We start from the raw sequence: 60948 nt of genomic DNA, 5'->3' as shown, positions 1-60948 counted from the left end.
GGATAGTTAGTTCTTCCTGTTGAATTGATCCCTTTACCATTATGTAATGGCCTTCTTTGTCTCTTTTGATCTTTGATGGTTTAATGTCTGTTTTATCAGAGACTAGTATTGCAACCCCCGCTTTTTTTTGTTCTCCATTTGCTTGGTAAATCTTCCTCCATCCCTTTATTTTGAGCCTATGTATGTCTCTGCGTGTGAGATGGGTCTCCTGAATACAGCAGACTGATGGGTCTTGACTCTTGATCCAGTTTGCCAGTCTGTGTCTTTTAATTGGAGCATTTAGTCCATTTACATTTAAGGTTAATATTGTTATGTGTGAACTTGATCCTGCCATTATGATATTAACTGGTTATTTTGCTCATTAGTTGATGCAGTTTCTTCCTAGCCTCGATGGTCTTTACATTTTGGCATGTTTTTGCAATGGCTGGTACTGGTTGTTCCTTTCCAACTTGAGTGCTTCCTTCAGGGTCTCTTGTAAGGCAGGCCTAGTGGTGACAAAATCTCTAAGCATTTGCTTATCTGTAAAGGATTTTATTTCTCCTTCACTTATGAAACTTAGTTTGGTTGGATATGAAATTCTGGGTTTAAAATTCTTTTCTTTAAGAATGTTGAATATTGGCCCCCACTCTCTTCTGGCTTGGAGAGTTTCTGCCGAGAGATCTGCTGTTAGTCTGATGGGCTTCCCTTTGTGGGTAACCCGACCTTTCTCTCTGGCTGCCCTTAAGATTTTTTCCTTCATTTCAACTTTGGTGAATCTGGCAATTATGTGTCTTGGAGTTGCTCTTCTCGAGGAGTATCTTTGTGGCATTCTCTGTATTTCCTGAATTTGAATGTTGGCCTGCCCTACTAGGTTGGGGAAGTTCTCCTGGATGATATCCTGAAGAGTGTTTTCCAACTTGGTTCCATTTTCCCCCTCACTTTCAGGCACCCCAATCAGACGTAGATTTGGTCTTTTTACATAATCCCATACTTCTTGCAGGCTTTGTTCATTTCTTTTTCTTCTTTTTTCTTTTGGTTTCTCTTCTCGCTTCATTTCATTCATTTGATCCTCAATCGCAGATACTCTTTCTTCCAGTTGATCGAGTCAGTTACTGAAGCTTGTGCATTTGTCACGTATTTCTCGTGTCATGGTTTTCATCTCTTTCATTTCGTTTATGACCTTCTCTGCATTAATTACTCTAGCCATCAATTCTTCCACTTTTTTTTCAAGATTTTTAGTTTCTTTGCGCTGGTACGTAATTCCTCCTTTAGCTCTGAGAAATTTGATGGACTGAAGCCTTCTTCTCTCATCTCGTCAAAGTCATTCTCCGTCCAGCTTTGATCCGTTGCTGGCGATGAGCTGCGCTCCTTTGCCGGGGGAGATGCGCTCTTATTTTTTGAATTTCCAGCTTTTCTGCCCTGCTTTTCCCCCATCTTTGTGGTTTTATCTGCCTCTGGTCTTTGATGATGGTGATGTACTGATGGGGTTTTGGTGTAGGTGTCCTTCCTGTTTGATAGTTTTCCTTCTAACAGTCAGGACCCTCAGCTGTAGGTCTGTTGGAGATTGCTTGAGGTCCACTCCAGACCCTGTTTGCCTGGGTATCAGCAGCAGAGGCTGCAGAAGATAGAATATTTCTGAACAGCGAGTGTACCTGTCTGATTCTTGCTTTGGAAGCTTCCTCTCAGGGGTGTACTCCACCCTGTGAGGTGTGGGGTGTCAGACTGCCCCTAGTGGGGGATGTCTCCCAGTTAGGCTACTCAGGGGTCAGGGACCCACTTGAGCAGGGAGTCTGTCCCTTCTCAGATCTCAACCTCCGTGTTGGGAGATCCGCTGCTCTCTTCAAAGCTGTCAGACAGAGTCGTTTGCGTCTGCAGAGGTTTCGGCTGTGTTTGTTATTGCCCTGTCCCCAGAGGTGGAGTCTACAGAGACAGGCAGGTTTCCTTGAGCTGCTGTGAGCTCCACCCAGTTCGAGCTTCCCAGCAGCTTTGTTTACCTACTTAAGCCTCAGCAATGGCGGGTGCCCCTCCCCCAGCCTCGCTGCTGCCTTGCCGGTAGATCACAGACTGCTGTGCTAGCAATGAGGGAGGCTCCGTGGGTGTGGGACCCTCCCGGCCAGGTGTGGGATATGATCTCCTGGTGTGCCTGTTTGCTTAAAGCGCAGTATTGGGGTGGGAGTTACCCGATTTTCCAGGTGTTGTGTGTCTCAGTTCCCCTGGCTAGGAAAAGGGATTCCCTTCCCCCTTGCGCTTCCCAGGTGAGGCAATGCCTCGCCCTGCTTCAGCTCTCGCTGGTCGGGCTGCAGCAGCTGACCAGCACCGATCGTCCGGCACTCCCCAGTGAGATGAACCCAGTACCTCAGTTGAAAATGCAGAAATCATCGGTCTTCTGTGTCGCTCGCGCTGGGAGTTGGAGACTGGAGCTGTTCCTATTCGGCCATCTTGCTCCCATCTCGCAATTTGCCTTTTTAAATCTACTATGATGTTTTACATATGAGTATCCTTGTTTATCCATTTTTTATGCTATATAGTATTTCACTATGTGGAAATATCATAATTTATCAATTCATTCTCTTGTTGACAGATACTTGGTTTACTTATCATTTCTTTCAAATTAATTGCATTTGCTTATCATTTCCTTCAAATTAATTGCAGAAGCACTCCCTGTCCCAATTAGCAGGAAGTTTCCATCTCATCCGTGAGGATCCAACTTCCCACTTCCCCCCTCCCCCCATCCTCCACCAAGATGTCCAGGAGTCTCAGGGACTTTCCTAGGTTGAAGAGATCAGTTCTGCTCAAGAGTTGAAGCAGTCTATGGCTGCTCTTGTTTCTGGATAGTAACATTGTATCACTGCTCATAATTTGCTCTACAAGGTCCTTTGCATCCTTATTCCCTGACATGGTGTCTCTGTTAGAAGAAGAGCTGAGTTTTCTGAGTGTGAATCAAAGAGCAGTAACCCAGAGTCTGAGTGTAGGGCACTGCTGATCCCGTGCAGGGCACAGTTATTAAGGGGTTGTTCCAGTAGGGCACAGAGACAGAAATTCCTTGACCAGTGCCCCATCAGTGTGGAGAACACTGCTCCAGTCAAACCCATCAGAAACTGATCAATAACTGTTCGAACCCTGTGAGATTAGAATGCTGTTGCTGAGGTCTGTAGAAGGACTGCCTTTGGTGGGTCTGTGGGAGGAGTTTTATTTTATTTATATATTTATTTATTTATTTATTTTTGAGATGGAGTTTCATTCTCGTTGCCCAGGCTGGAGTACAATGGTGCAATCTCGGCTCACTGCAACCTGGGAGGACCTTTATTTTTCAATAACATTTTCTTTGTACTTTAGTTTCCTCATCTGTAAAGAGCATTACCCCATGTGATGAAGAAAACTATTGTTACTGATGGTTTAGCTAGAAGCAACCTCAGCTAGTATGCGCTCCCTCCTCCTTCCCCCGGGAAGTAATTCTTTTTTTTTTTTTTTTTTTTTTTTTTTAGATGGAGTCTCTTGCTCTGTCGCCCAGGCTGGAGTGCAGTGGCGCGATCTCGGCTCACTGCAAGCTCCGCCTGCCAGGTTCACACCATTCTCCTGCCTCAGCCTCCCGTGTAGCTGGGACTACAGGTACCCACCACCACGCCCAGCTAATTTTTTTTGTATTTTTTAGTAGAGATGGGTTTTCACTGTGTTATCCAGGATGGTCTCGATCTCCTGACCTCATGATCCACCTGCCTTGGCCTCCCAAAGTGCTGGGATTACAGGCGTGAGCCACCGCGCCCGGCCCCCTGGGCAGTAATTCTTGCTGGGTTTCCCTGACAGGTGACTGCTCAGCCCAGATGTCTCCAATGGAAGGCACGGCCAAAACACTGCTCTTGGAACAAGAAGTGGAGCTTCAGGTTCTCCATCTGTAAGTTCAGGGAAAACTACCTCTGTCTCCCCACAGAACGGTTTCAAAGGTGAAATGAGACAATGAACTTGAAAGTGCTTGAGAAGGTGGAGTGGGTAGAGTGGGGGTGAGGCTCTCATTATCTTTGGAGGTAGCACATCCTGTTGTTGGACAACTCTGATTTTACAAACATTTGAGTCAGGCCCTGATGTCCACAGCCCTCTGAAGCTCTGCTTGGAAGACTCTGCATAGCCTTTTGGGAATTTGAAGACTCTCAGCATGTTCAGAATATCCCCCCTGAATCTTCTCTTTTCTGGAACAAACTTCCCTAGTTCCTTAAAATGTGACTTTATGATCTACAATTTCCATAAAACAGAAGAAGGTTGTGGAACATAAACTGCTTACAAAAGTATAAAATGTTACATAATTCTAAGGTGATACCATTGTGATCATTATTATTGTCACAATGGTGAAAATGACAACCTCCCCTATTGGGAGCAGAGGTAGCTGATGACTTCCATGTCCCTAAATCCAGGGAACACCTTTCAGTCCTCTGGTTTCACTTATTTGTTTTAAGATAAGGTCTTGCTCTATTGCCCAGGTTAGAGTGCAGTGATGTGATCACAGCTCACCACAGCCTCAACTTCCCCAGACTCAGGTGATCCTCCTGCCCCAGCCTCCTGAGTAGCTGGGACTACAGGCATGTGTCCCCACACCTGGCTAATATTTGTATTTTTTAATTTTCTTTGAAGAGATGGGGTTTCACCATGTTGCCCAGGATTGGTCTTGAACTCCTGGGCTCAAGTGATCCTCCCTCTTTGGCCTTCTGAAGTGCTGGGATTACAGGCATGAGCCACTGCGCCCATCTTGGTCACATTTCTTAACACCTGCTCTTCTCATGGCTCTTTTAACATGCCTGGGTTTCTTGCCATCTCACTGGCAGCTCCTTCTGAGCATCCTTTGCTGTCTCTTCTTTTTCAGATCAGCCCTTAAATGTTGTGGTTTTCAGAGTTATATCCTGGGCCCTCTATTCTCCCTCCTCACACCATCCCAGGAAGCTCACTTTAGCTCATCCATTCCAGTGGCTTCAATTACCATTCATAGGCTGCTGACTTCCAAAGTCATCCAGTCCACATTTCTCCCCTGGGTGCAAGGGCTAGAGCTCCAACTGCCTGCTAAACACCTCAATTGGGATGTCTTATGGGCACTCCCCATCCACCTCCCTCAACCCCCAAACCTCCCCTTTCTGCTACATCCTGTATCACAGTGAAAGTCCCCACCATTTGCCCAGTGGCCCAAGCCAGAAACCTGGGAATCATTCTGGACCTTTTCCTTGCCTTCTATCCCACGTGTAAAAAAGCACCGAGTCCTGTCAACACCATCTGTTTCTCTATTCCCATTGCCAGAACCTCTGTGTAGGATGTCAACAGGTCATCTGCTGCCATAGTCCCTTATCTGGTTTCTCTGCCTCCAATATTGCCCATGTCTGAATCAGTTTCTACACTCCAGCCAAAAAGACCTTTCTAAAGTGTGATCAGATCATGGGGATTTCTGGCTAGATAGTTTTCTCCATTCTCGCTACCCTTCTTCCTGCCCCCACCACCAAAACTTGAATTCTGGAGGGACATGGAAGGAAAGGGAAGCGTGGAGGTGCTGAAGAAATAGCACAAAACCTGTGGGAAAACTCTGGGGTGCTGCAGGGGAAGGAATCTTGCCTCAGAAGGAAATGTGAGCCAGAGACAGACGGGCACGGGGAGCCTCACCAGGGGACAGGCGTGACTCCTATTCTTTCCTCTCTCCCATGCATTGCTTCAGGGCATCAGTGCCTGCCTGGCATAACTGTGACATGGAAAAGTATGAGAGCACCTTGGATTGTCACTGCAGTTGAAACCAAGAACAAGCAATGCAAGACTGTTATGGGTGCATTGTATCCCCAGTTTGCATGTTGACATCCTAACCACTAGAACCTCAGAATGGGACTGTATTTGGAGACAAGGTCTTTACACAGGTAATTAAATTAAAAAAGGTCATTAAGTTGGTCCCTTTTTTACAATGTGACTGTTATCTGTATAAGAAGAGGAGATTAGGACACATATACATACAGAGACAAGACATTGTAAAGACACAGGGGGAAGACAGCCATCCACAAGCCAAACACATCACAAGAATTGTGAGAAAATAAATTTTTACTGTTGTTGGATGACTCTGATTTTACAATCATCTGAGCCTTCAGAATTGTGAGAAAATAAATTTCTACTCTTTAAGACATCCAGTCTGGTGTGTGTGTGTTTCTTTTTTAATGGCAGCCTAGCAAACTAGTATAAAAGTGTGTGAGGATTAAAAGGGGAGGCAGGCTGGCTGTGGTGGCTCACACCTGTAATCCCAGCACTTTTTTTTTTAAAGACAGAGGCTTGCTCTATTACCAGACTGGAGTGCAGTGGCCTGATCTCAGCTCACTGCCACCCCTGCCTCCTGGGTTCACGCGATTCTCCTGCCTCAGCCTCCCGTCTAGCTGGGACTACAGGCGTGCACCACCATGCCCGACTGATTTTTGTATTTTTAGTAGATATGGGGTTTCACCATGTTGGCCAGGATGGTCTGGATCTCTTGACTTAGTGATCTGCCCGCCTCGGCCTCCCAAAGTACTGGGATTATAGGCGTGAGCCACTGCGCCTGTCCATAATCCTAGCACTTTGGGAGGCCTAGGTAGGTGCATCACTAGAGGCCAGGAGTTTGAGACCAGCCTGGCCAACATGGCAAAAGCCTGTCTTTACAAAAAATACAAAAGTCAGCTGGGCGTGGTGGCACATGCCCGTAGTCCCAGCTACTCGGGAGGCTAAGGCAGAGAATTGCTTGAACCTGGGAAGCGGAGGTTGCAGTGAGCTGAGATCGCGCCATTGCACTCCAGCCTGGGTGATGGAGGGAAACTCTATCTCAAAAAAGGAAGGGGCAAAACTAACATTATTTTTAAGTGCTGTAATAATCTGCATAGAAAGCCAACTGAATCAGCAGACTCTCTTTTATAACCGATAAGAGGATTCAACAAGATTTCCAGATACAAGATCAACTACTAAAAACCAATAGTTGTGTCCATAGCAGCAAATACAGAACTAACCATCAAACATAAGAAAATAAAATGCCACTCACAGTAGCAAGAGAAACTAAATATACCTAGCCATTAATATATCAAGGAGTAAAGAAGTTCTCTATGGAAGAAAAATTTAAATTCAATCAAAGGACATAAAAGGAATTTTTGAGTAAGTGAAGAGGCATTTCATGTTTGTGATAGAATAACAGAACATTGTAAAAATGTCAATTTTTTTCAAAGTAATCTATAAATTTGATATGATTGAATTAGCATTCCAGATGGCTACGTTGATAAACCTGATAAATATTCTAAAATTAATAAATATAAAGGTCCACAAATGATTGAGCCAGCTTTTAAAAAGAGGAGGGACTTGTCTTCTAGATATTAAGATATATTACAAGGTCACAGTAATAGAAGAATTATGTGGTTCTGATGGAAGGACAGGAAAAGAGATTGAATAGACAAGATAGCTCAGAGACAGACCACACATACGTGGGAACTTGAGTGATAATATGGTATCACACATTAATAGGAAAGGTGTCACTGACTTGTAGATGGCTTTGAAAAACTGGGTGACTATGTCGATCAAATTATACCTAGAAACCTACTTTATCCGGAATATAAAAGTAGAGCATAGATAAATTAAAGACTTAAAGGTTAAACAATTAAGCTGATAAAAAAAAAAAAAAACCATTATAGGGCCTAGTGTGGTGGCTCATGCCTGTAATCCCAGCGCTTTGGGGGACCGAGGCAGGCAGATCACTTGAGGTGAGGAGTTTGAGACCAGACATTATAGGGAAATATTTTTATAACCCAGGAATGATAAGGTCTTCTCAAATAATACCTCCCAAACACAAAGCATGACATAAAAATGGATTGTATTAAAAGTTATGGATTTCTAATCAATGGAATTAGATAATCATAACCCAATAGGATGAACCACTGGTTATAGACCAGTGGTTCTCAGCTGGGATCAATTGTGTTCCCCACCCCTCAGGATATTTGGCAATGTCTGGAGATATTTTTGGTTGTCACAACTGGGTAGGGGGTGCCACTGGCAAATCTGTCAGGTAGAGGCCAGAAATGCTGCTAAACATCCTCCAGTGTACAGGATACCTCACAACTAGTAATTATCTGGCCAAATATTAATAGTGTTGAGATTGATAAACCTTGCTATAGATGCATGCCATGTGTAGACTCCACGTTTAAAATCCACATGTAACCTAATCCTAGACTACACAAAAAAATCCTATAAATTGTTCAGAAAAAGGTGGGAAACCCGAAAGAAAAGTAGTCAAAGTATACAAATAAGCAATTCACAGAAGGGGAAACACAAATAGCTCATAAATATATGAAGAGACGCCCAAACCCAATAATTAGATACACATGAACACAACAGTGAATTACTTTACATTCAATAGCCTGGCAAAAACGAGAAAGTTGGATAATGTCAAATGTTGGCAGGGATGGAAAGGAACTGGGAACCCCTGTATACTACTGTTGGGGATGTAGACCAATGCAGGAGTTTTGAAGAGCCATCAGGGAGAATTCATTCAAGATATTGTGTCCATACAAAGTATCCAGCAATCTCACTGACGAGCACCCCCAGTCCTGCTACACAGCTCCAAAAGAGGACATCGTCAAGCATGTTCACTGCGGCATTGTTTTTGGTGGCAGGACATTGGAGTCCCCTAGGGTCCACCACTAGGGGAATGGAAAAATAAAATATGGTGTAGGCATATATTAAAATACTATGCAGCAGTCAGAATCCATTCACTTAATATACATGCACCAATGCAGATAGGCCTTAAACAATAGTAAGAATTAAACAAAATCAATTAGAATCATACCTGGCACACAAGTTAACTTTGAATAATACCTTTGCACATGCCAGTTAGATAAATTAAAAATACATGTCTATTTGTTTTTGCTAGAACATGCACCTGTGTGTTGTAAATTTTATTTTATTTATTTTTTTTGGGGGGCTGGGGTCTCACTGTCACACAGGCTGGAGTGATCTCGGCTCACTGCAAGCTCCACCTCCCAGGTTCACACCATTCTCCTGCCTCAGCCTCCTGAGTAGCTGGGACTACAGGAGCCCGCCACCACGCCCGGCTAATTTTGTTTTTGTATTTTTAGTAGAGGCGGGGTTTCACCATGTTAGCCAGGATGGTCCTGATCTCCTGACTTCGTGATCCGCCCACCTCGGCCTCCCAAAGTGCTGGGATTACAGGCGTGAGCCACCGCGCCCGGCCTGTGTATTGTAAATTTACCTAAATTCCTTCTATGCCTTGTTTACTCAGTACTATGCTATCCGTGAACACTTAGACATAACTGTGTGCCAGGGACTGTTTTCATTACTCACCTCCTCATGCTCTCACAAGAAACTATATTAATAAGTTATATATATGTATATAAATACATATATGCATTATATATAATATATAAATACATATATGTATATATATAATGTATATAAATACATATATGTATTATTAATGTATATATGTATACGTATATGTATCTGTATATATAATACATATAAATATATAATACACTATATGTACATACATATTACATATGTATATAATATGTGTATTATATATGTATATAATGTATATGATACAGTCACACACACACCACACACCAGATATTTGTTTTCTCATGGTTCTGAAGGCTGGAAGTCTAAGATCAAAGTGCCAGCAGGGTTGGTTTCTCCTGAGACCTCTGTCCTTGGCTTGTAGGTAGATGGCCACCTTCTCCCTGTGTCCTCACATGGCATTTTCCCTTGTGGATTGCTGCTGTCTTCTTTTTCTTATAAAGACATCAGTCCTTTTGGATCAGGACCCCACTTTATAACTTTAACATTAATTACCCTCTTTAGAGGCTCTGTCTCCAAATACAGTCACTTTGAGGATTAGGGATTCAACAAATGAACTTTACAAGGATATAATTCAGCCCACACAGCCCGACTGGTGTTGAAGAGGACATGGGGAGGGACCTGGGATGCTTGTTGGGTTCTGTTTCTTGATCCAAGTGCTGATTACACAGGTGGATTTAGCTGGTGAAAATTCACAGTATAGTGAATTTTGTAGACTTTTTTCGTAGGTATGTTATCCTTCATTGAAAGCCTTAAAAAGAATTGAATTGTAGCCACTGCTTTCTTTGCATTTACTTATATGTTTATATAGGTTTTCTACTTTGGTCTTTTACTACAGTACTTTGCTGGGGCTGACATACCAAAGTCCCACAGACTAAGTGGCTTAAAGAGCAAACATTTATTTTCTCATGGTTCTGGCAGCTGGACTTCTGAGATCAAGGTGTCAGCAGGATTGGTTTCTTCTGAGGCCTCTCTCTTTGGCTTGTAGATGGCTGTCTTCTCCCTGTGTCCTCACACGGTCTTTCCTCTGCAGATATCTATGTCTCTGCCCGAATTTCCTCTTTGTACAAGGACACCAGTCAGATTAGGGCCCACCCTAATAACCTCATTTTAACTTAATTACCACTTTAAAGCTCTATCTCCAAATACAGTCTTATTCTGAGGTACTGGGAGTTCGGACCTCAACATATGAATTTTGGGAGGACATAGTTCAGCTCAGAACAGGTATCTTACATTGAAATATTCTTGTGGTGCTACTTGATCATGAGATATTTTATGCATTGCTGAATTCCAATTGCTAGCATTTTATGTAAGATAAAAATAAGCTATGGCCACATTGAAATTTGTCTCACATTTTATTTTATGATGCCATCCCTGTTAGGTTTAAGCATCAAGGTTATAATAGCTTTAAAAATGAGATAGGTAATTTTTGCTCTTTGTACTAGTCTGCAAAACAACTATTGTAATCTCATTTTATGTGTGTCTTGGAGGCTTGCTGTAACTGACAGTAAAACTCTCTTACCTCAAACAAAGAATAAATCAAAAGGGGAAAAGAGAAGGGGAGGGAGGCACACATAAAAGTAGATGAATAGCACCATGAGTGTATTTTCTGTCCAATTCCCACCCCGTCAAAACACATAAAGGAGCAAACAGAACAAGTTGGATCAAGCCACTCTCCTGCTCAAACTTTCCAGTTGCTCCCTATTGCCTTCTGGAAAGAGCCCACTCTTTACCATAGACCCCCTCAACCTGAAAGGGGGTTTTATCTCCCTTTTGCACTTTTGTTTTGTTTTGTTTTGTTTTCTGAGACAGGGTCTTGTTCTGTTGTCCAGGCTGAGTGCAGTGGCTTGATCACGGCTCACTGTAGCCTTGACCTTCAGGGTTCAAGCAATCCTTCCACCTTGGCCTCCTGTGCGGCTTGGACTATAGGCATGTGCCATCACACCTGGCCCCTTCTGTACTCTTGATTGGAACACTGTCCTATTCCCCAAACGCTCTCCTGGTGAACTCTTCCTCCTCTTTCAGTTTAGCTCAGATAGCACCTCCTCCAGGAAGCCTACCCACCTACCCAGGCTTCTCCCACCGTACCTGACTCTAGTCTCAACTAGATGTCCTCCTCTTGGCTCCTCATACTCTTTATGCTGTCCCAGCCTCAGCCCTCCCCTCTCCATTGTTCTTGTTGCTGGGAACCCTTTAATGGCCTATTACATCCAGTCAAACTCTGTGGGATGGATGACAATCTGACTCAGTGGGTGAGACTCACAGACTCACATCATGGAAACAGCCTTTCCCTAATTAAACATGCAAAGAAATGGAAGTCAGTCCTTGCTTTGATGACCAAAACTTTTTTGAGAAGGTAGTGGCTCTCAAAATTACATCTAGAGTTAAACACTACACAGGTTTGTATTTAGGAGTGAGGTGGACTTGGGTGGGTGAGGCATGCAGCCCCCTCCCTCTTCTCTTACAGCTCAGAGCCACAGGAGGTGTCTTCTCTTGCTGCTGCTCCTGGGCTGCCTGAGACAGGCTCACTGGCTCTCAAGGGAGGATTTAGAGTCTCTAAACTTAGCATTACCTCCCCTCCCTTCTTTTAGCCTCGAATGGGCTTGTCTGAAAGACTGTCTGGCTCTTTTTTTGAGCCTCTGGGACATTTGCCCTTGGAAGAGAGCTTGGTTGTATCCTGGGAATCTTTGAGAACAGCACTACTCCTACATTGTATACCATGGAAACTGAGACACAGAGAGGGAAAGGGTTTAAAGTTCCTCCAGTGCTGGCAGAGGCTCTTGCTACCAATGGGGGCTGTTCTGGCAGTGTGTGTTCTAGGGCAGGTGTGCTTCCTGGGCTACCATTTTCCCATCTTCATCCTACCTCTGCCCTCCCGCTGTGGACTGAGTTGTGTCTCTCCCCAATTCAAAAGTTGTAGCCCTAACCCCCAATGTGACTGTATTTGGAGACAAGCCCTTTACAGAAGTAATTAAGGTTAAATGAGGTCATAAGGGCAGAGCCCTGATCCAACAGGATTTTAGGGTGCTTAAGAGGTACTAGAGAGCTTGCTCGCTCTCTCCTCTCCTCCTCTTCTCTCTTCTCTTCTCTTCTCTTCTTTCTCTCTCTCTCTCTCTCTCTCTCTCTCTCTCTCCTCTACCATATGAAGACACAGCAAGAAGGTGGCCATCTGCAAGCCAGGAAGGGAGCCCTCACCAGGACCTGACCATGCTGAAACCCTGGCCTCAGACTTCTAGTCTGCAGAGCTATGAGAAAATAAATGTCTGTTGTTTAGATCACCTAGCCCGTGGTATTTTGTTATGACAGCCTGAGCTAAAGAATACATCTCTCAATCCTGATAGATCTGCTTTTCCCCTTAACTCAGACTGCTTTACCTGTCTAATCCTCTGTCTCCTTTTCTCCCTAAAATCCTAAATGTTGGCATTCTTCAAGATTTTGCCCTTTATACCATGCCCTTCCTTCTCCCCTTTCCTGTTCCCGCTCTTCCCTCTTTCTTCTCTTTTCTATTCTCTGGCTTTCACATCTTCAGTTCAAGCCTCACTGTAGGTAATATCTTCATTCATTACTTCTCTCCTGACTCCTATCTGGCATTTCCAGTCACCTCCTGAAGTTTTCCACCTGGGTTTCCTTTTATCAAAGATGGGTGTCCTCTCCACTCTCCCCAGCCAGAAAATTCATGACCCTCCTGACTTCCCTGTTTACATCCTTGACACCCCACTCCCCCGTGCCTTCTAATAAATTTCCAAATCATCTTTGGCCTGCCATGCCTCCTTTTCGGACCAGGGCAAAAGGGGGAACTCTTTTGCCTGCCCTTATGGCAGGGAAGAGGGGGTGTGAGTTGCACGCTTAGGGAGTGGTTAGCAAACCTGGTTGCATAGCCAAAAAGCACCAGCAGGAGTGGCCTCTGTGAGTCATGAAACCACAGGGGCCCCACCTCTTGTGTTTTTCTTGGAATCGGGTGTGTGGGTGTGAGCGCCCTCTCACGAAGACCTCTGCAGGGTTGCATCCTCAAAGGAGGGCAACAGCTGACCTGTGCAGAGTGCTTTGCAGTTTACAAAGCACTTTCACATATCTTGACTCATTTCCACCCTACAACAACTCCATGAGGCGGGATTATTGTTCCCCATCAAGAGCTGAAGGGACTGAGAGTGACTTGCCCAAGGTCAGCGCTACAAGCAAATTTGAGTCCCAATTTGGCTACAAGGTGGCCAAACTGGGACTCAAATCTGGTTTTTCTGCTCACAGACAGAGGAATTCCCTGGGCACCTCTCACTGCCAGGCCCTTGACATTGGCTGTCTTAATACATGAGGAAAGTTGTGGCTCAGCTAAGTGGGATGATTTGCTTAGGATCTCCAGTGGGTGAGTGCTGTCCTGAGGCTCTGAACCCCTGTGTATCTGACTCCAAAGCCAGTGGATGCATGAATTCACTAGGTGCACAGCCTCCCAAATCCCAGGGCTTCCCATCAACCCAGAGGGACTTCCTGATGGGTATTGAGCCATGGCTTGTCATCTCATTGAAGTGGTTTCCAGCCTGGAGAGTCATCATCTCCGTCATCACCCTCATGTTTGGCACTATTTATTGAGTGCTTATTATATGCCAAGCACTGCGCCTGATGCGTTATATACTTGATCCATGCGTTGACACATATAATGACACAAATTCATCTCCTGAAGTCCTAACCTCCAGTATTTCAGAATGTGACTATATTTGGAGATAGAGTCTTTAGAGAGGTAATCAAGTTAAAGTCACCAGGGTGGGTCCTAATCCAATGTGTCTAGGGTCCTTATAAGAAAAGGAAATCTGGACACAGACACACACTAAGGGGAGACCATGTGTGAGGGGACATGGAGAGAAGGTGACCATCTATAAACCAAGGAAAGAGGCCATGGAAGAAACCAACCCTATTGATACCTCGATCTGGAACTTCTAGCCTCCAGAACTGTGGGGAAATGCACTTCTGTTTAAGCCACTCAGTCTGTGGTACTTTTTTATGGCAACCCTAGCAAATGATATATCTGATCTCATTAGGTTCTCACAGCCATTTTGATAATGGGCTTCTGATCCTTGGGGGAGCCCAAGGCAAGAGGGAGAGAGGAATGGGCCCCATGAGGTTGTCTGAGAATGACCTGCTGACAATCAGACTGATGCCCACAAAGTGGTAATTACCCTAGTGAGGCTGCCAGGGTTGGGGTTGGTGCCATGGCGAGGGCTGGTGGCCCCCAGTTCTGTGAGTTCAGAACCAGCCCGTTGAGAATGAGAGCAACCCAGCTGCACTTGACTGGGCCCTGTCTCTGTGCCAGGCACATGCTCAGTGCTGTCAGAGTCTGTGAGGTGGAAGCTGTCATCATCTTACTGTACAGATGGGGACATGGAGGTTCAGGGAGCTTCCCTGACTTGCCCAGGGCAACACAGCTGGGCATAGGGACTAGAGGTAGAATGTGAACCCAGTTCTGCCTAGCTCCAGGACTTGGCGTCATACCAAGCAACTCAGAGACATGGCATCTATGTTTATAAACCCGACGCCAAGGGCTCCATTTCCAAAGAGGAATGTACCCCCATGTGGTCTGGAATGCTCCAGGGCTTTGGGAGGACGTTTTGTTCCCTGTAGCCAACTTGTCACAGGGTTGCTTGGTGACCCTGGAATTGGAGTGATTAGAGTGAGTTTTCTTCTTTCAAGCTAATAAGGCACAGTGATCAGGAGAACACAGCTGGTGGATCCAGCCTGCAGGCTGAGCTCTGACACTTGCCGGCCATGTGAACATGGACAAGCTGCTTAACCTTGTTGTTCCTCTGTTTCCTCATTCAGGAAACACAGAAGATGCGAATGGCAGAGTCCCTCCTAGGGCCGTTTAGGAGGACGAGGGTGTCAGGTTCCCATGCCAGGCTGGGCAAGGAGGCCACTCACGTCCGTGGAGGGGCTCACTGTGCCAAGAGGTCAGGAGATAGAGACACTTCTGGGCAATCTTGGCTCAGCAACATCTCCTTGTCCTTCCCTGTCCCTGACACCAGATCTGATCTAGTTCGTTTATTATCTTTTCCAACAGAATCTAATCCAATGACTTTTGATTGTCCCCCATGGAGTTTTGGAAACCAGGCTCCACACTCACACATTCTCCTGGTCCACTTAGATGACTCATCTCTTCCTTTTGTGGGTGGATTTTGGTAACTAGAACATTCTCTCCTTGTCTTTTCCCCTCCTCCTCCCATTAGAGTGTAAGTTTGCTTAGGGCAGGAGTGTGACCCTCTTGTTCACAATTGAATCTACAGCGAGTGTCTGCTTGGATTAGCTTGAGGTCATGATGCAAGTGAAAAGGGTTGGACTGGAATCCAGATCTCAGGGCTCCCAGGAAGATCTTCTCAGTCCCCTATCCCTCCCTTCCTTCATACACCGTGCCAGATGCCCAGTTTCCAGCAGGGAAAAGACAGACACTCACCCTCTGCCTTGATGGGTTTCTTTCCTCGCATGCCAGTGCCTCGTTGGTAGCCTCCTGTTAATCATTTTCAGCCTTCAGGTTTTTGTCCTGCTATTTCCTTCCCTGGAGCCGCCTCTTCCCTGCTCTATGTGCTGGCTCCTCCTGGGGAGCCTGTCCACACCTGCTTCCTGCCATGGCTGTTGTTCTGTTTCCCCTGCTCACTGCCCCGTCAGTCACAATCTGCTCACACAGGTTTGCTTGCTTGTTATCCACGCCCCTGCTAAGCTTAAAGCCTTGCAAGGGCAGCAACCCTGTAGTCATATTTACTGCGATGTCTACACGGACTCTGAGCTTGAAAACCACCTGGTATTGAATGTATGAAGGACTCTGCTTACTAGTAGGTGAATGACTCTTTGTCAAAGGATTACATACACACACACACACACAAAAACAAACAACGATGCACTGAAGTAACTGCTGTGAAGGGAGCTTACAGTGTGCACAAGGGCACAACACGCCGGGGCTGACCTCTGCTGAGTCTTGCATGGAGGCACGCACAAGCCTGTGGGGTAGGAGCTGGCGTTGCTTCCTCAGAGAAGCATCCGATACCCCAGATCAGTGCAGGCCTCCCTGTCATGTGGCTTGACAGCTCCCTGTACTTTCCCTACAGCACTTATTGCGATGATACACATTTATACAATTAGTTTTATTTTCATTGTGCTGAAACATGCATAAAATTTGCCATTTGTGATGTTTGGTGCATTCGCAATGTTGCTCAACCATCACCGCTATCTAGTTCCAGAAATTTTCATCATCTCAAAAGGAAACCCCATACACTTTAAATAGTCACTCCTTGTTCTCCACACTCTGGCAAACACTCACCTTTCTGTCTCTATGATTTGCCTGTTCTGGATATTTCATATGAATAGGATGCAATTAGTTAAAAATTTTTCCCCCCACAGCCATACAAAAGAATGAAATCACATCTGCGGCAACATGGATGGAGCTGGAGGCCATTATCCTAAGTGAAATGGCTCAGAAACAGAAAATCAAATACCGTGTGTTCTCACCTATAAGTGGGAGCTAAACAATAGCTACTCATGGACATAAAGAGGGAAATAATAGACATTGGTGACTCCAAAATCCAGAAGGGTGGGAGGAAGGTGAGGGTTGAAAAATTACCTATTGGATGCAATGTTTACTGTTTGGGTGATGAGTTCGCTAGAAGCCCAGCATCACCATTACACAATGTATCCATGTAACAAACCTGCACATGTGCCCCCTGAAACTATAAAAAACAAAAGCCAGTGGGGGAAAATATTTTTTTCCTCTCTTTTCATCTCCCTCAGGGTAAGAATTGTAGAATTTGTGTCTGTCTGACTTACCTTCACCCTCTCCTGGCACAGAGGCTGGCATGTGCTTTATGCCCCCCAAACAGTGGTGGCGTGATGGAAGAACATTTTCTCATTGCACGTCTGCAAGCTCACTGGATGAAAACTGTGTAACTTATAGGATACAGGAGTCAGGGTGCTCAGGTACAGTTCCTCCAAATGCCTCTTGCTAGATCAAGTATTACCTTAGTCTTGTTATTTAACACCTTGGCACATCAATTTCCTCATCAATGAATTGGGGAGAGTGGTAATGCCTGCCTCCTTCCGGTAACACAAGAACAACTGACACTCTATCTGCACAAGTGCCTGTTGCAGCAGCTGGCCCAGAGCAGGTTCTCAGGATCACTAGCTGTTGCTATTTTCCTTGTGCTTTTCAACCCCAAGTTCTGGGCTGGGTCATACACAGAGTCCATGGCAAATACATGTTAGTTTGAATGACGCCTAAAAGGGTTTAAAAATTAGGCAGGTGGACGCCTAGGTCAAAACTGCAGAGAGTTCAGTTGGGATGATGACAGAGAAGAGACCTCTCCCAAGAGCTTTTGTTAAGGTGTGCTGCAGCACCAATATCTCAGAGACTTACAACACTGAGAGTGTGTTTGGCTCACTTCGTAGGTCCCCATGGGCCAACTGTGGCTCAGCTCCATAGGCTTTTTATTCTGAGATCCAGGCTGAGGAAGCAGCTCTCATCTGGGCTGTGCTGCTCCTGTGGCATGGCAGAGGGGAGTAACAGGGTTGGCTCCAAGGCTCCTGCTCCCGTGTTGCATACATCACTACTGCTTATATCCTGAGGCCACACCAATCACAGCCAAGCCAAGGAGGGCAGCCACAGCGACCTCTTCCAGGCAGTGCAGCAATGACTGCGAATAATTATACACAACCATGCTGTGGTTTCAGAGCTTTAGTTATGTTTTCGGCATCTTCTGATGCATCCCTCTAGCTCGCTCACTCCAACTCTCTACCCACAAGTTAGAACCATCACCCCAAGAGTTTTGAGAGGGTTGTCAGCTAGCAGTAGCTGCTATGTGGTCTGTGAGGCTCCCTTGCTCTGCAGATTTGGTCCATAGATGGAAAGCTTTGAAACTCCCCTTGTGGCAGTGTTATTTATGGTAATGGAAAACTGGGAAGAACCTAAATATCCAGCAATAGGGGAATGGGAATAAATGGTGGTTTGTTCACACAAATGGTGTTCTGTACCACCATCAAAATAAATAAATGACAGTGAAGTTTTAAATTGGAGGAATCTCCAAAACATAAATAGTGAGTGGAAAAAGCAGATGTGGGATGATTCCATGTGAAAATATGCAGAGTATTGGAAACCATCTGGCAGTTCCTCAAAATAAGTTACTATATCACCAAGTGATTCTACTCCTAGTCCATATATAACCAAGAGAACTGAAAATGTCTTTCTGTATAAAAACTTACACATGAATATTCATAGCAGCATCATTCATAATAGCTGAAAAGTAGAAGCAATCTAAATGTCCATCAACCGATGACTGGAAAAAGTGGTATATCCGCCAAATGGAATATTATTTGGCCATAAAAAAGAATGAAGTGCTGATACACGCCACAACATGGATGAACCTTGAAAGCATTATGCTACATGAAAAAAGTGAGTCACAAAAATCTCATATTTAATGATTCTTCTTATATAAAAAGCTCATTAGTCATGTGCACTGACTCATGCCTGTTGCAGTATAGGAGGCCAAGTCAGAAGAATTGCTCGAGTCTAGGAGTTCAAGACCAGCCTGGGCAACAAAGTGACATCCTGTATCTATAAAAAAGTAAAAAAATTAGCTGTGTGTGGTGGCTTATGCTTGTGGTCGCAGCTACTCAGGAGGCTGAGGTGGGAGGATTACTTGAACCAAGGAGATTGAGGCTGCATTTAGCTATAATCACTCCACTGTACTCCAGCCTGGGCAGCAGAGTAAGACCTTGCCTGAAAAACAAAAGAAATCCATTATAGGCCAATCTATGGAGACAAAAATTATATTAGTGACTGCCAAGAGCTAGGGAGAGGGGAGAATGAGGAATGATTGCTTAAATGGCATGAGGTTCCTTCTGAGCTGATAAAAATATTCTGGATCTAGATAGTGGTGATAGTTGCACAATACTGTTTATGTACTAAACGCCACTGAATTACACACTTTAGAATGGTTATGCCTGTATGTGCTGGCTCACATCTGAAACCCCATCACTTTGGGAGATGGGCAAATCACTTGAGTCCAAGAGTTTGAGACCAGCCTTGGCAACATGGTGAAACCCCGTACGTACAAAATTTACAAAAACTAGCTGAGCGTGGTGGCATGCACCTGTAGTCCCAGCTACTTAGGAGGCTGAGGTGGGAGGATCACCTGAGCCCTGGAGGTTGAGGCTGCAGTGAGCCGAGATTGTGCCACTGCACTCCAGCCTGGGTAACAGAGAGAGACCCTATAATGTTAAATTTTATCATGTTATGTGTGCTTTATCACAGCAGGGAAAAATAAACAGGACAACACATATATAGCGTGTATGAAAACCCACAGGGAGGAACTGCATATACCTATATCAGATTATTGGTATATAACAGAATATTAGTTATCTCTGGAGAAGGAGAAAAGGGGCTGGGAGGATGGAAGAGTGGTGAAGGAATTTCCAGCATACTATACCTGTGACATTTTATTGCTTTAAAATGGTTTTGAGGGCATTTTGTCAAAATGGCAAAATGTCAACATTGATTAAATCTGGGTTAGTGTGGGAGTATTTGTTGTATGATTCTCTGCATTTTTCTGAATGTTTGAAATATATCATAATTGGAAGAAAGCCCAGCAGCTTGGAAAGCCCTGTGTCTGGACAGCTGAAAGTGTGCCTGTGTCTTCTACCCCACGGCACTCTGGGAGCAGGTGACTTAGGGAACAGGGAACATTAGATTTCATTGTGTTGTTGCCTGGCTGCATCCCATTATTTTAGATTCTATTGAAATTAATGATGCAGGGACCTTGTTTTTTTCCACCCAGGCCTGGAAATTTAACTCTGATCAATGAATTTCATCTTCCGGAGGCATAGTGATGGGCTGGGTGTTTTCATCTCAGATAATTGCTTTTTTTCCTTTTGTTTGGTGAAAGAATTTTCCTTTCAGGCCCAAACTATTCAAAAATAAGGCAGTAAACTTGTTTTCTCAGTTTGCGATTTTTAAAATGAGTTATTCCATCATCATGATAAGCAATTCTCCAATCTATAAAACCTCTCAGAAATGATGAAGTGGGAGAGAGAGGAAGCTTGGCTGCTAATTTTAGATGTTACTGATTATGTCGCTTGAACAAACAAATTCTGACAGTGTCTCTGGGGATGAGGCAGGAGGCGGTGGCGAGTTGTTTTTCCTCAGTAAGATTTAATACCTTTCTGGGTCCTGTTCTTTTTTGCTGTAAAACAAAATGATTACCCTTGTTGTTTCCCGAATACCTATGCAATGAAGTTACCAATCATTTTAACAAAATATAGCCAAACTTTATATATCCAGCAACAAGCATAGTATCCCTGGGATCACCATTGTTCAAACCTTTTCTGAAGGTCCCTTCAAGGTCATGTTGTCCAACAAACTCGTTTTACAGATGAGAAAACTGAGGCCCAGTTTGGCAACAAGATTTGCCCACGATCCTGAAGTCTGTTTTCTGTTTCAAAGCCAAATCTCTTTATGATCTACTCACTAATCTACTGCACTCACCAATTGTGGATTCTGATGCCTTTTGTCTGCTAAAATCAAACTGTTCTTTCCAAAGGTATAGATTCCCCATTAAAAATTTCCCCTTGGGACAATCATGCTGTGAAAAAACTCTGCATGTTGGAGTCAGAAAGCCTGGTTAAAATACCTGCATTTTCTGAGAACCTGTATGATTTTGGGCCAGTCATATCTCTTACATGATTATCAGTTTCCTTCTATATAAATTAGGCTAAGGATCCCCAAATTGAAGGGTTGTTGTGAGACAACAGAGGTTTCCTGTGTTGGAGAAACTTGGAGTCAAACAAAGGGGTCCAGCAGGTAGTACCTGGGCATGAGCAAAAGTTCAAATGGCAGTGGCCAGGCGGAGTGTCAATCCAGAAATCTTCAGAAAATCTTCATGATTTATGAAGGAACACTAGGGAAAGACACAGCAGACAGTAAAACCCAGATGATGTCAACCAGGCCTCAAAGTTCCTTTCCTTGACAGGGGTCACTTTCTTGTTCAATTTCTGGCTGTTGGCAGGATGATTTCGGAAAGAAAGAGCTTGTGTTAAAGGATATAAAATTACAATGAGATAGGAGGAGTAAGTTCTAGTATCCTATAACACTGTAGGGTGACAATAGTTAACAATAATATATTACATAGTATATTAGTCTGTTTTCATGCTGCTGATAAAGACATACCCAAGACTGGGTAATTTATAAAGAAAAATATTGAATGGACTCACAGTTCCTCATGACTGGGGAGGCCTCAAAGTCATGGTGGAAGGTGAAAGGCACGTCTTACATGGCAGCAGACAAGACAGAAAGAAAACCAAGTGAAAGGGGAAACCCCTTATAAAATCATTAGATCTTGTGAGACTTATTCACTATCATGAGAACAGAATGGGGGAAACTGCCTCCATGATTCAATTATCTCCCACTGGGTCTCTCCCACAACACGTGGGAATTATGGGAGCTATAATTTAAGAAGAGATTTGGGTAGGGACACAGCCAAACGGCATCATATAGTTTCAAATTGCTAGGAGGAAGATACTGAATGTTCCCAACACAAAGAAATGATGAATGCTTGAGTTGATGCATACACTAATTACCCTAATCTGTTCACTATACATTATATGTATCAAAGCATTACTATGTATCTTGTAAACAGGTACAATTATTATAGGTCAATTAAAATAATTAAATTTAAAAATGGTACCTGGAGTTTTATTTTCTTGAGATAAGGAGAGACTGAAGAGGGAGACCATATATTTCAAAAGGATGTTTTGAAAGCTCACCCAGGATGAACACTCTTGCCTTCCAAATTTCAGATCAGAGCAACTTTCGTGGCATCACCTGCTTCCACCAACTCTGCACCAGGAAAAATCAGACCAGCTACTTACTCAACAGGACCTCTGACATTGTTTCCTGTGGATAGAGCCCCCTGAGGTCTTCACTGCAATAGAGATTGGAACCACTGAGAATGAATCTGGGTCCTGGTAAGAACACTCCTTTGGTGCCCCCAGCAAGGAGCCCCACTAAAAATCTTTGTATGTGATTCATAGTCCTTGTCATAGAATGGTGCCCTGCAACCTCTTTTCTATTGCTGAATAGAGTCCTGGTTTTCTCTGCTGGCTTCCCCATTCTCTAGGAGGCTCTGAGTAGGGAGGAAGATCAAGAAGAAGGTGGCAGTTTTGATGCCCTGTTTCCTGCTCTCTCACCCTGCAACCCCTCAACCTCCCACACCTACCTGTGACCTCACTTTTCCATTAATTGATGTATGTCCAGCCTCATAGACTGAGAATCCATGGCCCGGGTCCTCTCCTAGTCCTTGTTAGTATCTATTTTACATGTCAATGAAGCATATTCTATTGACAGTGCTATTTCTCTCTCTCTCTCTCTTTTTTTTTTTTCCAAACAAGTTCTTCAGTATTACCACATTGTACCCTTGTCAATGAACAATGAGAACACATGGACACAGGGAGGGGAATATCACACACCGGGGCCTGTCATGGGGTGGGGGGCAATGGGAGGGAGAGCATTAGGACAAATACCTAATGCATGCTGGGCTTAAAACCTAGATGACGATTTAATAGGTGCAGCAAACCACCATGACCCATGTATGTCTATGTAACAAACCTTCATGTTCTACACATGTAGCCCAGAACTTAAAGTAAAATAAAAATAAATTAGTTAAGTCCACATCTCTTATCTGCACTTCTGAAATCTGTGAAGCTTCATAAACCAGTTCTTCTGCTGAGAAGGCTCTTTTTCCTAACCTTACCTGAACAGATATGAGGCTATTTGTATTCTTTATTGATCCCACTTGTGATGACTGTGTATCTGTTTTGCTGCTGCTACTAGTGTCTTTGATGTATTGCCCTAGACTCTGCTGGGTATGATATACAATAGAATATAAGCAACAAATAGATTTTCTAAAATTGGGAACATTTTGATTTCCAAAATACATCAGGCCCTAAAGGTTTTAGATAAAAGATTGTGTACCTATATAATGTGCCGCACAAGCTGCTTGGCTGTTCTCTTGTTGCCGTGTGTTTGCGATTTTTAAAAAACACTACTCTATCATACAAAGATATAAAGTTACTCCTCACCAGTCCCTCCTTCCTTTGGGATTATTTCCTTGGGTACACTCCTCAGAACTAAATCATTTTATCATAGAGCAGGAGCAGTTTTATAGACTGTGTGTCTGGGGCCAGGTTAGGTTCCCAGAACTGTTAAGTTTGTGAGCACCAACCACACCTGCTCACCTTCTCCTCACTCCAGGGAGGGAGATTTGTGTAAGATACTATCTTGTTCACATGAGGCTGTGAAAGTGAGCAAGCTGTGGGACTCCATATAAATAATCAGTTACCCTGTGAATGTCTGCTTGGATTTCCTCAATTGGTCTCCTCAATTCTGTTGACTGGCTGAGGCCTAGGCTTTCTAGGGGGTGTCCATCTACTCATCATCCATCCATGCTTCCATCTTTTCACCTGCCCATCCATCCATCCATCCATCCATCCATCCATCCATCATCCATTCACCATTCTACCATCCATTGATCCACCCATCCACCCACCCATCCATCCATCCATCCATCCATCCATCCATCCATCCATCCATCATCCATTAACCATTCTACCATCCATCGATCCATCCATCCATCCATCCATCCATCCATCCATCCATCCTTCCTCCATTCACCCTTCTACCACCCATCGATCCACTCATCCATCCATTCATCCATCCATCCATCCATCCATCCATCCATCCGTCCATCCAGTTATCCATCTAGCCATCCTTCCTTCATGGGATATTTGTTGAGATTCTATCCCTTATCCAGGAACCAGGAAGAAAGCAGCAGGCAAAGTCCTTGCTCTCATGGAGCCTATGATACAATAGGCATGTGGAAGGGGAGGTGGACAATAAACAACAAATAAATAAACAAGATGATGTCAGATAGGATTAAATATAATAAAAGTAAAATGAAGCGGGGTGTAGTGGCTCATGCCTGTAATCCCAGCACTTTGGGGGGCCAAGGCGGGCAGATTGCTTGAGCTGAGGAGTTTGAGGCCAGCCTGGGCAACATGGAGAAACCCTGTTTCTATAAAAAAGTACAAAAAATTAGCCAGGCATGGTAGCATGTGCCAGTTACTTGGTGGAGCTGAGGTGGGAGGATCACTTGAGCCTGGGAGGTAGAGGTTGCAGTGGGCGGAGATTGCACCACTGCACTCCAGCCTAGGCTACAGAGTGAGACCTTGTCTTAAAAAGAAAAAAAAAGAAAAAGAAAAAGAAAAAAACGAGGTGATAGGATTAGGGGAAGCCTGTCTAATCTGATTTAAAAAGAAGTACCTTAAGGACCTAAGAATAAAGGCTATAAACTTAATAAACGAAGAAAGTAATCCACAAGGCTACTCTGTGTTCATTCTTCAAAAGTCACATGACAGAAGGTAAAGACTCTAATAGCCCCAGACACCAGCAATGATGTGTCAATACTCACAAGGCGTGGTTTGAGCTAACATCCATGCCAGGTCCATCAAGACTACTATATTTCCACTAGTTTGTACAGGGAAATGAAGGAAGGCTTTTTGAGGAGATGGTGCTTGATACGAGGCCTGGATGGCAAGAAGGAAACCATTATTCAAAGATCTTGGGGGAGACGCCTCCAAGCAGAAGGAATAGCAAGTGTAAAGGCCTTGAGTGGGAAGGAGCTGGCATTTTGAAGGAAGACGTGGGGGCAATTTCTCCCCTCCCTCAGCCCCTTGGAAACCATCATTTTACTCTTTGATTCTAGGAGTTGACTATTTTAGATACTTTGTGTAAGTGGAATCAGGAAACATTTGTCTTTCTTTTTTTAAAGATAACATTGTTGAGATGTAATTGGCGTATAAGACCTGCAACATACGGATGTGCACAATTTGGAGAGTTCGGGCATAGGCACACACCTGTGCTCTCCTCACCACAATCAAGGTCATAGACATATCCAACATCTCCCAATTGGATAGTGTAGATATAAAACAATTTCATTATAATGCAAAATTTTCTTAGACCATGCTGGTCCAATTTGAAATACAAGCAGGCCTATCATTTTCCAGGGAGGGGCTTCCTTTGGTGACTGTTAGAGGTTGAATTGTGTACCTCCAAAACTCATATTGAAATCCTAACCCCCAGTACTTCAGAATGTAACTATTCTGAGGTAATTAAGATTAAATAAGGTCACTAGGGTTGGCTGTAGTCCAATATACTTGTCGTCCTTCTAAGAAGAGGAAATTAGGATTTAGGCTCACATAGACCATGTGAGACAGTGAGAAACTGATCATCTGCAAGTCAAGGAGAGAGGCCTTCAGACACCTTGTTCTTGGACCTCCAGTCTCCAGCACTGTGAGAAAATACATTTCTGTTGTTTAAGCCACCCAGTCTGTGGCACTTTGTTACGGCAGCCTGAGCAGAAAAAAACAGTGATTTTATTCTTCGATCTGCTTATAACACAGGAGAATGCCTTGAACTCTTTGGGAATTCAATCCTGTTCAGTCTTGGCCTGTGGAAATATACTAGTCTTTTTTTTTTTTTTTTTTTTTTTTTGAGACAGAGTCTCCCTCTGTACCCAGGCTGGAGTGCAGTGGCGCCATCTCGGCTCACTGCAAGCTCCGCCTCCTGGGTTCAGGCCATTCTCCTGCCTCAGCCTCCTAAGTAGCTGGAACTACAGGCGCCCGCCACCACGCCCGGCTAATTTTTTGTATTTTTAGTAGAGACGGGGTTTCACTGTGGTCTCGATCTCCTGACCTCGTGATCCGCCCACCTCGGCCTCCCAAAGTGCTGGGATTACAAGTGTGAGCCACCGCGCCCGGCCGGAAACACACTCGTCTTAATAGCCTTGGCATGGATGTTAGCTCAAGCCACACCTTCTGAGTGCTGATGCATCATCGCTGGTGTCCAGAGCTATTACAGGCTTCACCCCTCTGTCACGTGACTTCTGAAGCATGAACACAGAGTAGCCTTTGTGGATTGCTTTATTCCTGTAATTAAGTTTAGAGCCTTTAATCTTAGGTCCTTAATGTGTTTCTTTTTAAATTACTAAATAAGTAACTAATAGACCTAAGAAAAAAATTCCATACAGCTCAGGAAAAGCAGGGGGAACTAAATTCTTAAGACAATAACAGTACAGGGTCAGGAGCAAGGAAACCAAATTCCTAGTTCAACATTGAATAGCCTGGATTTAAAAAATGTTATATAATATTTTTATATGTAAGATAATGTCATATAACGATAGTTACAGTATGACTGTGACATTATTACATATATTATGGAATTATAGTTTCTGTATATGTATGCATGTGTATATCTACAAGTGTAGATATATAGTACTGTGGTTTCTCTTTGTCCTCAGTCTTGCTTTTCAAAAGTTCAGTTACCTGCCGGGCACGGTGGCTCATGCCTGTAATCCCAGCATTTTGGGAGGCTGAGGCGGGTAGATCATGAAGTCAGGAGATCGAGACCATCCTGGCTAATACCGTGAAACCCAGTCTCTACTAAGAAAAAATCCAAAAAAAAAAAAAAAAAAAAAAAGTAGCCGGACGTGGTGGCGGGCGCCTGTGGTCCCAGTTACTTGGGAGGTTGAGGCAGGAGAATGGCATGAACCCAGGAGGCGGAGCTTGCAGTGAGCGGAGTGTGCCACTGCACTCCAGCCTGGGCAACAGAGAGAGACTCCATCTTGAAAAAAAAAAAAAAAAAGTTCAGTTATCTGCAGTCTACTGCAGTCTGAAAATATTGAATGGAAAATTCCAGAAATAAATTATTCCTAAGTTTTAAATTGTGCATCATTCTGAGCGATGAAATCTTGTGCCATCCTGCTCTGTTCCCCCTGGGACATGACTCATCCCTTTGTCCACCATATCCACCCTGTATACATTCCCTGGCCGTTAGTCACTTAGTAGCTGTTTCAGTTATCTGAAAACCTGTCTTGGTATTGCAGTGTGGGTGTTCAAGTGACCCTCATTTTCAAAGTGCAAGAGTAGTGATGCTGGCATGTTGTTATAATTGTTCTATTTCATTATTAGTTGTTAATCTCTGTGCCTAATTTATAAATTAAACATCCTAGGGATGTATGTATTGAAAAAGCCATACCATAGTATATATAGAGTTTGGTACTGTCTGTAGTTTCAGGCATCCACTGGGGTTCTTGGAATGTATCCCCTAGGACTACTTTAAATTATGAAGAATCATATTTAAATGGATAAACCTACTGCTCACAGTGAACTTTTCTAATACTGTTGAATTGATCTACGTGCTGCTCCTAATCCCATTCCTTCACCTGTCTTTCAGCAGTAAGTTCTACCCTGACATTTAAAAAAATAATTTCTTTCTTTTTTCTTTTCCTTTTTTTTTTTTTTTTTTGAGACAGTTTCACTCTTGTTGTCCAAGCTGCAGCGCAGTGGCATGATCTTGGCTCACTGCAACCTCCACCTGCTGAGTTCAAGCGATTCTCCTGCCTCAGCCTCCCAAGTAGCTGGGATTATAGGCACCCGCCATCACGCCTGGCTAATTTTTGTACTTTTTAGTAGAGATGGGATTTTGCCGTGTTGGCCAGGCTGGTCTCAAACTCCTGACCTCAGGTGATCTGCCCACCTCGGCTCCCCAAAGTGCTGGGATTACAGGTGTGAGCCACAGCACCCAGCCTTCTTTGTTTTTTAACAATAGGGCTTCAGTACTTCTCTGGGTACCCCCTAAACATGATCTAGTTTAGGATTGTTTGTGTTTTAACTTTCTAAAAGTGGTATCATGCTTACATGTAGTACTCCATGAGCTGGTTCTTTTCGTTCAATATTATGCTTCTAGGATTTATTCATGCTGCTTGGAGCTATTTCATTTTCTTCACTGTATAGTGTTCCATTGCATAAATACATAATTTAGGGCCAGGTGTGGTGGCTCATGTCTGTAATCTCAGCACTTTGGGAGGCCAAGGGGCGTGGATCACGAGGTCAAGAGATTGAGACCATCCTGGCCAACGTGGTGAAACCCTGTCTCTACTAAAAATACAAAGATTAGCTGGGTGTGGTGGCGGGTGCCTGTAGTCCCAGCTATTAGGGAGGCTGAGGCAGGAGAATTGCTTGAACCCAGGAGGCGGAGGTTGCAGTGAGCTGAGATTGCACCACTGCATTCCAGCCTGGGCAACAGAGCAAGACTGTGTCTCAAAAAAAAAAAAAAAAAAAAAAAAAACCAACAAAAAACAAAACCATAACTTATTTATTATCTGTTGGTAGATAGTTGGGTTCCTTGCAGTTGTCTATGTTATAAACAATGTTGTTTTTAACATTCTTTTACATGTCTCCTATTGTATATTACAGTAGCTTCTCTTAGTTATGTACCTATAATGCTTTTATAATTAAAAAATTTTGAAGGATATTACAAATGTAAAATATGCTTGAAAATAATTCTCTATTTGACTAAAATTAAACAAATAAATATTTTTTTTGTCTGAAACAATCTAGTCATAGAACATTCCAGAAAGCTGATCTTTTATTGTATCATTAACAATTCCTGTAGCTTATCTCATTTCTTATGATAAATAAAGGTAGTTCAGAATCTTTAACTCAGTAGCTTTCATTGAAGTATCTTTAAAAGCTCATATGTGAGTTGTTGTAATCTTCCTTTTATTTTTATGTCTATATCCTGATATCTGGACTAGATCGTAAACAATGTGAAGGTATATAATGAAGATATATTGCTTCCATTTACGGGGAAGGAAATTGAGACTCAGTGAAATTGAGTAATTTGCCCAAGCCACAAAACAGAGCTGGGAATCAGTCCAAAACCCATGGATGTCTTGCTATGGGATGCTGTGGGTCACAGATGTTTGTCTCCTTCTCCCCCAACGTCTGCTCTCACCTCTTACTACTGGGGTTGGCACAAGAGAAAAGGAACCCTCTGTATTTGGCAGGCTGGTTGTCTACTAATTGCTGTCATTTCTTAAATGCCTGCTATGTGCTTCCCAGACACAGTGATAAAAACTCTAGCTGAGGCTGAGTTAATCCTCATAGCAACAATATGATGCTGATGTTATTCTCTACATTTCTCAAGTTTAGGGGAATGAGGCCCAGAGTGAATAACATTCAAGATCGCACAGGTAGAAGAGACAGCAGAGTTGGGTCTCTAATCCAGGTCTGTCTTACTCCCAAGTCTTTATTCTTTCTAAAAATATCACATCGCTTTCAGAAGGAGAAAAAACCAAATGTGCTCCCAATGTGGTGTTACTTCCCATCAGGCTCTGATTAAGTATCTGAGCCTATGTTGCTAGAAGGAGGCAGAGTGACACAAAAATGTTTAGAACGATGATGAAAACTTAATTTAGAATTGCCTCTGGGGGAATACCACCCAGGGCTCAAACCCAAACAGAACCTTTGGAGTGATTTTTGACTTGATACCCGAAGTCCTAGTCCCTGCTGGGATTTAACTAGGATGATAAGGAAGTTGGTCTGCATCCACACAGATAATTGATGATCTTCAGAGTGGGGTTGGGTTTAAAAGCATGGACTCTGAAGTTGGGTGGACTTGAGTTCAACTCTCACTCTTCCACTTATGAGTTGTGTGATCTTGGATAAGTTACTTAACCTCTCTGAGCCTAAGATTTTCCATCTTTGGAGTGCCAATAATTAACAGTGACATCTTTAGAGTTTTTGTGGTGGTTGATTTAACTCATGCAAACCTCATAAAATAATGCTACTATCAGCTATTATTAGTATTGAGTGATAATAGTAAAGAGACAGAGCATTGAATCAGGCTAAGCTTCAGGGATTCATCAAGAAATGAGAGGAATGGCCAGGTTATTCCACTATGGGTGATTAAAAATCTGTACATTTGTGATGCTTTGTGATCTTTGGACAAAGTCCACTAGATCAGTGGTCCCTAACCTTTTTGGCATCGGGGACCGGTTTTGTGGCAGACAGTTTTTCCACAGACAAGGTTGGGGGGATGGTTTCGGGATGAAACTGCTCCATTTGAGATTATCAGGCATTAGATTCTCATAAAGAGTGCACAACCTAGATCCCTCTGATGTGCAGTTCACAATAAGGTTTGTGCTCCTATGAGAATCTAATGCTGCTGCCGATCTGACAGGAGGGGGAGCTCAGGTGGTAATGCTCGCCCCCCTCCTGCTGTGTGACCTGGTTCCTAACAGGCCACAGACCAGTACCATTCCACTGCCTGGAGGCTGCAAGGCTAGCAGTGCCTACGTGATGGCCCTCTACTATCAACGAGAATGCTAGGCCAGGCAGAGAGTGGGAGGACAAGTGACTCACTCAAGGTCTCTCTTGCTTTTTCTTTCCCTCCCTTCCTTCCTGCCTTCCCTCCCTTCCCTCGCCTTCCCTCCCCTCTCCTCCCCTCCCCTCCCTTCCCTCCCTTCCTCCTTCCTGCCTCCCCTCCCCTCCCTCCCTCCCTCTTTCCTTCCCTCCCTCCCTCCCTTCCTCCTTCCTTCCTTCCTTTTCTATCCCTCCTTCCTTTCTTTTCTTTTTTTCAATTGACAAATAATAATTGTATCTGTTTAAGAGGTATAATGTGATGGTTACATATATATATGTCATAAAATATTAAATCAAACTAATTAACATATCCATTACCTCACCTACTTATCACTTTTTTCCCCACCTGCTTTCTGGGGACAGAACTCGGGGTGGCTTATCTGAATCCTACTTTGGTTGAAGTTTTCCCTCTGTGTGTGTCTGTGCGTGTGTGTGTGTGTGTTTTAGTTTCCGAAGGGACTTAGAAAATAAATACTTCCAAAAATCCCATTAAAGAGGACATTTCCTCTCCATTGCAAAGACCCAAAATGACTGCTTCTTTTGGAATTTATTAAAATGGTGAATTGGAACTGCTTGAGTGTGGGTTCTTATGGAAATCATGCGTGGGGTGGCAACTGTGTTGGCATGAGGAGGATTTGCTTTGAAGCCCTCTGAACTGTTCTAGCTTCAAGGATAATCACCTGTGGCAGAGATTGGTGTTTAAAATAAAGGGTCTTTCTCTAACTTGTGTAGAAATCAGGTATTCTGTTGTTCTTTTTTCTTAGAATTATCCAGTTATGCTTACTAGTGTTATCTTTTTCTTTTCTTTTTTTTTGTAATAGAGACACAGTCTCACTCACTCTGTCGCCCAGGCTGGAGTGCAGTAGTGTGATCTCGGCTCACTGCAACCTCTGCCTTCCGGGTTCAAGCCATTCTCCTGCTTCAGCCTCGTGAGTAGCTGGCATTACAGGCGCGCCACCACCACGCCCAGCTAAGTTTTGTAGTTTTAGTAGAGCTGGGGTTACACCATGTTGACCAGGATGGTCTTGATCTCTTGACTTTGATCAAGTCATCCGCCTGCCTCAGCCTCCCAAAGTGTTAGGATTACAGGCGTGAGCCACTGCACCCGGCCTAGAAGTGTTTTCTTTCCACGTTTCCAAGGGGTTGCCATAGTTATAGCTTGGGTTGTCTGTATCAAAAGCAAAACATTAACATGGTATGTTTTAAAGAGAAGTAACATAACTTTTCAACAACATAACTGGGTGGGGAAATTACCCAATCTTGGGCAGAATCCAGTTAACATGCTGCTGCTGACGGCATGGCTGAGCTGGGTCAATGGCTCAGGGATGTAGGGAGATGAACCACAAACATGAAGGTTTGGTGTTTCATGGCAGAGAGAAGGACCTCGGCCCTGGAGGTGGGTGGAGGGTTTGAGGTTTGGCCCTGGTTCTGACAGTTGTCCTTGGTGTGACCTTAGGCAAGTCACTCTCACTCTTGGGTCTTTCACTGTCCCATCAGTAAATGAGGATGTTAGACTAAATGGTGTCAAAGATCTCTTTCACTTCTGAAATTCCACGATTCTATGAGTTCTGTTTTTGTAGCCTTGCAGGCCGTTTGAAAACCATAGCCTTTCCATTTAAGCCCACCAGAGGGCGATATTCCCCACATGTTGGTCCTGCCCCGGTCCAAGAGACCTAATCACTACGTTAAGTGCCCTGGAAGAGGAAGCCATGACTCAATCCCTGCTTCTAGGGAAAAGAGATGAAGTGGACACTATTTAAGTTGCTTCTTGTATCTACGATTGACCTGGGCTCTTCACGTACATTTTCTCTTTGATTTCGCGTCAGTTCCCCGGGCCATATGCTAGCTTCTTATTTCACAGGGAGCCAAGACTCAAGAAATTGAAAGGACTTACCTTGGACTAGGTGGGTTTCCAGTGGTGGGCTCAAGACCTTACCTCTCCATCTGTGACTTGTCCCTCTGGGCCTTTTCCAGTGGATCTCGAGAGGCTGCCTCTGTTTCTGAGGGGCTCCTCCTGAACTGATAAGACAATTTACGCATTAATTGATTAAGTCATAATACGAAAGCATGTTAGAATCAGGGCTAGGAGCTGCACTGCACGGATAGACAAACAGACAAACACTTCTTTCCAATGAAGCTCTTCTTTTGGGATTTGGATTAAATGATCTGTTAAATGTGAACTTCCATAGGAACTACAATGGTCCTGATTCTACATTGCAGACAGTGGAATCCACTCTGGCTCATTTAAGTAGCAAAGGAATTTTTGAAAGGGTATTAGGAAACTCTCAGAATCTCCAGGAGAGGCAAAGAATGAGAATCTGAAATTGTGTAGCCAGAAACCATGACTAATTCCAATGTGGGGGCTTTTCTAGAAAAAAACCCACTCCTACAGCTGCTTGGCACCTCAGATGTTCGGAATTGGGCACCACCATACAGTGGGCTTTGTGCTGGGCATGTATCTTATTTAATCCTATGGGATGGGTATTGTTATCGCTAATTTACACGTAAGGAATGCAGGCTTGGGGAGTTTAATGACTTGCTCAATGAAACCCAGCTCTCTCTGACTTCAAAGTCTGGGCTCCCACAGAACAAGAGAATATGGACTTTGGGCTGGAACTAGGAACCACCACTAGTCCTCAAAGGGCAAATTCAAGGGAGGAGGGACTTTCTCTGTGTTTCTTACTGCCTTTGTAACTCTTTTATCGTCTAGTAATTTGGAAGAAGAGGAGCACAAAGGAATGTTAAATTCTAATTTTCTATTATTATTTTTTTGCCTCTGGTTCTTCTGATCAGTAGAAATAGCTGCAAAGGAAGGGAGTCTTTCCCATCTGGTGCTTTATGGGCATTACTTGGATTTCTCTTTGAATAAAAAATTGTTGGACTTGGAAGAGACCATGACATAGATTTATTCAATCTTGTTAGTTTATGAACTGGGAAACTGATTAGAAAACTACTTGCTCAAAGTCATATAATGTAATAAGATAATAGCTTTCATGCATTCAACAAATGTTCAATGAGTTGCCTACTACTTGCCAGGCAATGGACACAGTGTAAGACTGACAACTTCCCTGTTGCAATGAAGCTTTATATAAACAGAGATCCTAGAGGTAGCTTCACTTGTAGTTTTCCAACCTTAAAATAATCTGAAACAAAAATACTTTTGGCTCTTGGCTAGCCACATGTAGGAGAATGAAACTGGATCCTCACCTCTCATCTTAAACAAAAATCAACTCAAGATGGATTAAGGACTTAAACCTAAGACCTGGAACTATAAAAATTCTAAAAGATAACGTTGGAAAAACCCTTCTAGACACTGGCTTAGGCAAGGATTTCATGACCGAGAACCGGAAAGCAAATGCAATAAAAACAAAGATAAATAGCTGGGGGCCTAATTAAACTGAAGAGCTTTTGCATGGCAAAAGGAACAGTCAGCAGACTAAACGGACAACCCACAGAATGGAGAAAATCTTCACAATCTGCACATCTGACAAAGGACTAATATCCAGAATCTACAACGAACTCAAATCAGTAAGAAAAAAACAGACAGTCCAATCAAAAAGTGGGCTAAGGACATGAATAGACAACTCTCAAGATATCCAAATGGCCAACACACATATGAAAAAATGCTCAGCATCACTAATGATCAGGGAAATGCAAATCAAAACCACAATGCGATACCACCTTACTCCTGCAAGAATGGCCATAATCAAAAATCAAAAAGCAGTAGATGTTGGCGCATGGATGCAGTGATCAGGGGATACTTCTACATTGTTGATGGGAATATAAGCTAGTACAGCCTTTATGAAAAACAGGAGATTCCTTAAAGAACTAAAAGTAGAACTACCATTTGATCCAGCAAACCCACTACTGGGTATCTACCCAGAGGAAAATAAGTCATTATTTGGAAAAGATACTTGCACATGCCTGTTTGTAGCAGCACAATTCACAATTGCAAAATCATGGAACCAACTCAAATGTCCATCAATCAACGAGTTGATAAAGAAACTGTGGTATATATAGATGATGGAATACTACTCAGCCATAAAAAGAAATGAAAAAAGGTCACTGCAAATGCAGTGAGATGAGACTGGAGACTATTATTCTAAGCAAAGTAACTCAGGAATGGAAAACCAAACATCGTATATTCTTACTGATATGTGGGAGCTAAGTTATGAGGACACAAAGGCATAAGAATGATACAATGGACTCTGAGGACTTAGGGGGAAGAGTGGGAGGGGGGTGAGGGATAAAAGACTACAAATATGGTGCAGTGTATACTGCCTGGGTGATGGGTACACCAAAATCTCACAGATCACCACTAAAGAATTTACTCATGTAACCAAATACCACCTGTTACCCCAAAAACTTATGGAAAAATGAAATAAAAAACAGCATTTAAAATAAAAAATACTTTTGGCTCCTTTTCTTAATTTTTTAAAAATAATAAAAATAAAATGGCAATTTTATCCAATGGCAGATAAATAGAAAAAAGTTTATTAGTTATCAAAAAGTACAAACAAACCTTTTTTTCTTATCAAATTGCAAATATTTAGAAAAAAAGACTGCCCAATGATGATGAAAAAAATGTGGAATTCTGCTGTCTCATACACTATTGACATAAATATAAATTAGCTTTTGTGAAGGAAAAAATTTGCAATATGTATCTAAACATTCTTGATCCAGAATTTACTTCTTAGATTATCTCCTGGAAAAATAACTCTGAATGTGTTTGAAGATACATCAAATAAGGATCACAGTGTGATGTATAATAAATAACAAAATCTGGCAATAATCTAAATGTTCAACATCTGATTGATTATATAATGTATGCTACAGCCACTCTATTGGTCAGGATTAGATTTGGCCATGTATAACAGAAAATCCTAAATAACAGTAACTTAAACATAAATGGATTTGCCCTTCTTTACCTAAACAAAATCTGGAGGTAGGTAGTTTGGGTCACAGAATTATCTAGAACTCAGGTTCCTTCTGTGTTTTCACTATTGCTATTCTTCATGCAGGGGTCAAGCTGTCTGCTAGAGGTTCACATTCAATATGGAAGAGAGGAATGGCAGTATGCACAGCTTATTGGTCAGAACTTGATAATATGTATCTGCAAACAGACTTGGAAAGGTGGATCTTTAGCTGGACACATCATTGCCTACAGCTTTGGCATAAGGAATAGAAATGGGCATTGGGTAGGCCTATGGTCTTCAAAAAACTTTGCTCACATGTTCCTGAAAAAAATTTTGAGTCTAGTTGCGGTGGCTCGTGAGTGTAATCCCAGCACTTTGGGAGGCCGAGGTGGGCGGATCACTTGAGGTCAGGACTTTGAGACCAGCCTGGCCAACATGGTGAAACCCCGTCTCTACTAAATATACAAAAATTAGCCAGGCATGGTGGTGTGCACCTGTAGTCCCAGCTACTACGGAGGCTGAGGTACGAGAGTTGCTTGAACCCGGGAGGCAGAGGTTGCAGTGAGCCCAAATCAAGCCACTGTACTCCAGCCTGGACGACGGAGCAAGACTGTCTCAAAAAATTTTTTTTTTTTTTTTAAATTATCTACCACTTTGTACTTCTTTAAAGTGTTCCTGATTTCAGGTGTACATGAATATGAAGAATACAATTTCTGGCCCATTGTAAATATTGACATAAAAAATAAAGCTGTTGTATCATCTCTTAGAATACATCCAGTGGAACGTAAATACCATTGTGATGTGATAGCCACCATCCTCCATCTAAAAAATAACTCAAACTGTTGGAAAATCTCTATTTTTCTTTTTTCTCATTCTACTTCTTCTACGGACTTTTTTTCTAATATGGTATATATTTTTCTGCTTGAAAGTTTTTTGGATTTACCACCTTGTACCTTTCAGCCACAACAATATATATAGAAATATAAATTTTAACTTCATGTGGCTTTAAGATTTTTTTTTTTTCCGAGATGGAGTCCTGCTGTGTCGCCCAGGCTGGAGTGCAGTGGCGCGATCTCAGCTCACTGCAAGCTCCGCCTCCCGGGTTCACACCATTCTCTTGCCTCAGCCTCCCGAGTAGCATGGCTGGGACTACAGGCACCTGCCACCACGCCTGGCTAATTTTTTTTTGTATTTTTAGTAGAGACAGGGTTTCACCGCATTCACCAGGATGGTCTCAATCTCCTGACCTCATGATCTGCCCGCCTTGGCCTCCCAAAGTGCTGGGATTACAGGCATGAGCCACCGCGCCCGGCCTCTGGCTTTAACATTTTAAAAGTATTAAAATGTTTGTTTGGATTATCATTACAATTATTAATACCAGGCGGGGAGCAGTGGCCTATGCCTATAAATCCCAGCATTTTGGGAGGCTGAGTTGGGAGGATTGCTTGAGCTCAGAAGTTTGAGACCAGCCTGGGCAACACAGTGAGACCCTGTCTCTACAAGAAATTTTTTAAAAAATTAGCCAGGCATGGCAGTGCATGCCTGTGGTCCCAGCTGCTTGTGGGGCTGAGGTAGGAGAATTGCTTGAGCCTGGCAGATCAAGGCTGTGGTGAGCTATGTTTGTGCCACTGCACTCCAACTCCTGAAGGGCTTGGTATCTGCATAAACTACTTGGTATTTTTTTTGGTATAGCAGATTTGTCTGTTCTCCTTTTGTCAACTTAGTCACTCTTTTTTGTTTATATCAACATAGACTCATGGATATTTATTTTATACTTTGGGCCATAATCCAATACTATCTTATTGATGTGGTTGCTCAAATGGTTCCAGCTTTGGCCATTGGATGATCTTTTAATTGGCTACTGGAACCCTTGGAAATGATCCCATCATTTTGTCTTTTGAGCATTTTCTTACTTTTCAGCATGAGACGCCATTTCTTTTTTTTTTTCTTTTCTTTTTTTCTTCAGCCTTTATTTTATTTATTATTATTATTGTTTTATTTTATTTTTGAGACAGTCTCACTCTATCACCCAGGCTGGAGTGCAGTGGTGCGATCTTGGCTCACTACAACCTACACCTCCTGGGTTCAAGCAATTCTCATGCCTCAGCCTCCAGAGTAGCTGGGATTACAGGTGAGCACCACCACGCCTGGCTATTTTATTTATTTTTTTGTATTTTTGGTAGAGATGGGGTCTCACCATGTTGGCCATGGCTGGTCCCTAAATCCTGGCCTTAAGTGATCTGCCCGCCTCGGCCTCTCAAAGTGCGGGGATTACAGGTGTGAGCCACCGTGCCTGGCCTTCAACTTTTATTTTAGATTCAGGGGTACATGTGGAGGTGTGTTACGTGGGTACATTGTACGTTGCTGAGGTTTGGGGTAGATTGATCCTGTCACCCAGGTAGTGAGCATACAACTCGAGAGGTAGTTTCTCAACCCTTGCTCCCCTTTCTTCCTCCTCCCTCTTGTGGTCTCCAGTGTCTGTCGTTTCCATCTTTGTATCCATGTGTACCTAATGTTTAGCTCCCACTTACAAGTGAGAACATGTGGCATTTGGTTTTCTGTTCTGTCTTAGTTTGCCTAGGATAATGAGATGTCATTTCTGATCACTAAATTAAAATAGCACCTCATCTCCAACCAATGCCTCTCTATGACACAACCTTTAAAATATTTTTATGGAATATATCACTATAAAAATTATCTTTTTTAAATTTAATATTTTGTGTGTTCATAGTAGGTATATAGATTTATGAGGTACATGAAATGTTTTGATATAGGCATGCAATGCATAATAATCACATCTTGGAGAATAGAGTATCCATCCCCTCAAGTATTTATCCTTTGTGTTACAAACAATCCAATTATACCCTTTTAGTTATTTTAAAATGTACAATTATTATTGACTATAGTCACCCTATTGTACCATCAAACAATAGGTCTATTTATTCTATCTTTTTTGTACCCATGACGCATCCCCACCTTCCTCCCAAATCCCTGCTACCCTTCCCAACCTCTGGCAACCATCCTTCTACTCTCTATGTCCATGAATTCAATTGTTTTGATTTTAGATCCCACAAATAAGTGAGACCATGAGACATTTATCTTTCCATGCCTGGTTTATTTCACTTCACATAATGATCTTCAATTCCATCCATGTTGTTGCAAATGACAGAATCTCATTCTTTTTTAATGGCTTAATATACTCCATTGTGTGTATGTGCCATATTGTCTTTATCCATTCATCTGTGGATGGACACTTGGCTTGCTTCCAAATCTCAGCTGTTGTGAATGGTGCTGTAATAAACATGGGAGGGCAGATATCACTTCGATATCCTGATGTCCTTTCTTTTGGGTATATACCCAGCAGTGAGACAGCTGGAACATACAGTAGCTCTATTTTTAGTTTTTTTGAGGAACCTCTGAACTGTTCTCCATGGTGGTTGTACTAATTTACATTCCCACTAACAGTGTACAAGGGTTTCCTTTTCTCCACGTCCTTGCCAACATTTGTTATTGCCTGACCTTTGGATCTAAGTCATTTATGGAACTGTGTACAATTATCTTTTTTGGATATGGGTGGAGTACAGGAGTGTTATTTTTTGGTGACTAAACCATGTATTTTTGTCAGTGATCACTCTCGCTTCCTAGTAGTCCAGTGGCTCCTATGTAAATAGTCAAATTCAGCCAGCTTAGACCACAGAGCCTCCTGTGCCATGTGAAGAGGATTCCCCTCTACTGAGACAACAAGACCATGAGGAGTGAGGGGGGATGTCGTGTTAGAGATGTTCTGATTGGGCTGGGAGAGGAAGGGGAAAACCTTGTTAGGGTGAGGGTCAGAGGATGCGAAGACTCAGATATGTGTGTCCCATTCTGCCCCTGCTTGTCTGGACTAACATCTGGAAGGGGAGGCCTTCCTCAAGATGAAGGGAGCACCCAAGCAGAGGAGGTTTGTGCTGGGTCGCTGGAGGATGCTTCTGTGCTGGGTCACCCATGTCAATTAGGGAGAGGGGTATGGTGCAGAGAAGAAGCAGCATTTTAAGAAGCACAGAAGCAGAGCTACAGAGCCAGATATGGTACCACTTGTTGGGCGGGGAGCAGTCTTGGTCCTGGCTGCTCCCCCAAGGAGTGAGAAGCATCCAGACAATTCCTGCATCCATCCTGGGGGCATTCTTCCTGGAGAGGAGACTGTGGAAGAGGCTTAGCATGGGTATCTTTGTCATAGGCCCAGTGGAATTTGTGACTGAGACCCAGCAGAACCTGCAGGGCTAGCCAGAGCTGAGGTGGGACTGAGTCACCCAGGGACGAAGACACAGGTCCATATCAGGCCCAGCATCTCTCAGTCATGCATGAGGACCCAGAGGCCAGAGCATAGATTGGAGGCCCCCTCTTTTAATATCATAGTGACACCACATCAGCCTCCTCACTCACCCAGAACAGAGAAAAAGCAAAGGTGAGGCTTTACCCAAAAGAACCTGAGAAGAAAGAGGCTATTGAACATGGAAATTACTGAGATAACTGTTAATTGGCAAATTGAAGTTTCCCTCTTGTTTTCTTTACTGGTGAATCCCCAGACATTAGAACTGTGCTTGGCACAGAGAAGGCCCTCAATAAATGTTTGAATGAATGAATCACAGGGACAAAAACCCACTTCAGAAGGCCAGACTGGGGGAATAAAGGCAATGTAATCCCATTCCATCTGGTTTTAAAAAATTGTTCTCCAGACCTTTATCCAAACTCTTCCTTCTCTTGTTATAAAACAAATGTTCCCATGGCTATCAATGAATACAGATGTCGTGGGACAGTGATGGTGATTGTAGGGGAGAGGGGAGGATGCAGGCTTTGTGTCTCTAGGAGCATCTAGATGCCAGCTCAGCTTTTAAAAAGGCTTTCTGTGTGCTTTTCTTTATTTGACATAGTTCTAATAATTCACAAGTGTTGATTTTCAATTCAACAAAGGGAAATCTATTCAAACTGCTTTTGACAGCCTTTGGCATCCATTGTTTGGGATTGTTTTGTTTGTTTTTTTCTTTTTAAATATCAGGAAGCGGTATAGTACAACGGCTAAGAGGGTGAACTCTGGAGTCAGACTGCCTGACGTCAAATCCCAGACAGACATTTGCTAGCTTTGTGACCTCTGGGAAACTATCCTCTTTAAGCCTTGGCTTATTGACTGAGATCCACTTGTCTCTTAGACACTGGTCCAATTTTTTCATACATTCTTGTTACTTTCCATGCTTCTATTTGCATATTTTCTATTGACTTGTCTTCTCCTATGTCTAGTCTGCTGTTAATTTATCCATGGTTTTTAATTCAAATATATTTTTCAGTTCTAGAAATTCTACTTGATTCTTTTTCATAAATTCTGACTCTCTTGAAATTCCTTTCTTTCCCACTATTCTAATTTCTATTTTCTTGACTATATTAAAATAGTCATTTTAGAGTCTCCATCTAATACATCTGAGACGATCTGAATCATCTTTGAGTCTGTTTCTTTTGTCTATGTTTAATTTTCATCATGCCTCATAATTTTGGATCAGATGCTAGACATAGTGGATGAAAAATTGTAGAGGTTCTGCATGATGTTATCTTCCTCCAAAGATGGTTAAGTTTTCTTCTGAAAGGCAGATAAAGTACTGGCAGATCACCTTGAAATTGTCAAAAGCCCGATTTTAATCTTTATTAGAGCCAGTCTATTTCAAGGTTCCTCTTACCCCTAGCGTACAGACTTTACTGTTAGTACATGGTCATTTATTCTAATGGATGGTCTTTTGGGGGACTCAACTGAAAATCTAGGGTATTTACCAAGGTCTTTCACCTTGGCAGGGCTTGAATTTCAACCTTAGTCTCCCAACACCGTGGAGTTGCTGAAAGTTGTTCTTGTCTCTTTAGCTTTTAAGCTGTTTTTTCTGCTGGGTTTCTTGGAGTCTTGGCCTGTGATTAAGCATTTTGGGAGCTGGCCACATGTGGATTATATGTGGAATTTAGGAGTCTTTCTCTGTATTTTCCTGTGTTCTTCAAGTTCTCACCATTTCAGCAGCCCTGAATTCCAACATCTACCCCTTGGCCCGCTGAGACTGCTGCTTTCTGTCCGAGCTCTAGTCTTCCACACGGTGATTTGGAAAATGTCCTCATAAAATACACTAGGGAGAATGTAAAGTTTGCCTCAATTGCATTCTCTCTTTCAAAGACTGTAACTCCTTAATTCCTGTCTTTGTTGGTTGTACACCAAATGCTTTGAAATACTATATATTATTATATGTACTTTAACTTTAACAGTTACTTCCAGTGGGAGAATAATCTGTCATAAACTGTTCTATCATGGCTGGAACTGAAAGTTATAGCCTTTTTATTTTTATTTTTTTGAGATGGAATCTCACTCTGTCTCTCAGGCTGGAGTGCAGTAGCACAATCTCTGCTCACTGTAATCTCCATCTCCCAGGTTCAAGCGATTCTCCCGCCTCAGCCTCCTGAGTAGCTGGGACTACAAACATGCACCACCAGGCCTGGCTAATTTTTGTATTTCTAGTAGAGATGGGGTTTCATCATGTTGGCCAGGTTGTTCTCAAACTCTTGACCTCAAGTGATCCACTCACCTTGGCCTCCCAAAGTGCTGGGATTATAGGTGTGAGCCATTGCGCCCAGCCCATTGCCTTCATTTTTGAAGAATATTTTCACGGGGTCTAGAATTCTAGATTGGTGGTTGTGTGTGTGTGTTTTGTCCTGGTGTTATTCTACTGTTTTCTGCCTTACACAGATTCTATTGAAAAGTCAATTGTCAGCCTTTCTATTGTCTTTTTCCTTCAATTAGCTTTCAAGATTTTCATTTTGATTTTGATCTTTAGCATTTTGACTATTAAAGAAAATGACTGAAATTAACTGAGTTTCTTAAATCTGTATGTTGGTAACTATCACAGTTTTGTAAAATTCTCAGTCATTATCTCTTGATAGCTCTTGAAATATTCCTGATGTATTTTTGTCTCTCTCTCTTTTCTCTGACTCTGATTATGCATATTTTATACGTGTTGACTGAATCCAACATACATCTCTATCTTACATTTTATTCCACTTTTCTTTTGTTCTCTTTTTAAATTCTTGTTGCTTCAGTTCACATATTTTGTATGGCTGGTCTTCTATTTCACTACTCCTGGTTTTTCTGTGTCTAGTTTGCTCTTTACCTATTCTACGTATTTTCAATTTTTGAATTTTTTTAGTTATAGAATGTCCAGTTGATGCTTATCTGTAGATTCAGTTCTGTGTTGAAATCCTTCATCTTTTTAATTGCTTTGTCTACCTCTTGCTTTGTTTTCTTAATCTATTGCTTATAACCATTTAAAAGTCCCTACCTGGTAACACCAATATCTGCCTGTATTGCTTTTTTTGTCTTGATCATTAGTTATATTTTGCTGCATTTTAAAAAATCTTATGGCTGGGCATGGTTGCTCATGCCTGTAATCCCAGTACTTTGGGAGGCTGAGGAGGGAGGATCACTTGAGCTCAGGAGTTCAAGACCAATGTGGGCAACATAGTGAGACCTCATGTCTACCAAAAAACAAAAAAACAAAAAAACAAAAAAAAAAAAAAGGAAAAAAAGAAAAGAAAAGAAAAAAAAAAATTAAGAGGACATGGTGGCCTGTTAGGCCACATAGATGTGCCTGTGGTCCCATCTGCTCAGGAGACTGAGGCGAAAGCTTCATTTGAGCCCAGGAGATCGGGGCTACAGTGAGCTGTGATTGTGCCACTCCACTCCAGTCTGGGTGAGAGAGACCCTGTTTTTCTTGTTTTTTTTTTTTTTTGTTTTGTTTTGTTTTTAAGAAAGAAAATCTTTAATTGTGTGCCATAGAGGCATACCATAGGGGCTCCCCCTTTGCTCTGTTAGATGAAGGGCTGATACTTCTTTCTTTTTTTTTTTTTTCCAATTATACTTTAAGTTCTGGGATACATGTGCAGAACCTACAGGTTTGTTACATAGATATAACACGTGCCATGGTGGTTTGCTGCACCCATCAACCTGTCATCTACATTAGGTATTTCTCCTAATGCTATCACTTTCCTTGTCCCCCACCCTTCAACAGGCCCCAATGTGTGATATTCCCCTCCCTGTGTCCATGTGTTCTCATTGTTCAACTCCCACTTATGAGTGAGGACATGTGGTGTTTGGTTTTCTGTTCCTGTGTTAGTTTGCTGAGAATTATAGTTTCCAGCTTCATCCATGTCCCTGCAAAGGACATGAACTCATTCTTTTTAATGGCTGCATAGTATTCCATGGTATATATGTGCCACATTTTCTTTATCCAGTCTATCATTCATGGGAATTTCGGTTGGTTCCAAGTCTTTGCTGTTGTAAATAGTACTGCAATAAACATACATGTGCATGTGTCTTTATAGTAGAATGATTTATAATCCTTTGGGTATATATCCAGTAATTGGATTGCTGGGTCAAATGGTGCTTGTGGTTCTAGATCCTTAAGGAATCGCCACACTGTCTTCCACAATGGGAAAGGCTGCTATTTCAACCTCATCAGTGATTAAGTGGGGTTGGCGCAGAGTTGCAATTTTAGTAAAACTCAGTCAATCTGTGTTTCATTCTTGTTCTTAAGTCATGGACTTTGTTTGTTTGTTTGTTTGTGATTGAAAGCCTGTTCACTCCCTATCTTTTTGTGCTTGGAAGATTGTGGTACTTTCAGTTATGTAGTTTGTTTGTTTGGGGCTTAGTTCTTGGGCCTCGTATTGTCCACAACTTCAAACACTGGCAGGTGTCTTGATGCCCTGTGTTTGAGCCAGCCTCCTTCCCTCCAGTCGGACTCCCACACACTATGTTGTGAGAACTTTTGCTCTGTCTTTTATTGAGTTTTGCTCTCCAGTCTTCTGCACTGCCCCAGAACTTAGCACATTTTTTTTTTCATAGGGAATTCTGGACAAATTAAGGGGTCTTTAAGTTTTCAATATATATGTATATGGGGTATGATATACATACTCTTGACATCAAGCTATGCATTGTGTTCTGCAACTTGCTTTTCTCAACTATACAATATAGTATATATATCTTTCCAGATCAATATATATGATTCTATTTTATTTTTAAAAACATTTGATCTTCTCTCACTCTCTTTTATTCTCTCCCTCCACACATGTAGCAATTTTTCCATTGATGAAACATAGAGAATTTTACTTTTTTTTTTTTCTTCTTTGAGACGAAGTCTCACTCTTGTCCCTCAGGCTGGAGTTCAATGGCACGATCTCAGCTCAATGCAACCTCCACCTCCCGGGTTCAAGCCATTCTCCTGCCTCAGCCTCCCGAGTAGCTGGGATTACAGGCGTCTGCCACCATGCCCAACTAACTTTGTACTTTTAGTAGAGACAGTATTTCACCATGTTGGCCACGCTGGTCTCAAACTCCTGACCTCAGGTGATCCGCCCACCTTGGCCTCCCAAACTGCTGGGATTATAGATGTGAGCCACCATGCCTGGCCCAATTTTACTTTTTTTTTTTTTTTCTTTTTTAACTGTTACAAACTACCACAGATAATGTGCACATCTTTGTGAATTCTCAACTGTTTAGGGGTGCTAAAATTTTTAAAGAATTTACTTAGTGACGGCCACTATACTAAGTGCTTTTACATGTGTTAAATTATTTAACTCTCACAACAAATCTGTAAGATAGCTGCTACCATTGTTCTCATTTCACAGATGAGAAAGCTAGGCTAAGATAGGCTAGATAACTTGTCTATTACCGCATATTTGGTGGATAGCAGAGTCTGGATTTGAGTTCAGATATGTCTGCCTCTAGAATCAAAGAGCTTAAATACTATGGAATTTTGTATATGAGAGGAATTTGAGAGGTTTCAGGTATGCACATTTTCAAAATTTCCTATGTTTATTCCCAAACTGTCTTTTCAAAAGCTGTACATAGTCTTTCTATCTATAATTCTGCTCTCTATATAAAATAACAATTCTGGCTTTTGATAAAAGTTACATGGTTAAGCCTTAATAAAAACTTTCCCGAAGGTACATGTATTTCTTTACTTTTACATCCCTACCATTTTGACTCTATAGTAGCCATTAGTGCGGCTTATCAAATACTCCCAGATCTTTGCTTTCTGGGTATATGGTAGAATTGTACTTCTACCATCTCTGAATTTAGTATAGTTATATTATTTTCCTTGCCCAAAGAAATGACCAGTGTGATACGTGTCAAACTCCTGGGGACTCACACTGAACATATATTGTGAGCCAGAAATAAACTTTGGTTGTGTTAAGCCATTGAGATTTTGATTCTTTTTGTTAATGCAATGTAACCTAATTTATCCTGACAGATACAGCCTGATCTACAGTCCCAATTTGCTGCTTCGTAATTCTCTAGCACAGAAGCATTGCTCCATTCAGTTTCCTTAAGAATACTTTGTATTCTCCTTCCTCTAACTCCTCTCACTGCCACCCTTCTTTCTGTCTTTTAAAATCCTATTTGCTATAGTAATAATGAAGTTATGCTTCTTCCAGAAAGCCTCTCCATACCACCCAAATATATACGCAAAATGTTAAAAAAAAAAAAAAGGAAAATTTTTATCTACTGGGACTTTGAATAAAGCAAGACTAAATCTGTTGGTTGCCTGTTCACTCTGATGGTAGTTTCTTTTGCTGTGCAGAAGCTCTTTAGTTTAATTAGATCCCATTTGTGAATTTTGGCTTTTGTTGCCATTGCTTTTGGTGTTTTAGTCATGAAGTCCTTGCCCATGCCTATGTCCTGAATGGTATTGCCTAGGTTTTCTTCTAGGGTTTTTAGGGACATGGATGAAGCTGGAAACCATCACTCTGAGCAAACTATCACAAGGACAGAAAACCAAACACTGCATGTTCTCACTCACAGGTAGGAATAGAACAATGAGAACACTTGGACACAGGGTGGGGAACATCACACACCGAGGCCTGTAGTGGGGTGGGGGGAGCGGGGAGGGATAGCATTAGGAGATATACCTAATGTAAATGACGAGTTAATGGGTGCAGCACATCAACATGGCACATGTATACATATGTAACAAACCTGCACATTGAACTTAAAGTATAATAAAAAAATGTGTTTTCTGACACTGGGGGATTGACTTTGTGCAGGTAATTTGATGTTTTTGAAGCCTGTTGTATTCATTAAAGAATGTTAGCTACAGCAAGAGATAAACTTCTAAATTTTGGTGGTTTATTACAATATAATTTTTTTCTCTTATTCTAAGGTCACTAATCCCGATCATAATAGAATTTTATTTCTCACTCACCTAAAGTCCAACAGCAGGGGCCAGGGGCACTCTGCTCCATGCAGTGATTCAGGGAATCAGACTGAAAGAGTCTCTGTCATCTTCAATATGTGGCTTCCAGGGTCCTCTGGGGTATAACATAGAGAAGGAGAGTAAAGGATTATACAGAGGCTTTTTTCTTTGTTTTTTGTTTTTGTTTTTGTGATGGAATCTTGCTCTGTTACCCAGGCTGGAGTGCAGTGGTGCTATCTCAGCTCACTGTAACCTCCACCTCCAGGGTTCAAGCAATCCTCCTGCCTCAGCCTCCCTAGTAGCTGGGATTGCAGGTGCGTGCCACCATGCCTGGCTAATTTTTGTATTTTTGGTAGAGATGGGGTTTCACCATATTGACCAGGCTGGTCTTGAACTCCTGACCTCAAGTTACCCACCCAACTTGGCCTCCCAAAGTGCTGGGATTACAGGTGTAAGTCACCATGCCTGGCCTATACAGAGTTTTTTTAGGCCAGGTCTGGAAGTAGCACATGTAACTTCTATTGGGCAGGACTTATAGCTATACCTAACTACCAGGAAGTCTGAGAAATGTAGTCTACATGTATGAACAGTAAAAAGAGAACATAAGTTTGTTCAAAGCTTGCTAGTCGTTGTATGGAGTTTCTTCTCCCACCATATACAGAATGTAGGGACTAAATTCCATCTCATGATTTATTGTGAGAATTGAATGAGTTGCCATATGGAAAGCACTAATACAGTGCCTGGCATATAGTAGGTGCTTGAAAATGTTTTTTTTTTTTTCCTACCTTTTGAATTTGTGCCTTTAATTTGGGCCTTATACGCAAAACGGCCTCAGCTTATAATATGAATTCATCACTGAGCTTTCCACTGAGCAAGATCTGATGACAGACATAGCGCAGGTGTTTGATACAAATCTGGTGGTTGATTGCATTTGCTGAGATGGGGAGAAGGTTGAAACCTGCAGGCTCCAAAAGCCCAGAAGCAACAGACATCAGATAGCATAAATTAGGCTTGGCTCTGAGCAGACAGAAGTGGTTTGTTCTAGGCAGAATAATTATGGTGATATGTTACTTCCTTTTTGCATGATTGCCAGAAGAAGCAAGAGCAGTGGGCCCTGCTATGACACCAAGACCACAGCAGCTGAGGAGCTATGGGTGTGTGAGGTGAGGCCAGGGAGTAGGTGGGGACAATTCTGCCATAAGAGGAAATGCTACCTTTTCTCAGATTTGACCTCGCTCCATACAGGAACCATTTTAACCACGGGTGAAGGGCTGGCAATTTGTGCAGTGGAGATAAAGGAAGTCCAGGCTCCAACTCTGGTGGGGAATTTGAGATGAACAGAAATTACTAGGGGTGAAATCGCTTGGATTTTCTTCCTTTGTTCTCCTAAACAGGAAGTTGGAGCTTCCAGGGTGATATTATTGATGATCAGACCCGTGTTGATTTTGGGAATTTGGCCTCCTGGTGTTCCCTTGTTTTTAGGAAATACATAGTTAGGAGGGGTTCTCTCCTAGCTCTACTTCTTAACTTTATGACTCTTCACCTCACAGACTGTTAGAGTCTCCATTTAAATGATGGGAAGAGTGCTATCTATTTCACAAGGCTTGTTGCAAACAGCACATAAATAACATATGATATTAAATGCACCACCATCCTATATCCTGAACCAAACTTGACCTTCCTCTAGGGTCATTTAGCTTTGAGAGCAACACTACTATGCACTCAATTACTCAAGCCAGAAATCTGGGCATCATACTTGTACTTTCTTCTTTCAACTCCTACATTTTATCAATTGCCAAAGGCTGCTGTATATAGTTCCTTAATATCTCTGGCCCTCATTCACCTCTCCATCCCTCTGCCAACACTTTAGTCCAGGCCAGTGTTACCTCTTCCCTGGAGGACAGCAACAGTCTCCAACAGGCCTTCCTAACTCCAACGTCTCTCCCAACCAATTTCTTCTCCTGAGTGTGGCCAGACTAGCCTTCTTGAACTAGAAATCCTACCAATTCTTCCTCTGTTTCAAGCACGTGCACAACTCCCCGCAACCCTCTAGAGAAGGTCTGGAATCATTAACGTGGCCTACGGTTCACCTTGTTCCTTGGCACCCTCTACTGCTCCAATGTCCTCTCTCTGTTTGTGCCCCTCATCTTCCCTTCTCACCCCCAGTGCTCTTCTCTCGTTGTACTCAAGGCCCTCCAGTTTCCCACCCTGTCTTGTACCTCCAGACCTTTGCCTGGGCTCTCTCCTTGCTTAAAACAGGCTCGTTTTTGCTAAGCTAACTCTTATTCAGTCTTGGAGGAGTAGCTCAGTTGTTCCTTCTTGCCTTGGGACAAACTTTCCTTGGGATACCCCTTCACCCCCCTTCATTGCCTGTAATCATCTGGTTCTTTGTCCATTTCCCATACTAGACACAAGCTCCTTGAGGCTAGTACTATCCATAGATCTAGGGCACATAAGGTCTTTAGCTGATAATTATGGGATTAAATTGAAGTGATTTAACCATATAGAGTCCCTTTTCTGAAAGGCTTCCCAGCCAAGACAAGGTCAATAACTATGATTTATTAACTCCCCAAACACTAGCACTATGCTAGGTACCTGTTCTCTGTCTCTGAATCAAAGAGATTGGTCTAAAACAGCCTGTTTTCATGTCACTGGAGGCTACCATGTAGTACCGGGATTGTAGCAGAGATGGCACCCTATTGTTACTAAATTCTTCTAAATCTCAATCAAAGAAGGTCTAGTTCTATGTGAATGACTTCCATGGGTCCCCAGGATCCAGAGGCTGAACAAGGTTGTTTGTCTTATCAGTCAGAAGGGAAGAAGAAGGGCACAGGAGTCAGCAGGGGGAATTTTTGGAGGGGACACTGAGTTTGTGGACTGTCAACTCTCCTTTCTCTTCCCCTCCTCTGAGGAGGGTGTTTGACTTGTCCTTCTCCTCCCTAAAAGAATTGCCAAAGTCAAACTCTTGTTCCCTCACCCTCTTCAACACATTGAAGAGGGCCAATTATCTTACTTCTGAAGGCTTTTGAATCTCATGACCTGGGGAGAAAAAGAAACCTTGAAGCTAGTGGTTCTGGTTGTGGGAAAGGGTAGGTGAGAGCAGGTGGAAATGAGAGAGGAAGTGTGGGCAGGCTGGGCTCTCAGGGAACTGATAGGGAGTCTCCCGTAGGTTTAGTGGGCCCCAGGAAGGTGCCTGGGGCTTAAACTTTCTCGCTGATTCCTCTAAGTGGACCACCAATTGGAAGAAGGGGCTTTTGCAGGCAGAGGCTATATGATGGACCACCTGCAGAGGGGAGGGTTGAGAGAAGAGGAAGAGGTCAAGCCTCAGCTGGATCTGCCACACCAGGGCAGATCTGCCATACCAGGGGACCGGGTAGAGGGCAATCCCCAGTGAGCCCTTCAGAGAACCGTAAACTGCCTCTACAAAAGGACCTGCATCCGAGCACCAGGCCTGGAGTGAAACAGCCAGTCCTTTCAAGAGGGAGACTAAGAAGCAGAGATATCCGACAAGAAGGGAACTCAACATCACCCCAGAAGAACCTGTGGGTTTGCTCACATAAGGGAACAGGAGTTATGAGCAATGAAGAGAACAGCCACATCCTCCAGCAATAGTCAGGTGAAGACAAAGACAAATTTCCTTCTCCTTCCTTCCCATTCCAACACCAAAGGAGGGTGGCCAGAGAACAGTGGGCCAATGGGCCAAGAGTGCACCACATGTAGTGCCCTCTGCCCTCTGCAGCTGAGACCCAAGCACAACCTGGGCAGAGGGATCAGGGAGAGGAGAACTTTTATGAGATGGGAATTCAAAAACAGATTGGACTAAGCTATAATAATAGAAATGAGACTGTTTTATATTTAAGCTGACTGGGAAGTAGCAAAAATGGACAGAACCATATTTAAGGGAGCGCATTACCCAGAAGCAAAAGAAGGCTGGACTGAGCGTGAATTTGCCAGGAATTTGAAACATAGTCATTTGTGGTTTATATACCAAGCTGAGCGTTTCTGAATCCTTCCAACAGTCCTGCAAAATCAGTACTATTATCTTCATTTCCAGATGAAATTGAGAGTCATTTAAGTGACTTGCTAAAGATTGGCCAGCTAAAAGGTGGAAAATTATATCACAGCGTGACAGCCACACAGACTTCAGAAAGCACAGAAATAGGAAAAGGGAGGGTAGGATTGCTCCTATCTTGGAGGGCTGCGGGTTTAAGGAGGGTCTCCTGGAGGAGTTAACAGTTAAGTTGGGTTTTGAGTGACAAATAGGAATTTCCCACCAAGGGGGTGGTGAGGATCTCCAGAGAGAGTGAAGGGAACATGTAAAGGCATGAAAATGCCAATAAGCTCTGTTCATAGAACAACATACACTTTATACAGCTGGAATTTTAATAACTATTGCTGAATGTTCCTCCTGACAGGCAAGTTTCATTTAGACTTTATTTGGCAATATATGGGAGTGCTATTTTCCCTGAGCCTAGCCCACCTTGGGTGTTCAGTTAAAAACAATTACTGGCCGGGTGCGGTGGCTCACGCCTGTAATCCCTGAACTTGGGAAGCTGAGACGAATGGATCACTTGAGGCCAGAAGTTTGATACCAGCCTGGCCAACATGGTGAATCCCCGTCTCTACTAAAAATACAAAAATTCGTTTGGTGTGGTGGCACCTGCCTGTAGTCCCAGCTACTTGGGTGGCTGAGGCAGGAGATTCACTTGAACCCAGGAGGCAGAGGTTGCAGTGAGCCAAGATTGTGCTACTGCACTGCAGCGTGACTGACAGAGTGAGACCCTGTCTCAAAAACAAACAAACAAACAACAAAAATTGCAACTTAAATTTCTGGAAAATAGAGTCTCAGCATTTGAATTGCATTCTTTGATTGCCGGTGAAGTTTAAAGTTTTATTATCTGCTTATTGGCTATTTTGTTTTCTTCTTTTGTCTATATATCCTTTGCCCATTTTCCACTGGAGTGTTTTCTTTTTCCTTCTTGATCTGAAATAATTTTTTAAATAGTAATTTTATTGATAATTTTCCTAGTTTTTTATTTTTTTAATCTTCATTTTTGATTTGTGGGAATTAAAAATATTCATCTAGTCAAAATGCCTTTTACTTTATGACTCTACTGTCACAGTTTTTATGAAGAGCTCCACCTTTATTTTATTTTATTTTTTTACCATTTAATAGTCTTCTTTGGGGATAGTTTTAAAATTTTTTTAATTAAAATATTTTTATTTCAATAGTCTTTGTAGTATAAGTGGTTTTTGGTTACACGAATGAATTGTATAGTGGTGAAGTCTGAGATTTTAGTGTACCCGTCACCCAAGTAGTGTACAGTGTATCTAAAATGTAGTTTCTAATGCCTAACCCCCCTTCTACCTCCACTTCTGAGTCTCCAATGTTCATTATACTACTCTGTATGCCTTTGTATACCCATAGATCTCTACTTTTGTATGTGCAATAGTTTATCCATATTTTCTTCTGGTACTTTTACTGTTTTATTTTTTATGACTATTTAATTTCCTATTTCTCAGTTTTCATAGGTTTGCAAATTGGAAGTTAAGCTTAGCAGAATGAGGGCCATGGGGTGTGTGTGTGTGTGTGTGTGTGTGTGTGTGTGTGTGTGTGTTTGAGTACTCATGACTTTTAGTGCACACAATTATGAGTTGTCTGAAGTTTTTCTCTCGCCTTCCTCACTTACCACAAGTTCTCCTCTCAACCCACTTCCATTGGCTATGATTCTGTGAAATATTAAAGATGGCTGAAAATTCTTTGCCAATCTCATATTGAAAGCTGAAGTCTGTTTCCCCTCCCCTTGATTCTGGGCTTACTTTGATCATAGAACATAGTAGAAACAGTGCTTCCTGATTTCTGAGGCTAGCTCATACAAATCCTTGTAGCTTCTGCCTAGATGTCATGGAATGGTCTCTCTTAGGACACTGCCTTTTAGAACTGAGATGCTATAAGAATCCCAGGCCACATGGATAGCCCAAGTGTAAGCAATCTGGTCCAAAGCCCTAGCTGAGGTCCCAGCCAACAGCTAGCATCAAATTCCAGCCACTGAGTGAACCCTGTTGGATATTCCAATCTGATCAATTCCAGATGACTGTAACTATCCCAGGACACCATACAACACTGGATGGAACAGAGGAACAATCTGTCATCCCACAGAATCATGAGAGATGATAAATTGTTCTTTTAAAGCCTTAACCATTTGTTGATTTGTTATGCAGTGACCACCACATTGAAGTTTGCCAATGATCTTGTTGTCAAATCTGGTGGTCGCTTCTTGGCTCTCACCTTGTGTGGCCTCCCTGCAGCATCACATTTTGAAACACTCTCTTTTCCTTGGCTTTTTGACTTCTCACATTCCTGGATTTTTCCCTGCTTTGTTGACTGGCACTTTTCAATTTTCTTTGCCTTCTCTTTTATTCAACCTCTAAGTCTTGGAATGCCGCAGAGTAGTCAAGAGCCTCTTTCTCCATCTATGTCTGTACAATCTCTTAGGTGACCTCATCAGTCCCATTGCTTTACAAATATCTTTGTTCTGATGGCTCCCAAGCATATTGGCTGGTGTTGACTTTTCCCTGGAACTGTAGACTTACAGAGCCCATTGTCTGTCTGACACATCTACCTGGCTATTGCATAGGCATCCTCCAACATACATAGTGAAAGTATAGCTCTGGATTCTCCCTGTACCCAAGACCATCCCTCTATCTGTTGACCTCACCTTGGTAAATGACAACAACAGCCACCCAAATGCTAAAGTCCCCCAAATTACGTGTTACCTTCATCTATTTTCCTCGATCCCCACAATCAATCCAGTATTAAATCATGTGGAATAGACTTGAAAAACATAGTTTAAAATAATCAATTTCTCTTGAATCTACATATAAAGATCACAGCCCCACTTTCTCTTGCCTTGGTTCATCCAAACAGTCTTTCAACTGGTGTCCTTCTCTCCACTCTTTTGCCTCTCCAATCTGTTCTCTAAACTGCAGGTAGATTGATCTTTGAAAATATAGCTTAGATTTTGTCACTACCTTGCTTATGTTTAGTGGATTCTAATTGGCTTAAACTCAACGCTTTCTCCTTATCCAGAGCCCTCCATGATCTGGCCTCTGTCTTCTTCTCTGACCTCATCTCCTACTGCATTCCCTCCCACACATTCTTCTTGGATCACACCAGCTTCTGTTGGTTCCTTGAACACTTCAAGCTCATTCGTACTTTAAAGCCGCTGTGCTACTTAATCTCTGTGCCTGTAATTGTCTCTCTTTTTATCATCAACAACTCGTTCCTTTCTGCTCATCCAATCACTCCTGATTCCATCGCTGAATTTGTTTTTTACTTCCGCCCCTCAGCTTTATTTTCCACAGCAGACATTTTACACACTCTCCAAAATTAATAAATAAGATTTTGTCATATTTACTTCATGCTGTTTTTTTTAAAGAAGTAAAACTTTATAGCCTTCTCCCTTCCTTCCTTTCCAAAGGTAATAACATTCACAAATTTTATGTCTATTTTTATACTTCTACTAAATATGTAACTACCCATAAATGATATATGTTATTTTCTGTGTATTTGAAAAAAATGAAGTGTTATTAATTATCCTATACATATTGTTATATAACTTGCTTTAAAAACAACAAAATAAACATATTTTTGAGGTCTATCCATGTGGGTATCTATCTATTGTCATATAATTCTATCTAGCTATGTTCTCCATGTAGCACTTGGTTTGTTACCAGCTTCCCCCAGTAGAGTGTTATCTTCATGAGAACAAAGACCTTACCTGTCTTCCTCATTATGATGCCTCCAGAACTTCCAAAATCATGTCTGGCATGCGACATGTACTCAACAAATGCTCACTGAAATAACTCTTCTTTTTAATCTCCTCATCTTTTTTGTCCTCTTTGAGACAGAGGTAAGTAAAATGCCACAATAAATGAAAAACACAAGTGGGTCACCAGGGAGGAAGCACACTAGAGCAAAGTGATCTCCTAGAAGCACCATTTTGCCTAATGATATACAGTGACTCTTACAGCCCTCGCAATAAAGCCTCAGGACGTCCACAGCCCAGCTCCACCTACCACTGTGGTCTCACTGGTTATTGCTGTTCTATGCCAGTCTCTCTCCCAGTAAACTCATCTTCTTCCCTAAATAGCCAACTCCTCTCCCTGTGTTCCTGTATAGCCAACTCCTCTCCCTGTGTTCCTGTATTTTTCACACTGTTTCCACGACTGAAGTGCCTATTCTTTTTTGTCTCAACATAGGCTTCAAAATTCACCTTATGCCCCACCTCAACAGGTTTGCACACCTTTATTAAGCTCTTTTGTCAAGTGAGGGCTTTTTAGTCATGTGAGCTCAGGCAGGCCTCTTAGTGGCAGTCAGGGCAGGCACCACACCTTATGCTCATTTTACAGATGGTCCTGAACTTGGTCTCTAGACAGGTGAAGAAAGTCAAGGGAGGCTGCACTGGGTGAGGGAGACTCTCAGAGTTTATCCCAGATCTCTGCACCAGATAAGGCCTTCTTTTTGTTTGTCTTTCTCTCTTTCTTTCTCCTTCCTTCCTTCCTTCCTTCCTTCCTTCCTTCCTTCCTTCCTTCCTTCCTTCCTTCCTTCCTTCCTTCCTTCTCTCTCTCTCTCCTTTCTCTCTCTCCCTCTCTCCTTTTTAAGAGGGAGTCTCACTCTGTCACCAGGCTGGAGTGCAGTGGCGCGATCTCAGCTCACTGCAACCTCCGCCTCCAGGGTTTGATTCCCCTGCCTCAGCCTCCTGAGTAGCTGGGACTACAGGTGTGTACCACTACACCTGGCTAATTTTTTTTTTTTTTTTTTGTATTTTAGTAGAGACGGGATTTCACCATGTTGGCCAGGATGGTCTCAATCTTCTGACCTCGTGATCCGCCCACTTTGGCCTCCCAAAGTGCGGGGATTACAGGCCTGAGTCACTGTGCCTGGCCCGTCTTTATTTTTTTTTTTATACGGTAGAATTCCATCTAACCAGGGTGAGCTTTTAAAGGCGGCCCATGAAAACCCCTTTGAAAGACTTAGCTTTGAAGAGCAGACCCATGGGCAACACAGCCAGTTTTATATCCAGTGGGGCTGCTGTTTCTTTCTTTCTGATTTTTTTTTTTTAAAAGATGGTGGTCTCACTGTGTTGCCCAGGCTGGTCTTGAACTCATGGCCTCAAGCAATCCCCCTGCCTTGGCCCTCCAAAGAACTGGGATTAAATGTGAGGCATTGCACCTGGCCCGCCGTTTCTTTAGTTGAGCAACTTTGTCCTCTGTTTGCTGGGAATATTGTATAAACAACACACACCTATACCTTTAAATGACAGAATCAGCTTCAGCTCACATTCTTTTTTTTTTTAATTAATTAATTTATTATTATTATTATACTTTAAGTTCTAGGGTACATGTGCATAACGTGCAGGTTTGTTACATATGTATACTTGTGCCATGTTGGTGTGCTGCACCCATCAACTCGTCAGCACCCATCAACTCGTCATTTACATCAGGTATAACTCCCAATGCAATCCCTCCCCCCTCCCCCCTCCCCATGATAGGCCCTGGTGTGTGATGTTCCCCTTCCCGAGTCCAAGTGATCTCATTGTTCAGTTCCCACCTATGTTCAGCTCACATTCTTAAAAGAAGTGTGGGGTGAGACCCTCCAGGGGTCCAGTAGTGTCACATCTGTTGCCCTGGTAGAACGATCAGCAGACGCCCATGAGATCTGACTTGCTGATTTTGTGTTCTCTCTTTTTGTGTGCCATGTTAGTTGAGATCTTGCCCACTGACTGGTGCGTTTTCAAAGCATCTCACATTCACGTAAACATCTCACTTTCATGTAAACACCTCACATTCAAGTAAACATCTCACTTTCATGTAAACATCTCAGATTTACGTAAACATCTCACATTCACTTGAACATCTTAAAATATTGAAATCACAGCTCTATACCTCATTGTCTTCTGTGCTTCAGCAAATTGCTGAATTTGCATTATGCAATATTCGTGTGCAATATGTCTTTGAGAAAGTCTGAGGCTCACAGTGTAATTATTGCTTCGAAGTTCTGGGAGCAGGGAATTTATCACCTTGTGCCATAACTACAAAAGTTAGTGACACATCATTAGAAATACGGATCCCCAGAATGAAATCAAACTGTTCTGGCTAAAAAGAATGCTATCAAGATGCTTTAAAAAAAAATCCTGACTTCTCGGAACTTAAGCCTATTAAATTAGCAAGGTTGAGAGAGAAAGTTTCCTAATTGAGTAAACTTAAAGCAGCTTCATTAAGTGTGTGGGAACTGAGTGATTAGGATTTTCAAACCCTTGTTAAAATACCGTAGTGCATTTAGGGAGGGGAGTTTTCCTGTGGCACCAGATGAACAGAAAGGACCTATAGGCTTGATGTCATTTTATGAGGTTACTGTATCCAGTTTATTCATTCAGTCAATATTTATGGAGTGCTTATTTTGTGCTAGACAGTGTTCAGTATGCTTTGGTTATACTATTAACAACATAGGTAGGTCTCCCCCCTCAAGATTATTCCAGCAGAATGGGGCTGGAGAGATATACATAATAAAAAAAAAAACAAAAACCCAGCATGATTTTGGAGAGTGGTGTATGCTGTGTATGGGCAAAGTAGCAGTTGGGAAGTGCTAGGAACAAAGGATGGGGATCAGGCTTGCTAGGGTTGAGAAAAACCTCGCCAATAAGGGGACAGTTTGTTGTAGAACCCTAAAAGCTAGGTTCAAGTACCTGATGCATAGTAAGCCAAACACTGACACATCAGTGCTTAGGAGCAGAGAAAGCTTTATTTGATTTGGCCAAAGTGTGAGGATGGGAGAGGCAAACTCTCAAATCTGACTGGTCTTTGAACATAACTGGGGGTTTTTGTGAGTAAGGTAGGTATGTGGAAAGTGAGATCCCCAATGATCAAAGCTGCTTGCATCCCTCAGCTGATCAAACTTCTGGATACCATCAAGGAGATCTGCATGACTAAGCGACATTGTTCTTTGAAAGAAAACCAGGTTCGTTAATCTTGTGGGTAGCACGCGGGGTCAGTATATGAGGTTTATGAATTGTTAGTGACTACCCTCTACCAAAATGACTAAGTGCAAGCAAGATGCATGGAGGAAGAACAAAGATTTTTATAACATAGGCTTTGTTACAATTTGAGCTGAGACCAACTAAGGGGAAGGAGGGAGCTATGCAATATTCTGGGAGGACCATCATAAGCAGGAAGACAGCAAGTGCAAAGTCCCTGAGAATTCCTGGAGGAGGAGGGTTGGCATAGCCGCCAAAGGCGGGTGAGAGTCTGGCAGACCACAGTCAGCAAATCCCCATAGTGGGGATTTGATGCTAATTGCAGTGGGAAGCCATTGGAAGGTTTTAAGCAGGAGAATGGGATCATTCATATATAATCATTTTCTGCTTGCTGGATGAACTTATTCCCCTGCAGCAGGACTAAATCAGACATTCTAAATTATATCACAGAGAAAGGATTAAAGTAATACCTAGATCCAAGCCTGACCCTAGAGATTCTGATTTATCAGGTTGTAGAGAATTGGTATGCTGGCCCCTTTCCGGGTATTTCTGGTGTTCAGCCATGATTGAGTGCCACTGAATTAGATCTTATTTTGCAGTAGATGTTTACAAGTTGGAAAATGAAGCCCATACATTATGAATTATGTACATTCCTGCTTAGATGGTAATGAAGCTTACAATTAAATAAATGTAACAGAATGATTAAATTAGGAAATTATGCCAGAAATGGGATGCTACTACTGTACTATTTCTTTGTTGAGAACCGATTATATATCTTAGGCATTGGACTAGTCCTTTGTGTATCTGACCATATTTATACTTATAAGAAGCATGGAAGGTAGGTATATTATCCCATTTGGACTACAGATAAAGTCTAAGGTCATGTGACCGGAAAGTGCATGGTTGGGCCTTAAGATAAGAGAATTGTTGTAGAAATAGGGCGTCAGACAGGACTGGTTGGTTCCTTCCTCTTCTACACAGACAGACCCATCATTTTCACATTGTGTCTTGGATTTGAGATAAACTCATACATTCCTAGCCATAATCAATTAGAAAACAGCCTCTCTCATTTTTCAGACGGTCTGAATTTATATCAGTTTATGGTTTTAGAATTTCCAAGCCCTAGACCTTATAGATTTCATCTCCTGTAAAGACTGAAATATTGCCTCTTTTAGAGTCTCAGTTTTGCTCCAGTTTATGTGAAAAATTCTAGACCTATCCTGCCAGGCTGGGCTTCTTGCTGTTGTAGGTTACCTCCGAAGATGGGGACTTGCAGACTTATACTCCAAAGTCCTTGTCATAGCCTATGAGGCCCCCTGCTCATCTCCCTATTCCTCCTCCACTGCCCTCCCCTATTCACTCCCCTCCCACTCCCACATCCAGCTGCACTGACCTCTCTGCTGTTCCTGGAACATTTTAAGCTTCTTCCCCTCACAGAGCATTTGCACTTCTTATTCCCTCTCCTTGGAATGCTCGTCCCCCTGATCTTTTCATGGCTGGCTCCTTCCCTTCATCAGGTCACCTTCTCAGAAATACCTTCCCTGACCACTGGATCCAAACTATGTCGCTCCCCCAGAATCCTTTATCACATCACCATAACTTTTTTCCTTCATGGATGTATCATTATCTGAAATTATTTTGATTTTTTTCTCAATTGTTTGTTTTCTTGAACAAGGACTTAAGCACTATGAGGGTCAGGATTTTGCCTCTCTTGTGTGCTGCTAATATCCCTAGTGCCTGGAACAGGCACAATGCTCAATAAGCATTTGCTGAATGAATGAATCTAATCTAATTGTTTTAGGACTTCCCATCTCCCCAGGAGTGTAATCATGTCCTGTACCAAATATTAGACAGAATGTCAAAATATAAAGCAAATCAAAGTGATTTGTCTCAACTGAGGCAGTGTCAGGGCATGCCATGTGCAGTGAGGGTAGTATCCCCTCCTGCCTGTAGATGCCAAGAAAATACTCTATGGCCACCCAGGGCTCTGTGGAACTCCATTTGAGAACTACTGCTCTAATTGCAAAGCTAGGAAGGCTAAGACTGACAGGGGACAGGGCATGCCCAGGTTCAGTGACTCTGTGGTGCAAAGAAGACTGGTAAAACCCTGTCTTCCTCCCTCCCTCCCTTCTCTCTCTCTCTCACTTCCTCTCTCTCTCTCTCTCCCTTTCTCTCTCTCTCCCCTTCCTTCCTTCTTCTTTTTGATGGAGTCTTGCCCTGTTGCCCAGGCTGGAGTGCAAAGGCACCATCTCGGATCACTGCAACCTCCGCCTCTCAGGTTCAAGCAATTCTCTGCCTCCGTCTCCCGAATAGCTGGGATTACAGGCGCTCACCACCATGCCTGGCTAATTTTTTGTATCTTTAGTAGAGATGGAGTTTTACTCGAACTCCTGACCTCATGATCCACCTGCCTTGGCCTCCTAAAATGTTGGGATTACAGGTATAAGCCACCATGCCCAGCCTGTTTTCCTTATTTCTATAGGTCACGGCTTTCTATAGAACTCCTCACGTCCTGACAGTGTTATCCACTTCATTCATTCCTCTACTCTTTAAATAACTATTTATTGAATACATTATAGGCACTAGGCTTCAAAAAGGGATTCAACTATGTAAGCTTTAACCCAAAGGGTTGCTTTTAGGCAATGGCCCTTAATGTCTCAGGGTTTCTAGCCTTGAGCTTCTTATGTTTTTGTCCAAACATATCAGAAAATAACTTGCAGAAAGTGGTTCTGCATCAGTAGCTCCTCACTTCTTGTTTACCTGTGTGAGTAACAGAAGATGCACATTCCACAAATGTGTGGTGGGTTCCTGCTACACGAGAAACATGAGGACACAGAGATGAAGAAAGCATAGCCTCTGGCTCAAGTAGCTCACAGTCCAGTGGAAGAGGCCAGTGTACACGACAGTGGCAGAGTGGATAAGCAGGTGAGCTAAGGCCTGCCAGGGAGCAAAGAGGGAGACGCTAACCCAGCTGGGATGTCTGGTCAGAAAAGACTTCCTGGAAGAAGGGGCATTCCACCTGAGTCCTAAACAATGAATAGGAGTGAACCAGAGAAGGTTGAGGGAGGAGAGGGGACTGAAGGTGGGAAAGAGCTGTCCAGATTTTTGGAATATTTCATGTAAAGACATTAAGTTGTCCAAGAG

General features: G+C 42.6%; 1 long non-coding RNA gene across 1 annotated transcript; it reads left to right on the top strand.

The window, feature by feature from the left end:
* The first annotated feature begins 3463 nt into the window (after positions 1-3463).
* On the top strand, positions 3464-6122 carry LOC135967547 (uncharacterized). Its single transcript, XR_010581722.2, has 3 exons — positions 3464-3588; positions 3784-3871; positions 5666-6122. It is a non-coding gene; the product is annotated as an uncharacterized lncRNA (long non-coding RNA).
* The last annotated feature ends 54826 nt before the right edge of the window (positions 6123-60948 follow it).

This window comes from Macaca fascicularis, chromosome 15 (genome assembly GCF_037993035.2).
Source record: "Macaca fascicularis isolate 582-1 chromosome 15, T2T-MFA8v1.1".
In the NCBI taxonomy this organism is placed as follows: domain Eukaryota; kingdom Metazoa; phylum Chordata; class Mammalia; order Primates; family Cercopithecidae; genus Macaca; species Macaca fascicularis.
Note: the sequence above shows the minus strand (reverse complement) of the source record. Positions and strands in the feature narration are given on the sequence as shown.